Source organism: Arachis hypogaea, chromosome 14, assembly GCF_003086295.3.
Source record: "Arachis hypogaea cultivar Tifrunner chromosome 14, arahy.Tifrunner.gnm2.J5K5, whole genome shotgun sequence".
Lineage (NCBI taxonomy): Eukaryota > Viridiplantae > Streptophyta > Magnoliopsida > Fabales > Fabaceae > Arachis > Arachis hypogaea.
The window spans coordinates 130,792,441-130,864,529 of record NC_092049.1 but is presented as its reverse complement, the minus strand read 5'-3'; the positions used below and the strand labels follow the sequence as shown (position 1 = coordinate 130,864,529).

Below are 72,089 nucleotides of genomic sequence, written 5' to 3'. Positions count from 1 at the left end.
ATTGCATAAAATTTCTTCTCACAAGAATTTAGATCACAAAAAAAGCATATAAATTTGCATACAGGTTTCAGTGAACTCTTAATCCTAAGATATAACTTACAAAATAGCTATTGTAACTGACAAAATCAACACTAACATTGCAAAAAACATGATAACAAGTACTATATTCGTACATTTACTCTTATCCTCAGCTTTTGGGACTACATTTTTTTGAAGCTCTAACAAATCAATTCTATTTTGCAACTCCATCAGTTTGTGTTCCAAACCAGCATCATTGGTATCATACATGGGTGAAATATCGGCAACAATCTCACCACCACCCATGGTTACATTCTTCACCGAGTCATCATTCTTCAACTTAATATCAAAAATCTTGTCAACCCATGCAAAGAACTTACAATGAGATAAATTTTCCTGCTCATCACACAAAAATAGCTCTTCAACACAAGTCTTATAGAATGTAAATTATTCGAAATCCTACAATTGTTTACCTTATATAGTGGGCATCCAAAGAATAGTCTACCCGAATTTTCATGAGTCCTTGAAGTGGAGATTATTGCATACAAACTGCATAGACATTTTGGGTGTTGCCCTTTGAGGATTTCAACTTTGCTTAGGCTGCTGATGTCACCGTCTCCGATACCGCTGCAACTATGGCCACCGCCGAGTCTCCCACCATGGCGATTCGAAGACGACGAGCTTCCTTTGCTTGGTATCATTGCAGCTGCTAATAAACCAGGGTTTCAAAAGATTCAATGAAGAAGACATTTCTGTTCAAGTACAGAGGGGTTGAGGTAGAGGAGGAGAAGCGCGACCTTGTGTCTCCCACTTAAGCGCAACGTTTGGTACCACTTAAACGGCGTCGTTTTCATAAGGTGGCTGGGGACTGATTTGTCCTTCTATGACATCTGTACTATTGGTGGACACGCTGGCAACTTACTGTGCCACTTTAGCTTTTTCCGGTGGCATAAAATGGAGAAATGGGTCTGGGGATTATTTTGGCCACCGGAGAGAAATCATGGGGACTAATTTGGCTATTAATTTTCTTCGGGGACTGAAATGTCCGATTTTAAAATCCTCGGAGACTGATTTGGGTAATTACTCTAGTTTATTATATACTTAATTTTTGTCACCCATTATATTGAGAAGTATGCTAGTGCAGCGGCAAGAAGGGAAGCATGTTTGCTGGCTGCTCTGTGTTCGAATACGGGTGCACCGTGGACCCGCACGAGTTTAGTGGAATATGGGGTTCGAACAGGCCGATTTTCAACGGATTTGACCACCATTGATCGGTCTAATTACAGGTCCAGTCCAAACTACTAACTAAAACGGCCAGGTCGAACCGAACCGTGAACTGACCGGTTTTTGAAAATTTAGCAAAAGTGCAAAACACAGCCGTTTGGATGCACTAAACCCACTTTTCCCCCATTGTGCCTTACGCGATTACCCTGCCCTCCCAACCCAGGAACCCTAGCAACCCACACAACGGCACAGGTATCTCCCTCCCTTCACCCTCGTGCTCGTCCTTCCTGTCAACGCCGGCGAGCTATCTCCGTCACTTCCGTCCAGCCGCTGAATCGCTCCCGTCTCTGTCGCAAGTTGGAGCTTTGAAGATTACAGTCGCGGTTGTTGCAGCTCTCTACCATCGTTGTCGTTTCAGCTCTGGAAGCACCATTTGTTCCACCGTCGCGGTTTCTGCCTCCGTCGCGCGCGCACCTCTGTTCCACCATCGCTGGTGTTCCACCATCGCCAGTGTCAGCTCGGTTCCACAAGTTCAGTTCCCCCTCTATTTTGTGCTTCTAGCTTCTAGGTTAATAGGTTTTATTTTTTAAAACAATAATTGTTGAATAATTTATGAATTTATTATAGGTTGAATAATTGTTAATTAATCTGTGAATTTTGCTGTTATTATTGGTTGAATAATTGTTAATTAATCTGTGAACTTTGCGTTGGGTTGCTATGATATTGTAATTAAATTAGATTATAGTTATTACTATGGGTTGAATTTTGCTGTGGGTTGCTGTGAACCTTGCTGTGGGTTATTAATTAAATTAGAGAAGGTCTTCTTCAAGGAAATGTGGCTTAATCTTGAAATTTAGCATTCATATCAGTGGATAGTTGAGTTTAACCTCTCAACGTTAGGTGTAACTGCATATTTTCTTGTTTTTGCCATGACTTCTAAGCTGTTTGGTATGTCTTCAATATTTTTCGTTTTTCTCTTTTCTTTTGGTTCCATTGGAAAACATGTCTCCCTATTTTGAATATATGTTATATTACAACAGATTCATATGTTAGAAATAGAAATAATCGTTAATATAGGAAGAAAAAAAAATGTGGTGTAAGAAGGGTCAACTCTAAGCAGAAAAAGGAGTTTCTCTTTTATTATAAGCAAGATCTTGCATTGTTAATTCAAGTAATTGGATTATATATCAAGATAATATAATGGTATAGATTATATACTCTTCAAATAGTAAATAATTCTTCTTAAACAATACTATTACTCCCAATCATTTTCAAATATCTTCTTTGTCAACTCCCATTATAATTTCTAATAACGCAAACAAAATCAACACTATCACTAGAACTAAAATAACTAGCATCACGATTAATCTTAAAAGTACCAATGAATGAGAGATTTAAAGAACCACTTAGAATAGAAGAGAAGAACACATGTTGTAATTCAAAAATACTCCTAAATTCCTTTTTAAAAGCTAATGTCAGACAAATTACTTTTTTTCTAGAGGTCAAGTCTCATGAGGATTAAAGATGTTATTATTCCTTACTCGCCATATTCACCAAAGTCTCGAAAAAAATATGAACAGATGCTCTCTGCTATGATACAAGAACCAATTCTTCAAATCCAGAGGATGACAAGAAATATCTAACCTATGCCATACAAGATGATCTTTTAGACAATCCCGAATACAATGTAAAACTGAATCCTAGCTAGAAAGATATTTTGGGCACCTATCCGATGATGACATCCCTCTTCTAAAGAAAAAACTTGTAGTAGGAAGAGCTTCCTTAAGACACATCCACGCCAAAATAATTGTGTTTTTCTAGAACAAGCTGGCGCCAAAGGCAAAGCCAATTCTCCCACTCCTCCTAATCAAACAACTACTTACACAACCACAAGTAACTATTGAGTGAGTCATAGACTTTGGTAACAGACACAAACCAATACCAACCCACTTCCTTATACAGAATTTATCAGAATAAAAATACACCCAAAATTCTTAAAATACACCCAAATATCTTCGTGTTACACCCAAATTTATTGCAAATACAGAAAAATATTTTTTTTCTTTTTTTTCCTTATTTCTTTCTTACTTTAAGTTAAATGAATGTAAGTTCATCATCTTTCAAGTAATTTTACAGCATTATGTGTTTCTTCTTCTTCTTTGTTTGATTTTTTTGTTTTTATTCTTGCTAAGAGAGTAAAACAAGAAGAAACTTGAGAAGGTAAAACAGAAAAGAAAAGATGAATAAGAAAAAAAAAGAAGAAGATGGTGATGATAATTAAAAAAAGGAAGAAGCAGTAGAGGATGAGGAGGAGGAAAAGGAAGAGGAAAAATTTTGAATTATGTAGAATTTATCAGAATAAAAATATACCCAAATATCTTTGTGTTACACCCAAATTTGCTGCAAATACAGAAAAATATTTCCTCTAATGTTGCATTTTTTTCTTCTTTTTTTCCTTATTTCTTTCTTTTTTTTAGTTAAATGAATGTAAGTTCATCATTTTTCAAGTAATTTTGCAGCATTATGTGTTTCTTCTTCTTCTTTGTTTGATTTTTTTGTTTTTATTCTTGTTAAAAGAGTACAACAAAAAGAAACTTGAAAAAATAAAACAAAAAAGAAAAGATAAATAAGAAAAAAAAAAGAAGATGGTGATGTTGATGAAAAAATAAAGAAGAAGGAGTAGAAGGTGAGGAGGAGGAAGAGGAAGAGTTTTGAACTATACAGAACTTATCAAAATAAAAAATACACCCAAAATTATTAAGATACACTCAAATATCTTTGTGTTACACCCAAATTTACTGAAAATATAGAAAAATATTTCCTTTAATGCTACATTTTTTCTTCTAAATTGAACCACATCCCAGCCACTTGATTGGATTCAAAACAATAATCAATTTCGTTCTGGTTCAATTGACAATCTGAACGTGAATTATTCATTATCTCAATAATAAGATAACTGATGATGGAAGAAAAAGAGAAAAAGAAAGGAGGAGAAGAAATTCCAATGAAAAAAGGAGGAAGAGGAGGAGGAGAAAGAGGCGGTGTTAATGACGACGATAACAAAAAAGAAAAATAACGAAGAAGAATGTGCAATGTACAATAACAATACGAAGCGCGTGAATATAAATGACTTGTAAAGACTTGTATGAGAAAAACACTTATATACGGAGAATTATTAAAATTTAGCTAGTATTAAAAAAAATTAAAGTGCTACTAATGCTAAGACTTTCTCTTTTTTATATAAATCTTAATCATCATTCATTTTTTAGCATTTAATTATTCTAAAATTTTACTATATTTATATGAATTATAAGTCGGTATATTTAAGTATGAATTACATCTAAATACATTACTTTATGAATATATAAAAATAATAGATAAAATAATTTAGAAAATAACTAGTTGAAGATCAAATAAAAATAAATCGCTTTTATATATTCTCATTAAGGTTAACATTTTATTTTAGTAGTCGTGATTTTTTGGTCAAATTACCAATTTGGCATTCGAAAATGTTTGATAATCAAAGAAAATTAGCCAAAAACAGTCACAACTTACCTTATTTAACATTTATTAATTATTACGATAATTAATAAATACTAAATAAGGCCAGTTCTGACTGTTTTTTTTTTTTTTGTCTTCCTAGCATTACCGTTAGAGACTCCATCAGTCATCCACAATCGATATTCAACAATTGGTGAGTTTGATCAACCAGCTCAACCTCATGCAAGCAAATCAAAATCAGTCCAGATGCGACATTAACTTCAATTGTGTTAGGACCAAACAACTATCAAAACTGGAAAAGAGTTATGTAGAGAGCATTGAAGTCCAAGAACAAGATTGGATTCATTGATGGTTCAATTCTGAAGCCACCAAGGGAAGACTCGATGTCTGAAGCTTGGAATAGGTGCAACACATGTATCGTGTCTTGGATCAATTACTCCTTAAGTTTTGAAATTGCACAAAGCGTCATGTGAATTAACTTAGTCGAAAATCTGTGGAAAGAGTTGAAAGACAGATACGACCAGAAAGATGTATACAAAATAGCTAAATTGGAAGAAGATGCATTTGCAAGCAGACAAAGTGAACTAACAGTGACAACCTACTACACCAAATTGAAGACAATTTGAGAAGAATTGGATAACTATCGTCTAATACTAACATGTTCAAGATGTGTTGATGAGTGTAGATATGAAGTGAGCATCATGAGAGCTTATAGTGAAGAATCAAGAATGGTTAGATCTTTGAGAGGATTGAGTGATCAATACTCAACTGTGCGATCACGAATCATGTTAATGAAGTCTTTGCCAAGAATAGATTATGTTTTCTCTTTCTTGCTACAACAAGAGAGGCAGCTGAATGTGAATAAGCTAGTTGATAATAGTTCTCTCATGATGAGTTCAAAAACTAACAATGAAGCTTCAAGAATTGAGACTGGCAATGCAAGAGGCAGAGGCAGAGGAAAGAGGGGGAAGAAGCAATCATAGTAACAATGGAAAGGGTAACAGAAGCCAGAAGCAGTGTACATACTGTGGCAAGAGTGGCCACTTGGTAGATGTTTGCTATAGAAAATATGGATTTTCTGCTCATCTCAAGACCAACTAGACCTCAACTTTCAATCTGGTTACTGAAGAGAGTGACGATGAAAACAGCAACAACATCCAGAAGGAAGTGGATGGTAAGTCTGAGTTTAATCTCACTGTAGACCATAAGGAAGCATTGCTTGCACTCCTTTGCCAACAGGACACATAGCCAAGACATAGTATCAATCAATTTAGCACCACCATTCTCTCATCAAACCCAGGTATATCTTACATAATGTCCTTGTCAACCTTTACTCCAAAGTCTTGGGTTATTGACTCAGGTGCAACTAATCATGTTATATTTTCTCACGAATCATTTTACGAACTTTACCACATAAAATCAGTACTAATCAACATTGATGGTTTCAGTGGCTAAGAGAAGGGGGTTGAATCTTAGCCCCCTTTTCGCTTGCTAACACTTGCTGGACTTAGAGGAGACTTTTCTGTTTTTAGCTCATCACTTCACACGAGACTTTTTCTTTTGTCTCATCCCTAGTCACGAGACTTTTCTTTTTGTCTCGTCACTTGGCACGAGATATTTTTTATTTTTGCTCCCGTACAGTAGAAACAGAAATGGAGTGGAGAAGAGAAGAAGATTACATCCAGATATATCTTGGTTCAGCTGCTAAGTGCAGTACAACCTACATCCAGTCTCCATCACAAACATGATGGAATTTCACTATAATCAATCTAATTACAAACTGTAAAGTGCTAACCCAACTTACAAGAGGATTCCCACAGAATCATGAAACACAACATAGATGAACAAAGGAACTCTAAGACATCTATGGCTTTTTCTTTTAATTTTGCACTCTCTGCCTTTTTCCGCTCTATGGCTTTTTTCATGCAAACCTCACTGTTTGCCTTTTTCCATGAGACTCAAGACATGACAAAATTAAACAGAAAAATACTAAACATAATACATTGAAGGAGAAGAAAATCTGTAAGCTTAGGTAGCTCTGAGAATCCTGTGCCTTGCACTCTCACTGCTTACTTCTAACTTCTTGCTCCAAACAGTGGCTGTTCTCCTTTTTTATAGAAGAGAGAAGCCTCCACACTTGAAGCCAAAATCCCAAGCCAACTTCTTCTTCCTTCAAGAAACCGGTTCGACCACACAGAGAGAAAAGAGATAATCATGCAATAACCAACATGTAATTACCTCTAGTCCTTCCTTGGTCATCACTCTTCATCAATCCGAGCACTCCATCCTTGGCTTCCTCTCCAAGATGGATTTCTGGCCCTTGATGCTTCATGATGATGATGACTTCATCTGCTTCAATTTCTGCCTCTACCATCACTTCGCCACTCTAGCTACTTCCTGTGGTGGTTGAGCAGAATCAAAGACAAGCCATCCTCCAAAGATCTTTCTTGCTGGCCGAATCTTCATCAACCATTTTTGGTATGAAGAAGCCAAGATCTCATCACAGAATCTTACCAAGAGTGATGCAGATCTTAGCCACAGTATACTTTTCTTTTGTTATGTTTTCTTGCCATCATTAGTTCGATGGTCTTTAGCTTGCTCATAGCTTCATCTTGATATGTTGCAAGAGCTTCCATGGTTTGCTGTGTAAAGATCGAAACAGGAAGCAAAGATGAGAGAGAGGAGAGAGAAATTTAAACACTAGCTAATGGGTAATGATAAAGTAAAATTAAGTTCAACTTCCTTGCATAAGGTAGCGTGTAAAGCTACTGAACCCATCAAATCAATTTCTCTCTCTCACATTTATCTTTCCAATGCTAGCATATTAGATTTTGAGATCCATCCCATAATGATAAATGGAATCCGTTGGAAACATGAAGTAACTTTGCTTTCTTTCTTATTTTGGTTTCGGACCAAACAAGCATGAGAGGCATTCATCAAAATTAAAATTGGGCTTGGTAGCAACAACATTTAATCTCTGGCCCAATAATAACATTTGCTTTTCTGATAAAATTTGGATCAAGCAATGATCAAATGGAAAAGCATGTGACACACTTGGGCTTAGAGCAACCAAACTTATTTGGGCCCAATTAAGACACAACATTGTCTCAGCCACAATGATCATAATAAATTAATATCAAAGCTGAGCATTTATAAACATATTGGGCTTGCACCAGAGTTTCATTTTCGGCCCAATAATAACACCTGCAACAAAATTATTTAATCAATATATGTTAAATAAAAATCAGATTAATAATTTTGTAATTAATTGTTTTTAATAATGTTTAGTCATCACAAATATTAGTTTAGAGTTTTCCAAACTCATCAATCTCCCCCTTGATGACAAACATTATTAAAATTGAAATGGAAAGAAATTTAAAGATTGAGTAAAGAATACTCCCTTTGAATTTGAATTTCTCCCCCTTTCAAAGTGTCACATGGCTCCCCCTTGATATATGCTATTCTTACCAAGGGAAGCACTAAGCTGTAACAATTTAATCAAGCTTCAAGAAACAATGTTATTCAACATTTTTATTTTGATATGTTGAATGCTTGATTTATGAGCAGATTTGAATGATATACAAAACTTATTTGTTATCAAAAATTTGATTATCTGCTCAAACTACATAATCAATTTATTTTGAAAAAAGATTTTGCTGTTCAAATATTTTTCACTAAATCAGAGCAATCATGGTTATGGTAGGAAAAATATTTTTCATCAACATGATATAATCTTTTCAAACACAGCAACTTTTATTATTTTAAAGTAAAGGAACTGCCAAAAATAAATCCAATCATCAATCATTCTATCAAGGTAATTCAAATTTCTTACAAACACATATTTTACCAAGATAATCATCAATTAATGGCAGTAATTAAAGTAGAACCGAATGCTATATTAACAAAACATCCTCAAATATAATCCTAATGCATTTTCACAATGCATTATCCATCATCAACAAGGGTGATCATGAACTCTCAAAGAGAATTTCATCCCCTGTTTTTCAGTTTCAATTTTGGACCAATTTCCTCCCCCTTTTGGCATCAAGGGGCATTATGTACCTGCAGCAAGAAAGCATTGGCAATACGACAAAATATTCATAAAATGCCAAATATGTCAAAGTGTCAAGGAGCAGTGAATATCAAGTCATGCTACTACAAAAGAAAGATTGAGCCTAATCATGCCAATATCAAATAACATAAAACAACAGTCATCAATCATCTGATAGATGAAAATCAGAGTCCTCAGCGCCTTCTTCACTATCATCTCCCAGATCATCCTTAAGACCTTCTAACATCAGATCGACCCTATCTTGGCATCTTTTCCAAGCTTTCTCGCTCTCATAAGCTAGCTTACAGGCCTCTTTGTGAGATTGAACCATCATTTCTGCCATGTTTGAGAATTCACCCAAAATCTGTTTGATGGATTTGGCTGTTTTGGAAGATTCTGGCCTGCACTCATGGTCACTATCGGATGTAACAGATTTGCACCCTTTGGTTTTCTTAGTCGCTCCTCCTCCTTTGATTGAGGACACCTTGTTTTCTACAGCCTCATTCAACAGATCAACTTTAAAGTATTAAAAAATTCTAGTTAAAAACATACCATAAGGTAGGTTAGCCTTTTTGGTGCTTCTAACAGAATCCCACATATGCCTAATCATAATATAACCAAAGGATATCGATGTAGAGGTAACCAAAGCAAATAATATGAGACAGTCAGAAAATGTTACTCGGTTGTGTGAGCCACTTTGGGGAGTCAAAATGTGGGTGATGATTCGGTGAATCAGAGAGTTGACTGGTCCTAGAGCTTTGTGGGTTGGAATCGTTCCATGCAAGCCAGAGAGATTCTCGCAAATGTGCTGAAGAACCGTTTTGTATGAAACGCCCACTTGTGTATCCCATTTTTCTGCCATGTACGCTCGCGGTCCTTCATTCTTGAAGCCCAGGGCCGCTCCAATGGTCTCAGAATCAAGGGCTATTTGAACCCTTTTGACATAGGAATGAAGAGAGCCGTCAATGAGTCGCATATTGGCGTAAAATTCCCGGACTAGGCCAGGATAGACTGGTTTCTGAATGAGAAGAAGTGGCTTCCAGTTGAGGAGTTCAAACAGAGGAGAGATGTTGATGCCTTTGTTAGAGAGAGTGTCAAGGTTGACAAGGTAGGTTGCACACAAATGACGTTTTTCCATAACTTCATTGTGAAACTCAAAAGAGGCACAAGAGTTGAATCTGCTTGGATCATAATGAGAGTGAGTCTTGCTGTACTTGTTTTTGAATTCCAGGGATTCCAAATTTGGAGGTTCGATGGTGTTGTTTAGTGCAAACCCCTTGGTTTTCTGTGAGCTTTTTCCGGGGGTAGTTCTCTTTGGTGATGAAGGTGGTGGTGAATGAATGGGCGAGGTATGAGATTCTTCCTCTTCCTCAATGCGGGGCTCCTTATTTTTCCCGCTTCTTCTTCTTCCGAAACTCTTCTGTGCTATTACTTTCTTCCTCATGGCTTCGGTGTGCTTGGTTGGGGGTGAGGGAGAAGATGAAGAAGTAGAGTGTATGTGGATGTGAGTGTGGGTTTGAGGGGTTGATGGTTTTTGAGAGAGGAGGATTCTTTCACTCTTTCTTGGCGCGGTTTTCTTTTTCATGGTGATGGAAGAATGGAATATGAAAGATTGATGAAGTAACCGAATTGAGTGGGGGAGAAGCAAGGTGAGTGACACATTAAATGTGGATTGGAGAGAGAGACTTTGGTGGAGGTAATGACCATTAGTGGACGGTTAATGACCATTATGGTGTAGTTATTACCCAAAATGATTCCCTTTTTATTTTTGAAATCAAAAACTGAAAAGTTGTTGCCTTAAATCAAGGGATTAGATGGAGAGAGGGATTTGATTTGACAATAACCACTTCCAAAAAGATATGATGACACAAGGAAGAGGATTCTTATTTGCATAGAGAGACAACTAACATAACGGCAAAGTGGGGTCAAGAAAATTTGGTGGGGCCCATGAGAATTCACTTTAGACACTGTCTCCCCCTTGATCACAGCCCTTCCAACGCTTCTAATTTTATCTCGTCCAAACCTACGAGACAAAACTGAACAGAATCAACTTTTCACAATTTATCAATGAAACTTAAATCAAACATTCCCAAGCTTTTTCTCAGGGCACAGAATCTGTCTTCACAGAGGGGTTTTGTAAAAATATCAGCAATTTGGTCTTCAGATTTTACAAATTGAATATCAATAGTACCCTTTTGCACATGTTCCCTAATAAAATGATATTTTATCTCAATGTGCTTGGTTCTTGAGTGCAGAACCGGATTTTTTGAAATGTTTATAGCACTCATATTATCACAAAATAAGGATATACTACTGATTTTTAATTTGTAATCTTCCAATTGTGTTTTTAACCAAATTAATTGTGAACAACATGCAGATGCGGAAATATATTCAGCTTCAGCTGTGGATAGAGCCACTGTGGCTTGTTTCTTGCTTGACCACATGTTGAGTGAGCTTCCAAGGAAGCAACACATGCCGGAGGTGCTCCTTCTATCCACTCTATCTCCCGCATAATCTGCATCACAAAATCCTACTGCACAAAAGTTCTCAGATTTAGGATACCATAGCCCATAATTACAAGTTCCCTTAATGTATCTAATAATACATTTAACGGCCGTAAGATGGGATTCTTTTGGGTGAGATTGAAACCTTGAACATACACCCACACTTTGGACAATGTCCGGTCTAGAGGAGGTAAGATACATAAGTGAACCTATCATTCCTCTATACCTTGTTTCATCCACATCTTGGCCATCATCATCCTTTTCAAGTTTTGTATTAGGATGCATTGGAGTTCCCATTGATTTGGAATTTTCTAGGCCAAACTTTTTGATAAGCTCTTTAGCATACTTTCCTTGGTGAATAAAAGTGCCACTAGGAGTTTGTTTAATCTGGAGGCCAAGAAAGAAAGTAAGCTCTCCCATTAAACTCATCTCAAACTCACTAGTCATGAGTTTTTCAAACTCTTCACATAAGGAAATGTTGGCCGATCCAAATACAATGTCATCAACATAAACTTGAACAAGAAGTATATCATCATTAGATGCTTTAATAAATAAAGTAGTGTCGGTGGTACCCCTTTGAAATTGATTTTCCAACAAGAAGGCACTTAGCCTTTCATACCAAGCTCTTGGAGCTTGTCTAAGACCATAAAGGGCCTTAGTTGGTTTGAAAACATGATTTGGAAATTCTTTATGCTCAAAATCGGGGGTTGTGCCACATACACTTCTCTATCAATAAAGCCATTAAGGAAAGCACATTTAACATCCATTTGAAACATTTTGAAACCTTTATGGGCGGCATAGGCAAGAAGCAATCTAATTGCTTCCATTCTAGCTATCGGAGCAAAAGACTCATCAAAATCTATACCCTCTTCTTGATCATAACCTTGGGCCACTAATCTAGCCTTGTTACGAACAACTTGTCCATCATCACCAAGTTTATTTTTAAATACCCACTTAGTACCCGTTACCTTCTTACCATCCGGATGAGGTACTAATGTCCAAACCTCATTCTTGTCAAATTGAGCAAGCTCCTCTTGCATGGCCTTGACCCATGATGGATCTTCAAGAGCTTGTTTGACATTGTTGGGCTCCATTTGTGACAAGAGAGCGAAGTTGCTAGGTTCGGTTTGCCTTTTGGTGGAGGATCTTGTTGTTACACCATGAGAGTGATCACCAATGATGAAGTCATGAGGATAACCCCTCATAGACTTCCATTCTCTAGGCTTTCGGACAGGTGTAGAGCTTTGATGAACTTCTGGTGGTCTCACTGTTTCAGTTGCTCGTGCCTGCTCAGGAGACAAAATGAAAATGTCTCCTCCAATCTGACGAGACAAAACCGGGCTGACAGATTCTTCATTTTGCACAGATTTGGGATTTTTTTTTATTTGTTCCAGCCTCTTCACAATCTGAATCAATATCCTTCACAATACTGGGAATTAAGTTAGAATCACAAAAAGTAACATGTATGGATTCCTCTATTGTCCTATGCTCCTTGAGATAAACTCTATAGGCCTTGCTTGTGGTGGAATATCCAACAAACATTCCTTCATAGGATTTTGGATCAAACTTTCCAAGGTTTTCTTTATTATTAAGCACAAAACATTTGCATCCAAAAACATGAAAATACTTAAGATTTGGAGGGGTTCCTTTCCATAGCTCATAAGGGGTTTTCTTTAACCCTTTTCTAATGATTGTTCTATTCAAAATATAACATGCTGTGTTCACAGCTTCAGCCCATAAGAATTTAGGAATTTCACTCTCACATAACATAGCCCTAGTCATTTCTTGAAGACTTCTATTCCTTCTTTCAACCACCCCATTTTGTTGGGGGGTTCTAGGGCATGAAAAATTATGAGAAATCCCTAAGTCATCACAGAATTTTTCAAAATCTTGATTTTCAAATTCTCTTCCGTGATCACTTCTTAAATGGGCAATTTTCAAATCCTTTTCATTTTGAATTTCTTGCAAAGAGTGGAAAAGGCATGAAAAACATCATTCTTATGAGCAAGAAAAAGTACCCAACCAAATCTAGAGTAATCATCTACCACCACAAGACCAAAGTGTTTACCTTCTAAACTTTGAGTTCTAGTAGGACCAAAAAGATCAATATGTAACATCTCTAATGGTCTTTTGGTTGAGATTCCATCTTTTGGCTTAAAAGATGATTTTACTTGTTTGCCCAATTGGCAAGCATCACAAGTAAGATCCTTATCAAACTTGATGTTTGGAATTCCTCTAACCAAATTCCTTTTGACTAGCTTAGAAATTTGATACATGCTATCATGTCCCAACTTTCTATGCCAAAGCCATTTTTCATATTCAAAAGATGTAAAGCATGTTACATTTTGTTCCTTTAAATCCTCAAGAGTTAATCCATACACATTGTTGCATCTTTTAGCTTCAAAAAGAACATCCCCAGTTTTCTCACAAACAACTAAACAAACTTCTTAAAAATAACTTCAAAACCCAAATCACATAATTGACTAATACTAAGTAAATTATGTTTCAAGCCATGTACAAGAAGGACGTCATTTATACAATATGAGAAACTTTTACCCACTTTCCCAACAGCCACAATTTTTCCTTTTGCATCATCACCGAATGTGACAAGTCCTCCGTCATATTCATCAAGCTTTATGAAGAAGGTTGTCTTTCCGGTCATATGCCTAGAGCATCCACTATCCATATACCACATATTTTCCTTCCGTTTGGATGCTAGGCACACCTACAAAACAAGCTTAAGTGACCTTAGGTATCCAAATCTTTTTGGATCCTTTTACGTTAAACCATCTTCTATGTCCTAAACCATTGTAATCAAATACAACTTTACAAACTTTATCACCAATCATTCTTTCACCAAAGAAACATTGAATAGGAAAGTGTCCATTTCGGTTGCATAGTCTACAAAATCTTGGAGTTGCTGTTTTGTTAAAGTAGGTTGGGTCTTGATACCTTGTATCATTTGAAGATGAAGCAATGTTTTCAAAATGAGATTTTTCAGATTTATAAAACTCCAACCCAGCCTTATCATAAAGAGGTTTTTGACTAGCCAAGATTTGATTCAGATTTTCAGAACTTTGGGTGAACTTGGCTAAGTCTTCCTTAAGTCTTTTAACCTCTTTAAGCAACTCTTCATTTTGCTTAAAACAATCCACATATGCAAGAACGGAATGATTACTTTCACAGCTCTTAATTTGGGCTCTTAACTGCTTATTTTCTTCAACAAGATCACAAGCAGTTTCGGCCTCTCTCACTTTTTCTTTTAAAAAACTGTTTTCAGCCTTAAGAATGGTGATTTGTTGTTCAAGTTCTTGATTTTCCAGCAGAAAATATCTTATTTTTTCAGAAAGGTGGTCTATCATAAGATGAAGATCTTCAGTGTTAGGGGTTATGAAAAACTACCTGATTTACATGGTCTGCCATGAGACACGGTTGTGACTTGGTCTCGGATTCTTCATCATCATCATCTGAGTCATTTTCCAAATCTTCCCATAAAGCCATCAGTCCCTTCTTCTTTCCTCTTTTCGGCTTCTCCTCTTTCCTTAACTTGGGACAATCAGATCTGAAATGCCCCATTTCCTTGCAATTGTAACAGGTTACTTTGCTAAGGTCTTTCTTCATCTTCCTTGAGCTACTGCCTTTGCCTTTGAGCTTCACCATTTTCCTGAATTTTTTTGCAAACAACACAAACTCATTTTCAGAAGAGTTATCACTGGATTCATCATCCAGAGGGTTAGTCACAGAAGAAAAGGCAATTCCTTTCTTTTTTGAATCATTTTTCAAATAGGTGTTTTCAAAAGCAAGAAGATTTCCTCTCAAATCATCAACTGTCATGGAATCTAAGCTACTGCTCTCAGAAATAATTAAAGCTTTTGTTTCCCACTCTTTTGTAAGACATCTCAACACTCTTCTCACTAGCACAGATTCTGAATGTGTAATTCCCAGAGCATCTAAGCCAACAATGATGGTGTTGAACCGTTCGAACAGTTCATCAATGGATTCTCCTTCCTTCATTGCAAACATTTCATATTCTCTGTTCAACATATCTGTCCGAGTCTTCTTAACAATGGTGGTTCCTTCATGAGTGATTTGTAGCTTGTCCTATATTTTCTTTGCCGTTGTGCATCGTGATACCCGTCGGTACTCCTCAAAACTGATAGCACAGTTGAGCAGGTTTACTGCCTTAGCATTTAATTCTACCTTCTTCCTATCTTCCTCGGTCCATCTTGCTTCTGGTTGAGAGAGACTACTCCTTCAGCACTTGTGGTAGTTGGAAATTGAGGCCCTTCCAGGATAATCTTCTAAAGCCTGTAATCCACTGCTTGTACAAATATTTTCAACTTCTCCTTTCAATAGGTATAATTTTTCCCATTGAAAAGAGGTGGTCTGTTGCTTGATTGACCTTCAGTCAGATTATAGGACACCACATTTGCGCCACTATTTTCTGCCATACGGATCTTTTCTCCAAGCTCTGATACCAATTGATGGTTTCAGTGGCTAAGAGAATGGGAGGTTGAATCTTAGCCCTCTTTTCGCTTGCTAACACTTGCTGGACTTAGAGGAGACTTTTCTGTTTTTAGCTCATCACTTCACACGAGACTTTTTCTTTTGTCTCGTCCCTAGTCACGAGACTTTTCTTTTTGTCTCGTCACTTGGCACGAGATATTTTTTATTTTTGCTCCCGTGCAGTAGAAACAGAAATGGAGTGGAGAAGAGAAGAAGATTACACCCAGATATATCTTGGTTCAGCTGCTAAGTGCAGTGCAGCCTACATCCAGTCTCCATCACAAACATGATGGAATTTCACTATAATCAATCTAATTACAAACTGTAAAGTGCTAACCCAACTTACAAGGAGATTCCCACATAATCATGAAACACAACATAGATGAACAAAGGAACTCTAAGACATCTATGGCTTTTTCTTTTAATTTTGCACTCTCTGCCTTTTTTCGCTCTATGGCTTTTTTTATACAAACCTCACTGTTTGCCTTTTTCCATGAGACTCAAGACATGATAAAATTAAACAGAAAAATACTAAACATAATACATTGAAGGAGAAGAAAATCTGTAAGCTTAGGTAGCTCTGAGAATCCTGTGCCTTGCACTCTCACTGCTTACTTCTAACTCCTTGCTCCAAACAGTGGCTGTTCTCCTTTTTTATAGAAGAGAGAAGCCTCCACACTTGAAGCCAAAATCCCAAGCCAACTTCTTCTTCCTTCAAGAAACCGGTTCGGCCACACAGAGAGAAAAGAGATAATCATGCAATAACCAACATACAATTACCTCTAGTCCTTTCTTGGTCATCACTCTTCATCAATCCGAGCACTCCATCCTTGGCTTCCTCTCCAAGATGGATTTCTGGCCCTTGATGCTTCATGATGATGATGGCTTCATCTGCTTCAATTTCTGCCTCTACCATCACTTCGCCACTCTAGCTACTTTCTGTGGTGGTTGAGCAGAATCAAAGACAAGCCATCCTCCAAAGATCTTCCTTGCTGGCCGAATCTTCATCAACCATTTTTGGTATGAAGAAGCCAAGATCTCATCACAGAATCTTACCAAGAGTGATGTAGATCTTAGCCACAGCATACTTTTCTTTTGTTATGTTTTCTTGCCATCATTAGTTCGATGGTCTTTAGCTTACTCATAGCTTCATCTTGATATGTTGCAAGAGCTTCCATGGTTTGCTGTGTAAAGACCGAAACAGGAAGCAAAGATGAGAGAGAGGAGAGAGAAATTTAAACACTAGCTAATGGATAATGATAAAGTAAAATTAAAGTTCAACTTCCTTGCATAAAGTAGCGTGTAAAGCTACTCAACCCATCAAATCAATTTCTCTCTCACACATTTATCTTTCCAATGCTAGCATATTAGATTTTGAGATCCATCCCATAATGATAAATGGAATCCGTTGGAAACATGAAGTAACTTTGCTTTCTTTCTCATTTTGGTTTCGGACCAAACAAGCATGAGAGGCATTCATCAAAATTAAAATTGGGCTTGGTAGTAACAACATTTAATCTCTGGCCCAATAATAACATTTGCTTTCCTGATGAAATTTGGATCAAGCAATGATCAAATGGAAAAGCATGTGACACACTTGGGCTTAGAGCAACCAAACTTATTCGGGCCCAATTAAGACACAACATTGTCTCAGCCACAATGATCATAATAAATTAATATCAAAACTGAGCATTTATAAACATATTGGGCTTGCACCAGAGTTTCATTTTCGGCCCAATAATAACACCTGCAACAAAATTATTTAATCAATATATGTTAAATAAAAATCAGATTAATAATTTTGTAATTAATTGTTTTTAATAATGTTTAGTCATCACAAATATTAGTTTAGAGTTTTCCAAACTCATCAAACATGTCTAATGGCACAAACACCATAGCATCAATAGCAGGAATAATTATATTTTCTAACAATTTGTACCTCTCATATGTGTTCTTCATCCCCAATTTTAAATTCAACCTGATATATGTGTCAAAGTTGACAGTAGATTCACATTGTCAATTGATTTTTAATGAAAATTACTGTGAAATACAGGAAAAGAACATATTAAAAATTTTTGGTGTAGCTGAGCAAAGGCGGGATCTATATGCTTTTGAGTCATTAGAACCTGCTCCAACAATACTACACACAACATTCACATATACACTCATTATTCAAACTCACACAAATCATTCTACACCTTAGCATTTAGATTAGGATACTTACCTATGCACATATTGGAAGAAGGAACTATGCTGATCTAAAGGATTTTAGTTGTAATAAGCCATGTGGCTTATGTTACTATGCAAAATAGAAAAGAATCCCTTTTGTATCAAGCACTACAAATAGCACAAATAAATTGATATTGTTCGTATAGATATATGGGGTCCTATCAATATTGCATCCATATCTGATTTTAGGTATTTTTTAACCATAGTTGATGATTACATTAGATTTCTTGGGTATATTTTATGAAAAATAAGAGTGAGGCTGCTGAACTTTTAGGAATTTTGTGAATTTAAATGAAAATCAATTTAAAACAAGGTTAAAAAGGTCAGAAGTGATAATAGACCTGAATTCAAATTGCTAAATTTTTATGCATCAAAAGCAATTATTCATCAAACAACATGTGTTGAGACTCCTCAACAAAATGGCATTGTTAAAAGAAAACATCAACACATACTAAAAATTACCAGGGTATTGATGTTTCACTCCAACATGCCTAAGAGATTGTGGAACTATGCAATTGCATATTCAGTGTATATTATTACTAGAATTTCTATCAAACTGTTGCAAGATGCCTCATCCTATAAATGTTTGAAAGAAAAATTACCTGATATCAGCTACTTAAAGGTGTTTGGTTGCTTAGTGTATGATTCTACTTTAGTGAATCACATAACCAAATTGGATAAAAGAGCTAGAAAATATGTGCATTTAGGTGTTAAAGAGGGTGTAAAGGGGTATATCTTGTATTATTTGAGTAGCAGGGACATCTTCTTATCTAAAAATGTGGTTTTTTTTTGTATGAAAATGTTCTACCATTTCCATTACAAGATTCTATGCATAATGCCAAATTAAACATTGTTGCTGACATCACTCAACTATCTCATATGCACAAACTCATTATATTTGATGATCCTTTCTACACTATTAATAATATATCCGATGAATCCTCATTCACCCAATCAAATTCTAACACCAATACTGCACCTACATTGCATGTTATACCCAATGAGCAAGCATCTGCATCATCACCTCCATCATGTCACAACAACAATGCTGCACACATATCACAACCTTAAATTAAATGATATTAGAAGATCATTAAGAAAAAAGAGAAAACCTGCATACTTAGAGGACTTTCAATGCATGACTACCTCATATGAGCTGCACAACAATGACTTGAATTTCTCATATAACTTCTATGAATCAAACTTTACTGACACAATTGATAATTCTCAACAATTGACACAAGATTATTTTGAAAATTCAACCATTTTATTTTTTGAGTCTCAAATACTCAGTCAACTTCCTACCATTCTTTTTTCTGAGTTGTCTATCACTCTCACATCACAGCCTAAACACATAGAACCTAGATCCTATGCTGAGGCTATCAATAACAAGATATGGCTGCAATCAATGTAGAGCTTGCTGCCTTACAAAAAAAACCAGACTTGGTCACTTACCACATTGTCCAATGAAAAGAGATCGGTAGGATGTAAATAGGTGTTTGAACTCAAATTAAACTCTGATGGGAGTATAAATAGACATAAAGCCAAACTAGTTGCTCAAGAATTCACTCAAACTGCTGGAGTGGATTATTTTAAAACCTTCAGCCCGGTTGTCAAGATGAGCACTCTTCGAATCTTACTGTCCATTGCCACTGCACAAGGGTGGTTGGTACATCAACTAGATGTCAACATGACAATCTTGCATGGAGATCTCTATGAAAAAATCTACATGAGTCCGCCACTAAGTTTAACTCTTCTCACACCTAATTTGGTTTTGCAAACTCGACATATCACAATATGGCTTGAAACAAATCACTAGACAGTAGAACACCAAATTGACTTTGACCCTTATTGAGGCTGGGTATCAACAATCATGAAATGACTACAGTTTGTTCACTAAGCAAAGAGGAGCTGGGTTCATAGTGATTCTAGTTTATGTCAATGATCTAATTTTGGCAGGGGATGGTTCAGATGAAAATATGAAATTAGTGCTATCAAGCAGCGCTTGCATCACCTATTCAAAATCAAGGATATTGGTGAATTGACTTTTTTTTTATTGGGTTGGAAGCAGCCTTTGACTTGCTTGTGAGAATTTGTCGAAAAAATAGTTTTTAAAGACTAAGAGCATATTATTTTAAAGGTTTTGGTCACATTCTTTAGGTTTGTGAAGTTTTCTCCTACTATATCCTCTCTGAACTCACTTTTTTTTATATATAACGACGGTTTAACCGTTAATAACTTATTGATCATGAAGATAAAGTTATCTATAATGTGCCTGTTTATAGTGTCAAGAAGTCAAAATTAATTTGAATTATTAAAAAAGATTTTAGAATAATCATAGAACCAAATTACTAATGTCTAGCCGCACATGCCATACTGTGATATGAATGAAATGTTTGACTAATACTCCTAGTCAATATTATACAATTTGTATTATCTAACTTGTATACAAGTTGTAAAGAAAAAATAATTATAAAAAAAAAACAAGAATTAAGAATTGCATGACTAATAGTATCTTATTACCTCCACAAGAATATTATAAATAAGTGGGTTTGTTTTTTTGGGTGTAATTAATTAGGACTTGATTTTAAATAAAATATTATAAATTATCACTTTATATCTCGTTAAAAATTTAATTATAATAAAATAATTATCTAATTTTATAATTTTGTTATATCATATTTTTTAATAAAATATTTGATATTTCTTTTGTCTTAATTTTATAAATTTTGCGCTTCTGCTGATACGCTCCACATTCTAACGTACAGTAATTATGAAAGTTGCTAATTTCCATTGGCATTCAATCGGATATTTAAATAAGACAAAAAATCAAAGCTGTGTTATGAACTAACAATCAAAAAGCATCATATAGTGGTTGGTTAATTGAAAAGATTATGCATTAAATGGTAATTAAATTACATTTGCTTGCATAAGAATCCTTGGAAGCTGCAGTAGTGTATAATTTTATATAAAGTATTAATTGAGATAGTGGCACTTTTCTTGCTTCACGAATTGGCTCACGTATTTAACGGAGAGCTGAACCTGAAAATAAGTAAAACACTTACTAGTAGACAGTAGTAGAGTAATTGACAATAACTCCTTTTGGCTTTATAGTTTGGAATCATGTATAAACTAGTCAATGAAGAAGATGTGTGTAAATTAAATAAAACTGCAGATTCATGCATGCAGAATACAAAAAAGGTAAAAATGTCCGTAATTAATGATGACTAAAAGTTACGTTATTATTGTCATTTGTTTTTGTATCAGAGTAGCATGTATTTAGATCATAAGAATACTAGAGACCAACAAATTTTATTATTTGTAGTCATTAATTAGTTATTATTAATATTTTAATGGTGTGAAATTTAATCTAATAGTATGTGATTACCCAATTTTCTTTCAATAGTTAAAAGTATTTGCTCTCTAGATTTTCTCTTTAGAACATCTCTAATATTAATTATAATTTTAATTTTATTTTAAATTTTAAAAAATAATACATAAATATTTATGAGATTATTTGTTATAAATAATAATTTAAAATTAAAAATAAAATTTATCGTTTTAATATTTAGTCTTAATTCAATTAAAATTTTATATTATTTTAAATTATTTTATTAATATAATTATACTAATGGCAAAATTTTATTAGTTTTTCTATACTAAAATGATATTGTATCGCTAAAATGATACCGATTTCATTTCATCAATCAACTTTAATACATATTTTAATTCTAAATCAATTTACTTTTTAGAAGTATAAAAAATGATACTCTAAAAGTATTTATTATATATATGCTGTTTTTTATTAAATATAATTGATAAAAAGTGATATGAGATTAAAAAAATTGCCTTTTATATCATAAAAAAGGTATAAACAAGAATGTATAGAAAATAAATGATGCAGATATATTATTTCTGGTATTTAATAGACGCGTATTAATTATTTTCTTTAGCCAAAAATGGATTTAATTTCCCTAACTACTTTAATTTATTTCATGTATTATATTATATATACTCTTTAGGTCTAAATTGTTATAAAAATATATATAAATTTATAATTTAACACTTTGAGATTATAAAACAATGAAAAAAGAAATATTTTATTAACACTCTATCTTTCTAAAATTGTTCATCTATATATATAAAAGTGTCATTACACATTTAATATTTTTAATAAAATGTATATGAATAAACCGAGATTAAAAGATAAAGAGATTATAATTATATTTTTTATTTATTTTCTTTATATTTTATTTAACTAAATACCCTTAAAGCTATGATTTATTTGGTAGTTGATGAGGATTTAGGGATGGTGGTGTTTATCCATATGCAGATGCCACCTTGCACCAAATTAAACGAATGTTGCCACACCGCTTGATAGAGATAACCTAGACAGAATCATTACAAACTCTATATTCATGCTTATACCCAAATAAATTTTAAAATAAAACTGTTGCTACTATTGTCATTGTTTTAGTAGCCAGAAGAACAGAAGACTTTACTACCTAAATTTTAAGAAAAAGGTATTAAAATAACAAGAAAATATATTGGCGCAAGTTTAAGAAAAATATTTTCTAATAATAGTTAAAATTGAGTTGTATTTGGGTCGTTTATTGAAAATTTCGTTTTTAAAAAGTTAAATTTAGTCCGCTCTTATCAGATGATAAATTGAACGCCTTATAATCATTATGATGAATTAAATCCATGATATATTATATTAAACATAGAAAATCTAATTAAATTAAATCTAGATTTCAGTCGACAATCATAACAAATAGACAAAAATAACTTTTTTTTTCTTCTTCTTCATCTTCTTATTATTTATAAAATTTAGATAAAAATCCTAAATTTTCAACATTTAGAATAGTGGTAAACAATATAAATTTTCTAGAAGTTGGACTCCATCTTTAAGACTTTAACTACTTTTGAGTTTTGAGTGAGAATTAGTCCATAACTCAACCCAGTCCGTTTATTCACAAATATGAAAACATAACAGAAAAAGAAAGTGTACTCCAAACTCCAAAGCACATTATTTTCATGTTGAGACTCCAAAAGTAAGGCATGGATACACGATTTTATTTTACTTTTGATGGTAAATTTTGACGACACACAACATATCCCTTAATAATATAATAAATGTTAGTAATAAGTTAATTTTGGCCTCATAACTATATAGACAAAAAAAAAAAGCTAATTTTAAACATAAATAATGTTGAATAATTGAACTCGGTCTCTCCCATATATGTCAGCCAGTCATATGTCGAATAATTAGTCTAATTTCACTAACTCGGTCATGCTCTATTTCCATTTTTTTATTTATTCAAAATAAATACTTAAGAACCAACATTTTCGGTATATAAAAAAATTATTAATAATAAATTAAATTGTGAATTGTGATTTGTGAACCCCCTTTATTTATTAAATCTTCCTCTCAGATTGTTCATACCCTTCTCTCTCTCTCTCACTCTGTTATTGCCACCTCTGATTTCCCCTTCTTCTTCTTCTTAATTCTTTCACTCAAATCCAACACCACCACCATGAAAATAAGTCCAAAAGATTCAACATCAGAAATATTCCTTCAAACATCATCATGGAGCATCACAAAGCTAATGGGTTTCTTCTTCCTCATAATCTCCATCTCCTCCCTCACAATCCTAACCCATTCATCATACAATCATCAATGTTCTCATCACCCCACATCAATGACGATTCAAATATCCGACCCACCATCATCAGCACCACCACCATTACTACTATCTCATCAACAAACCACCACCCCAACAAAACAAGACCACCATCAACCCATTGTTCTTGATGATCACAAAAGTAGAACCAACTTATCCCACATAGTGTTTGGCATAGGAGCAACATCAAAATTCTGGAACCATAGGAAACAATACATTAAACTATGGTGGAGGCCTAATGTGACTAGGGGTAATGTGTGGCTTGACCAAAAGGTTCAAATTGAACATGGTGAAGACTCATTGCTTCCAACATTGAGGGTTTCTAGTGATACTTCCAAGTTCAAGTACAACCACCCCAATGGACACAGGTCATCTCACAAAATTTAATTTCTCCATTCAATCAACTTCAACTATATATCATATGTCTTATTCTATCTCCGATAAAGTAATTTTTTTTCTTTAATATTTGTGAATTTTTAAAAATATTTTTAATATTTAATATTTGATTTTATTTCTAACATTTTCGATTTGCAATAGAATTACTCTTAAATATTAATTTTATCTAAAACATTAGAGATAAAATTAAAAATATTCGGTGATAATTTTGACATAAATAAAAAATATTATGAATAAAATTAAATAAAATTAAATATTATGAATAATTTTAAAAAATAACAAATATTGATAAAAAATATATTTTATTTTTTATATTAATATTTTAAATATTCTAATATTTTAGTATTAATTTCAAAAATTTAGTTAACAAGTATTCTAAAGAGACAGAATAAGCTTATTATTAGTAAAATTGAAAAGTTCTAATAAATATAAAATAAATATATTAAAAATTTAAATTTGTTGTATTTTTAATTAAAAAAATTTAATTTATAATTTTAACATATACCTTTAAAACACAAGGTAAATAAACAATTAATTTTTTATAATTAAAATTAATGATTAAAATTATTGAAATACTTGAAACACCGAAACATTTGAAATGCGTGTCCTGTTTTTCTTGCTTATCAATTACACTCAATTCTAGACCGATGACATGATGAATTTGAATTAGTACATGAATAATTCAGTAAATTAATTTTGTTCATGTATTGGCTAATATTAATGAATAAGAAAAATGATTAATTATAAACATAATTTTGTTAATGTACGTATGAATGATATGAATAATATAGGTCTGGGATTCGTTTATCACGGATAGTATCGGAGACAGTGAGGCTAAAGATGAAGAATGTGAGGTGGTTTGTGATGGGGGATGATGACACAGTGTTTGTGACAGAGAATTTGGTTAAGGTGCTACAAAAATATGATCATAATGAATTCTATTACATAGGGTCAAGTTCAGAGAGTCACATGCAGAACATTTATTTCTCATATAACATGGCATTTGGAGGAGGTGGGTTTGCAATTAGTTACTCTTTGGCACTGGCATTGGAGAAGATGCAAGATAGGTGCATTCAGAGGTACCCTTCATTGTTTGGTTCAGATGATAGGATTCAAGCTTGTATGGCTGAGCTTGGTGTTCCACTTACTAAGGAGAATGGATTTCATCAGGTTTGTTATCAACTTAATTCATTAATTAATTAATTAGCACTCCCTTGAAATTTTCTGTTTAATTTATTTATTTATTTTATTAGCTTGGTTGTTTGTTAAAGTGGAGAAATAGTGATTGGATGTTGGTTCATGGAATATGATGTAAATATAGTGAGAATTAAATAAATTTTTTTTTTTTAAATATGATTCATCAGAATGCAAACTAATTAAATAAATTCTTATGTAAAATTCTTATATAAAATAATGTATTTCTTATTGGTTGTAAATATAAAATAATAAAATAAATACTAGTGAATGTGTGAATTTTGATCCTAGCAAAAAAATTGATTTTTTCAATTAATGCTGTCAAGTGTAATTTTTTATTATAATAAAAATATCTATATAAGAGAATATATTGCATAATAAAAAAATTATAATTAATCATATTAATTGAGAAAAAAATTAAAAAGATGCATCTTCATCCTAATTTTATATAATTTATATATAGGAAATATAGGAAAAAGGGAAAAGGGACTTAGAGAGGAATAAATTAAATATTTAGAAGAAAAATAAGTTGATTTTGATTTTTGTTAATTAGCATTAGTTAAGTGGGATCTTTAGTGCCTGACCTTGGTAACATATGATTAATTGAATCAGAACTTCAGAAGTGATCACCACCTTTTTAAAAACAAAAAAGGACAAAAGAGAAGCTGTGATCGCATAATTATTGATCCATGAGAAGTATATATGTTAACGAAAATGTGTAGTAACTAAAAAAAACTAATTAAAAATAATTAAAATTTATTTTATTTAATATTTATTAATTATTATAATAATTAATAAATATTAAATAAAATAAATTTTGACTTTTTTTTTGTCTTTCTAATATTATCGTAACGTATCTATATCTTAATTAGGTTTGTATCTTTTATTTAGTAATATTTAAAGACTTGAGAGCATTTGTATTTTAGGTTACCTACTTTGAAGCAATATTTTATCCAACATGAATTATCGTTTCTTTAATAATGAAAACTAAAGACTTCTTTTTCTATATTTTAAACGTTAGTGTTAGTTAAGTAGTGAAGCTTTGCTTCTTGACTTTGGTCAATATATGATTGAAGTGGCTGGGGATTAACTGATTAACCACTTTTAAAATAGTACTTATAAGACAAAATAGAAGGTGGTCTGGTCCGTCTCATTAATTTGTTCCTATGAACTATCTTAATTGTCTTCATATCATCATTATTAATTTTAAAATTAAGAGCATGTTTACGTATATATCCTCCTAATATATAATTTATCCAAGTGAATTATTTTTTTTATTGAAACTAAGTAATGCCAAAGTTTGTCTAACTAAAAACCTTTTGAAGTGATTATATTATAAAATAAGTATTATGTAATATAATAAGAAGTACTTAAGTGAATAATAATAAATAACAAATAATATAAACACCAAATTTGATACAATAATTTCATTTGCTTTCAAAATTTATATTTGGAGACTTGGAGTAAAGATCTATTGCCACTATTGGACATTGTTTATTTTTGTCACTTTAAAGTGTTCTTGGAAAATGAAAATCCTAAAGTTTGTTACCCTCTTTATTGGCTCTCTTATCATTACCAAACCAAGACCATCATTTGATAAATGTCACGACCTACATACATAACATGAAAACATAAAAAGCCAATTCTGAAAAGTTGTTGGCTTCTACACTAATTTTTTCTTTTTCTTTTGCTTTCCACTTCTGAAGAAAGAAAACAAATTGTTTTCAACATGATGAATGAATGTTTAGGGTTATCTAATAAGTCTTGACCAGCTTCCACGTGTGTCACACGTGGCAGTTTTATTATACTGAGGTGATGTGAGGTGTCTAAGTATTAGTTGAATTAACCCCACTACTCATGTCATCATATTTGTATATTCAAGATAAATATTAAAAATGATAAATGATATCACCTGCTACATTGCTCTGTGTTCTACATTTGTAGGTCACTTGATTTGTTTGTTTTATGACATGAATATAGAAGTTGCAACACCTGTTACTAAATTTTGGCACTCTTTATAAGATAGCATGGACCGAATATTGAATATCAAGCATTTAAGTCTGTTAAAGTCAAAATATTCAGCTTGATGAGTTGGCCTACGCAAGTTCATTTCTGACGAGGCCAATGTTCTTGATTTCATGGAAAAAAAAAAAATACATGCATTATATTATATATATTTAATATTTATTTTACGTTAATAATTAATTTAATGACTAATTTTTAATATATACGTGTATGGTTGTTTCATACCAACACAAGAAATGAATCTCAATTCATTTTTAAAAGAAAAAAAAATTCAAGAATAAAATCGGTGTATAATCCAACAATTAGGTTATTAAAATCTTAAGATTAATTAACTAAAAAAAACCAAACAATTTCATGCTTCTTGTTGTTGTTTTTTTTTTTTTATTTGGTAATATCCTTGTTGGTTATTCGAGTTTAGCTACTTAGCTTACATTTATAGGTTTTTTCTTTTTGGGATTAACTTACATTTACATTTTCTATGATATTTTTGTGCAGTTCGATTTAAAAGGAAATCTATTTGGGCTCCTAGCAGCCCATCCAGTTACACCACTAATATCTCTTCATCACTTGGACCTAGTGGAGCCCATATTCCCAAACATGACAAGAGTCCAGGCCCTGCAGAGGCTCAAGGGCCCAATGAAACTTGACCCATATGCCCTTATGCAACAATCCATTTGTTATGACAAAACCCGAGTTTGGACCATATCCGTGTCTTGGGGATATGCGGTTCAAATATTCCGGGGCATCTTCTTGCCCCGGGATGTAGAGTTGCCGGCGACAACCTTCTCGAATTGGAATCGCAAAGCTGATCACAATGCATTTCCATTCAGCACGCGTCCTTCTAATCGTAATGTTTGCCAGAAGCCTTTTGTTTTTTACTTTTCTAATGTCACTTATGATGGCTCCGCTGAGGAAACGATAAGCGACTATATTCGGATCGATCCGAATCCGGATTGTAGGTGGAAAATTCCGGGTCCTACCCAGGTCAGAAAAATAGAAGTCTTCAAGAAGCTTGACCCGCATATATGGGAGAAGGTATGTGACTTTTTTTTTATACTTAAAAAGTCATGGCCATTTTTTTGATGGATGAATTTAGTTTGTATTTTTTTTATTTTTATTTTTTTAGAATTTATAAAAAAAAAAAAGAAAACAATGGATTAAAATAAAAAAATAGATTTTTTTTTTCACAAAATCTTAAAAACCAAACAAAAATATAAACTAAATGCACTCTTAATATTTATCGATCATGCACAGTTGCACATAGTTTTCAAAACAGAAATAATTACATTATAGGAGTGTTTTGGTTCCATTTCATTGTATTTTGCAGGCTCCAAGAAGAAACTGTTGCAGGGTTCGACCAAGAAAGGAGGAAGGGACTCTTGTGATTGATGTAAGGGAATGTAGAGAAGATGAAGTTCTTGAATTGTAGATTCGGGCATGTGTAAATAGTTATATTCATGTCTCAATCATGTACTCACTTTACTTCATTTCATACATCATCATGTTCAAATGTTATTTGGAAAATTTGGTAGCATTGTGTTAGCATTGTATACCACAGTAAAGAATATTTAATAAAAAAAAGTAATTTTTATGATTAAAATAAGTATTATTGTTCTTTATTTATATTTTAGAAACAATTTTCTTTTATCAACGTTCTTACATATATATTAAAATTCAGCCATGTTACGTGTATATTAAAATCAGCAACTAAAATTAGTCATTAGTATAAAATACATATTAAAATACAAAATATATATTAAAAATGACTTAAAAATACGTATATTTATACATAAATACATAATGATTGATTTTTGCGATTAATTTTAGTATACAAATAAAATTTTTATTAAAATTAGCCACTAAAATTAGTTACTAATATAAAATATATATTAAAATACAAAATATACATTAAAATAAACTAATAAATAATACAACTAATTTTAATGTATAAATACTTTTTTTTATATAAATCATTCAAATTATATAGAATTTGTATTCATATTTTTAAATTTGTCTAGAGGTATTCTTACAATTTTATTAATTAAAAAAATTTTATTCCACAAACTAATCTTGGCCCCTAAATTTAAATAAAGGAGAGAGAAATAGAAAAAAAAAGGCAAACAATTTTGTTAAGTAACTGACCAACTAGGTATGAGCCAATTTTATTAATTATAATATACTTTTCAATTAAAAAGTCTAATAATACAAAAAAAAAAAATCAACAACTTTATCTATCTAACTCTATTTTTACTTTTTACTATTATTCTAAGTAAATTTGAATAAAAAATAACTACATCACCCATCCCTTCTTATTTCATTATTATTCACGACATTCACTCTCTCCTTCTTCTTTCGCTTCAGTCACGCTGTTGCGCTACTCCAACCGATGTCGATCACTCTTCATTGCAGGTTTTAAAAATTTCAAAACCTAATAAGATGAAACCATTAAAAAATATTGAAAAAAGAACATTTGAAAATTAAGTAAAAAATTTTTAAAAACTATTAAAAAAATCGTCAAAAATAAAAAATGAAGAAATATCTAAAACACATAAAAAAAATTATCTGAACCTAAAAAAAGAAATATTCAAAACTAGTAAAAAGAATCATCAAAAAAAAAAAAAAGAAAAAAGAGCAACTCCACGATAATGATAACGAAGCAGAAGGAGTTTCATGGGGAGGGACGGCGATCACGTCAAGGATACGTTGCACGGAGAGCTGCACATTGCGATGATGAGGAATCGACGTAGGGAGGGAGGCGATGCAATTTGAGCACACTCTGGCGCGATCTCAGACAACGAAGACTAGGGGTGTTTACGGGTCGGGTGAAACCGGATTTATCCTGATCCATACTTGACTCTAAATATATATCGGATCTATTTTTTAAACCCTAATCTGACTCTAAATCCGATGAAACTTAAACATTTTCGGACCACAACTATACTGGATTCAAATCGGGTGAAAACTGGATCTTTAAAGCTTTAACAATAATTTATAAAGAAACTTATTTATAATATACTTATTTATAAAGAAAAAATTTGTTACCGAAAAGTTGATATCCATATTTAATATTGAATTTGCTCATAAATTCTAAGTTGATGCTTCTTTGATCTATTTTTTAATTCAACAAATATAATTAAAAATAAAATAATAAACTTATAATTAATATAACATAATATTAAAATTAATTTAAAAAATATATATCTTTTTTAATTTTCTTAGAATACACCTGAATTAAATAAAGTGAGATTCGTCTTGATTTAAATCTGACCCAAAATAATAACTGAGTTTATTTTTAAGATCCTTATCCGATCATAGATTCAGTACCATCAAATTAATTCCTAAAATATTTGAAGTTGAATCGAGACAAATCCCAAAGATTCCCGCCAAGCGGAGCTCGATTTCAAGGATCCGAGCGCACCACTTACGACCATGAGAATTCCATGTAGGTCAGCGCACAGTTTTGGCGCAGAAGGCACAACGGCAGTGCGACAGACCAACGGCAACGAGAGAGCGCTACGCATTCACGAAGCCGTTATACCATGATACCTACGTTGAAGCTAGTCTTAATTTTCTGAAACTAATCCTAATTATTTATAATCTTATTTTCTAAAAGTTCAAAATTCGTTGGGAAACACTTTTGAGTTTAAGTGGATCCGAGCTGGCAGTTGGTAGTGTGCCACCCAAGCTGTGAACACCGTGTGGGCCCATCTCTACTCGCTCTTCCTCCCACAAAACCACTCTCTTCTTCCTTCTTTCTTCTTCACCTTCTCAAGTCTCAACCATGTTCTTCTTCTTATTCCTTCTCTTTTCCTTCTCCACCCTTTCCCTCTCCCACCCCTTTTCCCCTCTTGACAACTACCTCCTCGATTGTGGTTCCACTGCCCCACTCACCACCGCTGCCACTTCTTCCCTCTCCGCCGACCACCGCCTCTTCTCCGGCGACCTCGCCCGAACACCCAACTCTCCCTTCCACTCCCCTTCACTCCGTGCGTCCGTTTCACTCCGAAACGACAACCCCTTCCCTGGCCTTTCCCCAATCTACCACACCGCTAGGGTTTTCACTAGTCCAGCTAGCTACACTTTCTCCCTCAAAGACAAAGGACCTCACATCGTTCGTTTCCACTTCCACGCCTTCAAATCACCCCAACTCGATCTGGGTCGAGCTCAATTTCGAGTCTTGGTCGATGACTACGTCGTATTGACCAACTTCACCCGTTTGAATTGTACAGGGCAAAACCCTAAGGTTTTGGAATTTCTTGTCCCCGTCGAAGATGAGAAGATCGTGATAGTTTTTGTGCCTAATAGAGACTCTAAATTGGCGTTTGTGAACGCAATTGAGGTGATTTCTGCACCCAACGACCTTGTCCCTGAAACAGCACAGTTTATCGGTAGTTCAGGGAATTTGGTGAATTTTGACGGGTTGAACAAACAAGCCCTTGAAGTTGTGCATAGGGTCAATGTTGGGGGTCCCAAAGTTACACCTTTTAATGATTCATTGTGGAGAACTTGGGTTCCTGATGATGGGTTATTGAGATCAAGCTTTGGGTCTGAAAGGCTTGTTTTTGGCGGGAGGATCAAGTATCATGATGGAGGTGCTAGCCGTGAGGTTGCACCTGATAATGTGTACAATAGTGCTAGGTTGATCAGAAGTGAGAATGATTCTGTTACCAATGTGAACATTACTTGGGCGTTTCCAATTCTTGGAGGGTATAAGTACTTGATTCGGTTGCATTTCTGTGATATTGCTAGCATTTCACTTAATATGCTCTATTTCAATGTTTTTGTCAATGGTTATTTGGCTTATGAAGATTTGGATCTGTCTTACATTACAAGATCATTGGCTTCACCGTTTTATGCTGATTTTGTGGTTGATTATGGAGATGGCAATGTAGGTGGGGATTTGAGTGTTGGTATAGGTCCCTCAAAGAATAGCATTACCCATGCTGTTGATGGTATCTTGAATGGTGTTGAGGTTATGAAGATTAATAACTCTCATAGTAGTTTTGATGGAGAGGATTGTTCTACTATTGTTCTGAAAAGCTGGTCAAAGGGAAATTATTCAGGTTTGTTGCTTACTTTGGCAGCTGCTGTGTGCATTGTTTTGAGCCTATCAATGGTGATAAGAAGGAAGATGATTGAGTCAAGGGAATCTTTATCATGGTCAAGGTTGCCTGTGAATTCATCAGATGGTGATGATCATGTCAAGGTTGGCAATATTTAAAGAAAAGTTTGTGATATTTATGTAGATATCAAGTAAATAAGTTGTGTGTAAATTTATGTGGATACCATAAGAGAAGAAATATTGAATTTTAGAGTTTGAAAGTGACCAACATAAACTTGCGGATGAATAATTCTGTGGAAGAGAATCCTATTAAGGAGTGTTTGTTTTGTTGTATTAAAGTCTCTACTTGTTTATATCACCATACCTTCTGACTATTTATTTAATATCATTATTAATTTTGTTCTGTATTGTATTCTTGTATCAAAATCACTTTACTTGTTTACATCATAACTTTTAAAACATCATCGGGTAATTTAGACCCTCAAACCTCATAGAAAAATTGACAGAGACCACTTTATGATGCATTGAAAAGATGTATGGCTGAGTTTTATATTCCTTTTATTTCCCCCTTAAAAAATAAAAATGACTGTCATTACCATATTTTTAAATGAAATGAGTAATGCTACGTAGTCAAGTTTTTTTATAAATCAAGTTTAATCAAAATTAAATAATGAGATTTAAAATAATGCTATTCATAATTAATTTTTGTTGATATTAGATTAATTTAATTAGACTTAATTAACAAAAATACTTAGATGTGTAACATTATTCTTTTTAAATTTGCTATCATGAATATTTCATTATCTACGAAAGATTGAGATGTGAATTCGTCGTATTTGTAAGAGCCTCTTCCTATTTTTATTTTAGCGTTTGAGACATCTCTGTAGATGATTCTGTTTGAGGGAGGGTGATCATAGATTGGATTTGATTTCTTTTGTACACTAATAGAATTAGATGGTGGATTTCATGTGGATATCTATAATTCTGTAAAAATAAATAAATAAATAAATAAATAAATAAATATTTTTATATTTTATTTTAATTAATAATTATTATATATATTATATTATTTTATTTTTATTATTTAAAAAAAGTATATTTAACAATATGTTAAGAGTGAACATATTTAAAAGAGTGGAAAAAAGAATTTTATTGATATTTTTTAATAAAAATAAATTTTTTAAAATATTTTTATGTTTTGTGGATATATCTGAGATCCGATCCAATCCATAAATGTGAGGATCGGATTTAAATTTAAAAATCGCGGATATTATATCCAATTTGATTCAATGATTTTAGTGTGGATCGGATCGAGATTTTGGGTGTATTCGATCCGATCTGCATTTATGCTAGTCTAAGTAATATATTTTATTTTTTAGATAACTATATTGTTTGTACACCAAAATTAGTCACTCGTATAAAATGCATAGTGAAATATAAATATATATTAAAAATAAATTAAATTACACATATATTTATATACAAATACATTAGTGACTAATTTTAGTGGTTAATTTTAATGTATAAATAATATTTTTGTTAAAAAAATTTACCATAATATTTACATATAATTTATGCCGTATGCATAATTAATGTTCAAACATTAGAGCAACAAAAAAAAAAAATTCGACGTTTACAGTGAAAGGTTTATATATATATATATATATTATTGATATTGATATATCCATGTAAAAAAATCGAGATAATAATAAAAGAATCTTCTTTCACTAAAAAAAAAAAAATTAAGTGGAAAAAGCTTAAGCATCAATTATTTGATATTTCTTTTATATTTAAAAAATATCAATATACAATTCAATAATTAATTAAAAAAATTATTATATACGAATGATTTATGATAAATAAAAATACAATTATTATTAATTAATTTTGTATTTAAATTATTTTTTAATCAAGATATATGATAATTAACCATTACCCCTAAGAAGAAATTTTACTTTTTAATGTTTAAACAAAATCACGAAATAGCAACTTCTAGTAGGAAGTTTATCACAAAAAGTCAATCCTGCAAACGAGAGTGAATAGAATAGAATATTAATGCACCCCCACAATTTGAGTGCACTCTAATAATGCACCTTCGCTCTGACCCACTTCCCTTTCTCCTCCTTTTCTCCCATGGTTCCGGACTTTCAATTCATCACATTTTCTGTCCCTGCAACTTGAACAACACACGCCCCTTCCACATTCAAATTCGTAGTTAGATCCATCTCTATTTTTCTTCAATCTAGAGAAAATCAGATCGAAACCCTCCATTTCTGTTGGTCTCACAACCTTCTTCTAATACACCATACCAAGCAGGATTCAAGATTGGCGATTGCCGATAACCCTAGAACAAGCTGAAGCTGGAGAATTGAATCAATAAAGATGAATACGAACAGTAAGTGATTCCTCCTGATCTCAAAACAAGTTGTTTAGTTTTGAAATTAGTTCGAATTTACCACAGAAAATCTGATGAGGTATTTGGTGGACTTATTAGAATGCATCCTAATGATTGGGAACATGCATGGTCTCTCATTTCTTTTATGTTAGATTACCTGCTGCTGACTGTACTAGACTAGTACTAGCCAGTGCCGTAAAAATAATGAAAATTTGCTTTTTGTTCTAAATTAATTGTTTTATTTGTACTTTTAAAAATAATATTTTTATTTATAGTATTAAAATAACTTTTTATATTTTGGTCATTAATGATAATACACCATTTAAAAAGAAAATAAGTATAATATTAATTAAATTTTATCTTTTTCCTACAAAATAATTTGTCAATTTATATATATATTTTTTTTGTTATTGTATTTTTTTTATTCTTTTCATTTTAAAATAAATATCTTTTACTTTTAATAATTTATTGAAAAACTAATCTAAAAAAAAAAACTTATTTTAAAACAAAAGGAGTATATTCTTTTGTTGTATTTTTTCATAGACATCTAAAAAATGACTATAAATGGCTAAATGCTTTATATTCCATTCAAAATTTGCTTATATTTACTATCAATGTAAGAATAAAAAGGTTCAAAAAATATTTACATATATTATGTTATTTTCCAATGTGTATGTGAAATTCTCCACGCACCAAAGTTAACCACACGCCATGTAAAATTGACACACGCCCCAACACACGCACACCCCACTAAGCTTCTAAAAGGCACAAGCCTTCATGCTACCAAGTGTAACCCCACAACATAGCACTCAAATTCCCCCAAATTTGCCAAATTTAACAAAATCTTCACCTCCTTCCTAGTTTGAAGGCAATAAAAAATGAACCACAAAGTAAATTCTCTATAAAACCAATATGGGATTTAAATTCAGTTCAGTACTCCAGTTTCAACTTTCAGGAGTCCAACTACTATCTCTATCTGCTTCACATAAAGGACCATGTTCATGTCCTTTGATTCTGTGCACCTGTATCTTTCATTTAAATTTGCACACAAAACATCACACTGAATTGCTTGACCTTAAACACATTCAATTCTTAATAATGCCCCACATGATTTTGGCATTGTACTCTTAATGTCATAAATACTATACCTAGTCTCATGCAATTTGGTTTTTCATTCCTAGTCAGTGTCACAATTTTGATTTCTTTTTCTTGGTGAGTTCCGAAATCTAAAGTGATAAACAGTACAACCTCCCTAAGAAAGGTTCCAGGACTAACTGGTAAGGTTCGCCCAAGAATCAGTCCATTTCCACCTCTAATGGGATCACAAATTTGATTTCAACTTGTATATATACAAGAGTTCCATTTATTGTCGTTTTTAATTCATGACTATATATAGTATTCACTTTCTCTAAACTGAATACTCTGCTGTCTTTTCTGGACTATTAAAGGAAGAAGAAGGAGTGAACAAGTGACAAACCAAGAGATGGATGAGGAAGTGTTGAAGAAGTCACCACCTTCTCAAGAAAAATATGGCAGGGCTCAATTTGCAATAAGGTTAATGGTGCTGGTTTTGTTTTTGGCTTGGGTTTTTGTTTGGGTAGTGGCTCCAACAGACACTTATAAACAGATATGGTTACCGCAACTAAAAGCAAAGATCAATTCTTCATATTTTGGAAAACAAGGTCTCATTTTCCGATTCAGCTACATATGTATTTGCAAAATTCACATATCTATATTCTTTGTTTTATGCTGATATATTCTATGATCTTCTTGCAGGTGCAACACTTCTCCTGTTCACTGTTCCAATATTGTTCATAGCTGTTTTGGGAAGTATCTACCTCCATATAGCAAAGAAATACAATTATTTCAAAATTGAAAGGTGCTATCTTTTTTCTTATTCTTGAATCCCATTTGATTTTTTTCTTATTCTTCTAGCCATATCTACTTTTCTAAGTAATAAGTATTTTAAGGTACTGTGTCCATCCATTTTTTTTTCTTTTTTCTTTTTTGTAGTACATTCATAAATTGATATATTTGGATGCAATTTGTTTATTGATAAAACAATTGATGAATGTATCAGAAAAATAAAAACGACTTATCAATGGATGAAGTATTCTTATAACATAATTAGAGTATTCCCAGTTCTGATGATTGGCTTTAAATTCCTTGGTTTCTTTGCACCACTCCAGGAGCAAGAATGGGAAGAAATGTGAGGGAGTATTCATAGGGAAGCGTCCAATGCTTGTGAGAGGCCCTCTTGGCATTGTTTCTGGCACAGAACTTGCCTTGTTGTTTATGTTCATTGTGCTACTAGTTTGGTCCTTTTCAAATTATCTAAACAACAGCTTTGCCAAAATTTCTCAGAAATCAGCAGCAGAAGATGGAGAAAAAGTGTAAGAATATATATATATATATATATATATATATATATATATATATATATATATATAATTGCAGTTGCATCAATTGAATATTTGTTGAATATTTTGCAATTAAATTAAAATCATAATACAATTACATACACAATGACTTGAGTTTTACACATATTTGCTCTATGATATGGATATATATTCTGAGTTATTTAAGGATTATAGTTTTGATTATGGTCTCAATCATGAATTTTGTTCATTAGTGTGCAATTAAGGTAATAATAATATAACTTTTATGCGATCTCAATCGCAATTTCGAACATTTTTCTAAATATTATTTCTGTTTTAATAACTAGGATTGGTGGTGAAGGAAGTGATTTTTGTGTTTTCGCAGATGGCAGAAGAAACTAGATAAATCAGCGCTAATGTTGGGGAAAGTTGGGAACATATGCTTGGCAATGTTGTTCTTCCCAGTGACACGTGGCTCCTCATTGTTGCCACTGGTTGGTCTAAAATCAGAGAGTTGCATAAAGTACCATATTTGGCTTGGAAATATGCTCATGACAATCTTCACTGCTCATGGCCTTTGCTACATCATTTATTGGGCAGTGACTAATCAACTTTCAAAGGTTCGTCAAAATAGTCCCCTACTTTTCCTCTCCCCTTTTTGGACTTGAAAAATGGTAGATTCTCAACTCATGGAGTCAATTCATGGTGCATTTTGAAATTCGATGGAGTAAAATATAGGGTTGTTGACTGATAAATGTGAAAAATAAATCAAGTTTGTGAACTAATGATATGTGGTCTAAAACTTGAATCACACTGTATGCATGAAAATTTCAAAGCTTGGATTCAAAAGAAAAGAAGAAAGTACCAATTCTAAGGGCATGTTTAATTCTTGTTTATCTTTTTCTTTTTAATGTATTATTGGATTTTAGGATCTTGTGAAATAAAATTAATTAAAAATGTTCAATAAAAGAAACTATACTGACTAACTAACTATTTCTAGCACAAACAAGTTAATTTACTACTATTGTGCTCTATGCTAGTCACTTGGATATTTTTTTTATCATTTTGTTATCTACTATAACATAGAACTATAGATTCATGATACTATTACTATTATTCTCAATGCAGATGCTAGAATGGAAAAAAACAGGGATATCAAATGTAGCAGGAGAGTTAACTTTGCTAATTGGTCTTTTAATGTGGCTTACAACATTCCCTCGCATTAGGAGAAAAGCCTTTGAGCTTTTCTTCTACACACACCACCTCTACATCCTTTTCATTGTGTTGTTCATCTTTCATGTGGGAATCTCCTATGCTTGTATTATGCTCCCTGGTTTCTACCTCTTCTTGGTTGATCGTTATCTAAGGTTCTTGCAATCAAGACAGCAAGCTCGGTTGGTTTCTGCTCGTGTTTTGCCATGTGAAGCGGTAGAACTTAACTTCTCTAAGACCCATGGTAAGATAAAATAAACTAGATGTTTAGTCCCTTAGATCTTGTCTCTTAATTGTTTAAAGATATAGAATACTAATTACAGACACCAAAATCATAGACGGTGTGAGAGAGATGGGGAAAAAAATCAGTTTTTCCTATTCTTGGGACTCGGGTAGGTTTAAAAAAGTGTGTGCAAAGACATTATCACTTTCTGCAAACAAATTTTTATAAAATAAAAGATCAAGTTGAGGTTGCATGCTTTTTTAAGGACCAGAGTATTATCACATATACTTTCTAAGGACTAGACTAATAAAAAATCTTTTAGGAATTTGACTAATGTGATGTATAATTTTCAGGGGACTAAGTTGATATATTATATATCAACTTGTCAGGAACCAAACCAATGTCAAATATTTTTGAGGGATCAAGTAGATAATTTGGTTATGACCTGCTTCTTGAAAAAAAAATTCTCAAATTTCAATGATAAGAATTTTTGTATATTGTTTTTAGTGCTGATGTGGCTATCTATATTTTTTGGCAGGGTTGACATATAATCCCACAAGTATTGTGTTCATAAACATACCAAGCATATCAAAGTTGCAGTGGCATCCATTTACAGTTACTTCTAATAGTAACTTGGAGCCTGAAATTCTAAGTGTTGTCATTAAGAGTGAGGGAGCTTGGTCCCAGAAACTCTATCAGATGCTTTCAGTACCATCTGCAATTGATCATCTCAATGTCCATGTTGAAGGTCCTTATGGACCTGTATCTACCGATTATCTAAGGTTTGCATTTTTTTTTAATATAAAGCCCAAGTTTATATTAACAAATTACACATCCATTCAAGAATAAGTGTTTTTTTTTTTGCATATATATATATATATATATATTAAGAAATTATTACAATTTTCACAACTAAATGGGAAAAAACTAGTTATTATCACCTTAAAGCTCTAAAAACCTCAGAAAATTATGGAAAAGTGTTTTTGGGTTGCTAGCAAGACAGTTACTCTCTAAATAACATCACTTCTGGCTTAGTCTAAAATGATTATTTATAATTTCTTACAAACTAATAACTCTGCTTTCTATTCACCAGGCATGAAACTCTTGTGATGATTAGTGGAGGCAGTGGCATCACCCCTTTTGTGTCTATCATCAGAGAGCTAATATATCTGAACATAACATTGAGATACAGAACTCCAAAACTTACCTTAATTTGTGCATTTAAGAACACCTCTTGTCTCTCAATGTTAGATATGATCCTCCCATGTTATGGAATCAACGGTGACATTTCTAGTTTGCAACTACAAATTGAGGCTTACATCACAAGAGAGGAAGACCATAAACAGAATAATAATTCAATTCCCCTTCAATCCATATGGTTCAAGCCTAACCAAAAAGACTCGCCTATTTCTACTATTTTAGGTCCAAATAGTTGGGTTTGGGTTGGTGCTATAATATCATCTTCTTTCATAATCTTCATTATCCTAATTGGGATGATTAACCATTACTACATTTTTCCTGTTGATCATAACACCAATAAAATATTTTCATACCCTTTGAAGTCTTCTATCAACATGTTAGTGATATGTGTGTCTATAGCAATGGGTGCAAGTGCAGCTGTTCTTTGGAACAAGAAACAAAATGTCAAAGAAGCAAAGAAGGTACAGAATATGGAGGGGTCATCTCCATCAGTAGAAAGAGAATTGGAAAGCCTACCAAACCAGATCCTTGCCAATGCTACAAATGTGCATTATGGTGGAAGACCTGACCTAAGAAGTAAGTCACTTCACTTTTTTTTTTGGGGCAAATTACTATGTAGTTTGTAAACTGTAACACTAATTACCTTCATAAATATAACACTGACCTCAAGTGAAGGGAATCTTTATTTTAAACTATAGCCTAGAGACATATCAAGGGTATGAAATTGCTCTCTTTTCTTTTTTCTTTTCTTTCTTTCTCTGTCTTTTATTTGCTTTTATTTTTTCTTTTTTGAAGGACTACTGTTGGAACTGAAAGGGTCAAATGCGGGGGTTCTTGTTTCTGGACCCAAGGAAATGAGGCAGGAGGTAGCAGCTGTTTGCTCATCCAATTTGGCTGAAAATCTGCACTTTGAGTCCTTTAGCTTTAATTGGTGATTTTACTTGAATTGTTAGAAGATATAAAACATTTAGCTATTAGCGAGAATTGATCTTAGCTAGCTTATTTTGAGTTAGAATTTTGTTATTTTTTGAAAGTGTAAATTGGTTATGTAACAAATGTTAGATCCTAGTTCCTAGCTACCACCAATGACAATACTTCTACATTCTAATAGTCTCTTCTGCTTTTTAGAAAATAAAATCTGTCATAAGGAGCATAACAAAAAAGGTAAAAGAGTTTTAGTTCCATATCATTTTTCTAGAATATTAGCATACAAACAATTTCACTATTTATGAATCCAAATAGTCCCATACATGGTTACATCAAACTCAAATTTACACAACACCAGATGGATATTGACATGGACTGAATTTTTGCCTTGCTAAGGTTTCCACAATCTTTAAAAATTGATGTTTCAAGTTTCCAGAGCCGAAAATTGAGATCACTTTAGTTCCAGGGGAAACTAATAGTGATGTACTCCAGCTCCTTCAAAAACTATTTAAAAAAATGTGAAAATGTTATTAGCTCTCAAGATACATTCTTCTAACAAAATTACATTGAGCTCCTGGCAAATAGACATACCTTTCTTCTCAACCAAAGTTGTTCACTTCAATCACATCATCTGCAAATATATTTGTCAAACACTTTCCCCTTCACGCCTTTGCCTTTCCATCTCACTTTTGCTCAAATCTACGATATCCTCAATAGGCACCCAGCCAGTGCTTAATATTTTGGCATGAAAAAAAGGATAATCAGAAAAATCTTCAGGTTCACCTTGGCTGACCTGTTCCTGGGGCTGAATCAAAAGTTTAAAGTTTAAAATCCGAGATCTTGGCAACATTCATCATTGAAGTAATCATTGGTCAAGCAGAGAATGTAAAGGTGATAAGCTTTGCACATTCTATATGTTCTCCATGGGATGATGCATCGATTACCATGTCTAACAGATAAATTTGAAACACGCAATTTAACACAAAAACACATTCCCAGTAATCAGATAACATAAACTCTCCTCTATCAAAAACCAACATATTACTTTCCTAAAAATTGAAAGAAAAAGAATTGCAAACTAAAATGCAAACTTCAAATAGCAATATTTATATAAAAAAGGTTTACATTTCTTTGTGGATGGATGCAATGAGCTGTGTCAAAAGCTTCAGATCTGGGGAACCATTTAGCCGAGCAGATCTAAGCTTGGCAATGATACATGTAACATATTGAGAAACCTGTGTCATGAGCTATGGTAACTAAGTGCTTTTGCGAGATGGGTCAGAGCTTTTGCGAGATGGCAAATGGCTAATAGAGGCCTCCGCTGTGGCGGCTAGCTCTATCTCTTGTTCATACACGGGAGAGTCAACCACGAGCATCTTATTTATAGAAGCTGAAGAATGTGAAATCATGTCCATGTTCAGTTCAAGAGTTGCTTTTCTTTTCCCTGTTTCATATTTTCATTTCTTGAAATCTTGAATGTCTTGCTTGCACACCCAACGTGCTCCACATCTCTTTACTCGGATATCAAGATCGTCGTGATCTGGAAATAACATTTGGAAGCGATTGTGTTGGCATAACAGCTTACTAAAATAGTAACCGTTCACGCACACAATGAACAAAGAATCCTCACTTTTCATCACGGATAAACTCGCGTTGATGAATTCTTTCCCGTTGCAGATCACCGAAGGCTGGAATCTTCTGAAACCTTTGATACCTTCACATAGGAAAGAGAGAGCAAGTGCGACCATTTCAGTTGAAGGGCAATTAAGTGGGAATGAGACTGATACTCCATTATCTTGTTCCTGATGCTCAAACCATGCGGGAAGTTCCTCCCCTGTGATCAACATTTGCAAGAAGTCTTGACGATCTTGGCTAGCTGATTCTGCAAAGCCACAACATGCCTTTGATATAACATTATCAACATTCGACGCATCCAGTGAATAACAACCCTGTGCGTCTAATTCTCTTAGACTTGATGGAAGCTCTGGTAAAACCTCCAATTCATCGCAAAAAGATAGCTTTACACGCGTAAGTCTGGGAAGTTGATGGATACTTACTGGAACCCTTAAAAAACTGCTCATAGATAAATCCAAAAAGGTCAACGACGCTAAGTGGGCAATATCATAGGAAAGGGTCGACTCTTCTCTAGATGACCCAATATAGTAGGAAAGGGTCAGGCTACTCAAAGAGGTCAGGCTCAGGCAAGAGAGAGAACGCAAAAATCCAACAATATTTGGGCTGTCAGAAAAATCCTCAACTGTGAGGGACTCTAACCCGTGAGTTTTGTGTGGAAGACAACTAAGTTCGACGAATCTACTTAACACCAACTTTTTTAGGCCAACGAAACATCCAAGTGATAAGGGAAGACCAGTAATCTTGTAGCATCCAGTTAAGTCCAACTCAGACACGCCAGCCAAATTTCCAAGCGTCTGGGGTAGCTCTTCTATACCTGAATATACCAGCCTAAGAATGGATAACTGTTTCATGCATTTCCCAAATTCTGGCAGTCTTCTCAAACTACTGCACAAGCTTAGATCTAGTTTCTTGAGTGAACTCATCTCCAATTTATTTCCTAGTGTTTCAAGACTCCTACATCCACTTAAATTCAATTCAACAAGGTTATTGTGTTGTACGAGAGACGGGTGAATATAATCCAGCTCCTCGCATCCCCTAAGCTCAAGTGTTTTAAGATTGGGAGCCCCATAAAGATCTGGCAGTCTTCTCAAACTACTGCAGTCAGATAGATCTAGTATCTCGAGTGAACTCATCTCCAATTTATCTCCAAGTGTTTCAAGACGGATACATTTACCTAAATCCAATTCAACAAGTCTCTTGTGGTGTGCGAGAGACGGGTGAATATAATTCAACTTCCGGCATCCCCAAAGAACAAGTTTTTTAAGATTGGGAGCCCCAGAAAGGTATGGCGTTTGTTTCAGCTTCATGCACCTAGACAGATTCAAGTGCTCTAACATTTCTAGAACCTGAAAAAACATAAAAAAAAAATATCACATGGTGTTAATATTTTTGCTGGAAATGTTTATGTAATAAAATTTGATAGAACTGTTGATGAAAAGGTCTACCTTCTCTCCATCCCATAACTGTACAATTTTGCTATCAGACAGATTAATTTCAACAAGTTCATAGCGTTGATGATCTGTAAGGGGCAGAGTTTTCAGTGGACAGCATTTCCAGTGAAATACCTTTAATGTACAAGGAATATCGCAGAGAATGGGAGCTTCCACGGTATTTAAAATGAGAAGCTTTAACTGACACATTTTTGAGAAAGATAAATCTCTCTGATTCACTTCAGTCTCGCTATACCTCTTATGTAGAACGATGCCATGAGTTGCTTTAGTTTTCTACAAGACATACACGTAAATAAATAAATAAACGATTAAAAAAACCAATGAAAAAACTATACTGATTGAGATAACCACAAAAACAAAAAATAGTTTTTAGTTACCTATATATAATATCAAATACATTGTCAAATTCTTATTTTAATTTTATGCATCCTATAGTTGAGAAAAAAACAACACTTACCTTCTTTTGAGTAAGTACAAATTCAACATCCTCCAAACACCACAATCTGCTATGCTCACAAGCATCATTCGGAGATTTCTGAATTACAATTTGTTTGCCCATTTCTACAAGCAGATCATGCATTCCCAGTCGATCATTTTTAATAGTAACTAATGATCTGTTAATCAAAATATCAAGACCAATTTCAGCCTGATAACCACATCCTTCTAATATCGTTGTTACATATTCTTTCCCCAGTCCTTTAAAGAAACAAGCAATATCTAGAAAAATATTCTTTTCCATATCATCTAAACCCTCATAGCTTATTTTCAAAACATCAATAATTTCAGAATATGAAGACTTTTTTATTTTTTCAATAGCACTATGCCAAACCGCAATAGGTCTACCATAAAGATAGGAACCCAATACTTTAAGTGCCAATGGAAGACCACCACTGTACTTGACCACTTCTTCAGACAAATCCAAAAATCCTTCTGTAGGCTCCTGCTGTTTAAAGGCTTTCAGACAAAAGAGATTAAAGGCTTCACTTTTCACTAACCCTTCAACCTTATAAGTTTCATGCACCTCTTGTTTCTTTAGCACCTCTAAGTCTCTAGTTGTAATTACTATTCTGCTTCCAGGACCAAACCAATCTTGCTGCCCTGCCAAATCCTCTAATTGTTTTTCATGATTTACATCATCAAGAACAAGAAGTACCTTTTTGAGATGTAGAGAGTTTTGAATTCTTGTTCTCCCATCATACTTGTTATGAACAGCATTTGAACTTATATTCATTTGTTTAAGAAGTTGCTTTTGTATGTGAGTAATGTCTTTTTTCTCGCATTGCTCCCTAACGTCGGCAAGAAAGCAAGTAACTTCAAATCTATTTCGAATGGTTTCAAAGACTGCTCTAGCAATAGTTGTCTTACCAATCCCGCCCATACCCCATAGACCTATAAAGCGAACATCATTCAATCCAAGGCCTATGAGAGTAATCACTTGTTCCACTCTCAAATTAATCCCCACAAGATTCTTCATTGAAGATGGCAACTTAGGAATCAATATTTCAAATATATGTTGAGCAATATTTTCCACAAGTACTGCTTCGTCCCTGTTCCAGGAAAGAGAATTTCTTTGTAAGTCTACAACATATAAGAAAAATAAAGCAACAACTTTTATTATAAAAAAGAAATTTTGTAATAATACAAAGGAAGACAATACAACACAAAACAACTGAAGTTTACAAAAACAATTTTCTTTTACAAAAGTTATTTGTAATAAGCTATATATTTTCTGTAAACCCCGCTAAAATCGGTAAAGAGTTAGCCAATACTTTGAATTTTAATTAGGCAAATTAAAAATGGAAAACTAATATCAAAATAGGATAGAGTTCGTCAAAACGAGAATTTTGACACCAATTTCGAAAAATTCGGCCCAAGATTGGACTGAACGGGCCAAACCGGTTGAACTGAACCCGAACCGGCCCGTGGGCCCAACCAACTCATTATATATAATGAGCTGAAGCTCATTTCATCTCCATTCAGCATGCAGAACACGCTGGGCAGCTAGCCAAAATGAGGAAGAACATGTTGAAGATTCCAAAACCCTTGATTTCATTCAAATCCACATAACTTTTCGCTCCGAGTTCCGATCGTCGTACCGTTTGCGGCTACGCGTCCACGGCGTCGAGCTCTACAAAGCCCATAACATTGTAAGATAAGGAAACCACGTTTTCTTCCTCAATTTTCTCATTTCCAGTTCTGAATTTATTGGGCTTTAGTGTTGAGATTTTGTATAATTTGGTGTTTTAGATTCAAGTTAGCTTCCGGGACTTAATGGGCTCGAGCTATTGAGCATATGGGTATGGTAAGGACACCCAAACCCTAGCTCAATCTTGTATTTATAGTGGAAAAAAACTGAATTTGGAACATGTATATGAATTAGGTGTAGATTAAGTGGATATATATACATTGGAATTGAATTGGGAGTATTTGGAGGCTTATTGGTGATCAAGGCTTGGTTTGTGGCTGTTTCAATTGAGCTTGGAGGGGCTGTGTTTTGTGTTGTGAGGCTACCTTGGGTGAAACAAAGTGATCGGCCAAGGTATGGTTTAAGTTTCGCACGTTTAATATTTACGGTGTTGTAAAAACTTAGGTTAGAGGAACCATAGGATAAGTTGAATTGGTTATTGTATTTAATGATTAGTCTTGTAATGTTGTTGGAATAAATTATTGGTGAATATGTATTGGAATTATGAGGTGTTGAAGTTGTAAATGTGTGCCCTTGAAATTGAGTTAGTAATGGTAGCTATGGTCATGATTTGTTAGCATTATATATGTGTGCTTGATATTATTCATGAGGGGTTGTTGAAGATGTTGGTATGAGTTAATGAAGGGTTGATTTATGTTAATGGAATTTAATTGCTATATGTTGATAGAGGGTTGATAAATATATGATGAAGGGTGGTATAGGTGAAGAGTTGTTATATATAAAGGAGGGGTTATTGATGTATAAGGTAAATGTTGATATTTATTGATGATCAAGATTTGTTGAATTGGTTAAAGTTTATATTGGCAATGGTTGTTGATGAATTGGGCTGACATGGTATTATAATGCAAGTTTTAATGGTAAGGAACTTAAGTTGATGAAAATGAGGTTTGGTTGAGAATTGGTTAAAAAACCAATTTTTGATGAACTTTCGAAGTCCATAATTTACTCCTCAAATTATGGATTGAGTTGTGATTTGTTGCAAATGAAAGATGGTTTTGTAAGCTTTTAAACGATATCAATTTTGTGAAAAACAGAATTTTGAGGAGAAAGTTATGGACAATGAAAAATTGATACATAAAACTGTGAAGCAGGAGTTAACAACTGGTTGCAGCAAGCTTTCAAGGCATTCTACCAAATTTTTGGAAAAACGCCCATCCACGCGTACGCGTGGCGTGGAATTTTGGCGACGCATGCGCGAGAAGCATGCGTATGTGTGGGTGCATATTCACGCGTACGCATGACTCACGCGTACGCGTGACTTGATGTATGCTCCACGCGCACTACACGTGCGCGTGGCCTACGCGTACGCGTGGATACCGCCTGTTGCAAAAAATCGGTTTTTGATTGTTTTAAACCAATTTTCCACTTCTAAACCTCCATTTTCTTCCCTTTAAGGCTTAAAGTTTGGTTTTAGGTCAAGTGGATAAAAGAAGCTAGGAAAACAAGATATCTTGAGGGTGAAGAAAGTTGTAAATGGTGGCTTTTATGAAGAAAATAAGAATGTTAACGAAGTTTAACGCTAAGGTTTGATAATTGATGATGTATTGATAATGAAGTTGTCATGGCTTATGAATAATGATATCTGAGATACGAGTTTTTCTGGGTAAAAATCGTGGCTTGCCATCACGTGTTTCAGGTTGAATTTCGATACTCTGTTGACCCTACGTCGTAAGGGTGACTGGACACGTATAAATTCCCGGGTATGGATAGCCCTATTGAGTGATTACATGATGAATGAATGTGAACTCTATGCATAGACTCTTGGAGATGCGCGACGGGGGACAGTCTAAGGTTTTCGGACTTGTCGGGTTGGCTGGATTACTGACAGATAGGCCCCATCAGCCATAGGACAGACATTCATCATATGCATTTGTTTGTTTGGACTGTTATGCATTTCCTGGGTATGCCTAATTGATATATACCATCTGCTTCCTGATATATTTGCTACTTGCACTATTTGCTCATTACTTGTGTGTGAACTTGTTTGGTTGCTTGTCTTTGCTACATTATGGATGATGGAAGGATGGAGGAAAAGGTGAAATGGTTTGGTATTAGATTATATTTGAAATTGAGTAAGTTAGGCAGATTTAGAATACCTACTCCTGTTTATGGCTTCTGTTTAGTAATTAAGTTGGATAATTGAATAACGGAGTACTAGGATTACCTATGGCATTCTCAGGACCTTATTTATTATACGCGTGGCACTTTTCCCATACTGAGAACCTCCGGTTCTCATTCCATACTATGTTGTTGTTTTTCAGATGCAAGTCGAGAGGCTCCTCGCTAGGCGTCTGGATCTTTGAAGCGAAGTAGTTCCTGGGTGTATTTTGGATTTCTGTTGTATATATGTACATATGTATCTAGCTTACTCTCCAAGTAACTTGTGTATGCTGCTCCTCCTAGAGGTTGAGGGAGAGACAGGAATTTGTTTTGGTATCTTGGTGCATTTTGGGAATACTTATGTATGTTTATATGTATATATATATTCCCCGGCCAGCCTTAACTTCGCAGGCTGAGTCAAGGGCTAGTTATGCTGATTCCTTGACTTTTCTTTACTCCCTTGTCTACTTTTATCATTTCCTATTAGGTTTCTTAGCACACAAGTAATTCTATTCCTTGAGCGTTGCGCTTTTTATTTTGCGATTTTTGTTTACCCGTTTTGTTTTCAAGGCTTCTAGTATATTATTTCTTTCACTATGATATGTATATTTTTACTGTTTAGAGGTCTGTAGCATCACACTACCTCTATTCTATGACTTAAGCGTAAAACACTGTGTAGTAGGGTGTTACATTATGGTATCAGAGCAGTTCGTTCCTATAGAGCCTTAGGAACGGACTGATTATGCCTCTGGGCTTACTTTGGGTGTCTATACATTAAATTATTATATTAAATCAAATCATCCCTCTTTTTTCATAAAAAAATATATATGTATAAATAAATAATAATAATAATATTATATACACACATACACTACTTTTAAGAATAAATACATACGTATATACAAATAAATTATGAATATATTTATTTACTAATCTTATTTATCTATTTATTTATTTATTAATATTTAAAATATTTGTACAAAAATATTCTTTTATTCATTTTTTATGAGTACATAATTATATTCATATTATACAAAAATATTTATATTTGAATATCATAATATTTACAAATACATATCTCATTATGACAAAAAAAATAAATAAAAGAGGGGAGATTTGATTCTTTAGAGTTATGATATGTTAACCAAAAAAAAAATTTTAATTATTCTTGTTCTGTTGAGTACAAAAAAGTTTAATGCAGTTTGAGGGAATACTTTGTACCCTCAAAGACTGCATGGGGCTTATAATTGTGTACTAAAAATATAAATCTTTTTTGTATATAATTAATTTTTATAATGACCTACAAACATGGTCAAAAAAGAGTTAAGTTCCTCCTAAAGGTATTGGGTTAAAAGGATGGAACCCAAAAGAACACCTTGAGGAGTTGAATTTCTCTTCAGTGGGAACTATATTGGTGGAAGTGGATTGGTTGGATTTGGAGTGTAAAGGTGTCATCTAGTTAAAAAAAAAACCAAACTAGATATCCCTTCACTAATGTCACATGTCAGGAGCTTTAGTTTAACGTGTGGGAATCAACTTCCTACCTTTTCAGTTGACAAGACTTGAGGTGACACGAATACCTAAAGATATTTTGGAAAAAGCAGTAAACCAAATGTCAGACTAAAACCATTGGACAATAGATTTCCTCTTCATCATGGTTTTACGCTATAAAAAGGACTTCAAGCCACCTCTGTAAAGCACCTTCAACCAGACTTTCACCTTCACTTTCACTACTTTTCACTTTCACCTTCACCTTCTTCTAGACCTTTCTGACTTCTGAAGCTAAGAAGCTAAAAAATCCATCTCTTCCTCTACCCAAATTTTCTTTCATTGTTCTTCATTTCATTCACCACCTTCACGAGTAAACACTTGCGTTCTGTGTTCCACCAAAACGCTCAACAACCATTAACCAACCCCTATCCACTTTAAACAAAGCTCATTCATCCTCTTGTGATATTAGTGGAAGTCTCAACACTTGTTCTCCACCTCTATTTCTCATTATTAGTTCTCGTATTGCTTATTTGTCATTAATAGAAGTATTTTTCCTCACAAGTTTATTTATCCCGAATCTCTCATCTTAACTATTATTTTTCACTTAATCTATTTTTCACGAAACCACCCGAATCATCTTCTTTACATATACAAACTCAACTTCAAGTTCCAATGAAAGACCACCAATATATTTGACCTCTCATTGGATAAACTCAAATACCCTTCGAGGTTTTTCTTGTTTAAAAGCTTTTAAACAAAAGATCAAATTTAAAACCAATAGTCATTAAGTAATCGACCAGTTAGCTTTTCTTTTCTTGAATGTTTCTTCTCTATTAATTTTTTTTTTAATATAGTTTTCCTTCCAAATTCAACAAAAGCAAATGATTTACACTGATGCACAGGGAGGAACAAGAGATGCACAAATTCTGTAACTGTACTGCTATGATTATAAAAAATCTTTCAGGAATTAAACTAATATGACATATTTTTCAGGGGACTAAGTTTGATATACTATAACTTGTAAGGAACCAAACTGATGACAAACATTTTTGAGAAATCAAGTCGATAGTTTAATTTATAATCTGCTTTTTGTAAAAAAAATGCAATTGATCATCTCAATGGTTGAAGGTCTTTCTGGACCTGTATCAACCAGTTGTCTAAGATATGCTTTATTTTTAATGTAAAGGCCAAGTTTATTGCATTCAAGAAATTGTTTTTAATATTTTAGCACATATATTAAGAAATTATTAAAATTTTAACAACTAAAAGGGAATAAACTAATTAATATCACCTTAAAGTTCTAAAAACATCAGAAATTAATGGAAAAGTTTTTTTTTATTTATTTTTTTGATTGCTAAAAAGACACTTACTCTCTAAATAACATCACTTTTAGCTTATAATATCATGTTCGTTCATAATCTTCATGAAGGTGAAGAAGATTCGGATCAAGAGGCTCAAATGTGCTTAATGGCTGATCACATGGTTATGGATGAAGTAGATCTCTCTGACTTATCTATTGATGAATTGCACTACATCATCAAAGATTTCACTATGAACTCAAAGAAACTTTTTGATAAATATGTTAAGTGTAAGAAAGATAATGAAACATTGAGAGTTGAAAATAACTCTTATTAGAAAAGGTATAGGCAACTAAAGCTTATGATGAAAAATCTTTGAAAGAAGAAAATAATGATTTGAGAGTTGAATTAAATAAATTCAAACTCAAGCATTCGATCTCAGTCTCTACTAATTTAATTGCTGAAAATGAAAGAATGAATGAGAAAATTAACAATCTTAATGAAGACTTAGCCAAGTTTGTTCAAGGTTCACAAAACCTTGAGAAGTTACTTGCTTGTCAAAGATCTAGTTTTGAAAAATCTGGACTTGGATTCAAAGAGGAAAGCAAATCTGTTTTCAAACCAATTTTTAAAAGATCTGAAGCTTCCTCTTCCAAGATTGTTAAGCCAAAAATTTAAAGCAAGCCTTAAAATTCAACAAAAGAGAAACATTGCTATAAATGCAATAGAAATGGTCGTGATCCTCAACAATGCTTTATCTTTCTAAGGTCCTTTGGTAATGATAGTAAATTGTATAAAGTTGTTCATGATTATAATGTTCTTGGGCAATCAAGAAGAAATCGGACATGTGATATCTTGATAGTGGATATTCAAGGCATATAACCAAAAAAGGATGCCTTCTTCATCAACTCAACAAGTATGATGGAGGGTTTGTCACTTTCGAAAATGATGGTAAAGGTAAAATAATTGCCATTGGTAAGATTGGCAAAGATTTTTCTACTTACATAGATAGTGTCCTTCTAGTTGATGGGTTAAAGCATAATCTATTGAGTATAAGTCAATTATGTGACATAGGATTTGCAGTAACCTTTAGAAAATTATATTGTAGAGTCATAAATGAAAAATCAGGGGATGTGTTATTCATTGCAAAAACATGTGACAATATTTACGGTCTTACTCTAGATGATCTTAAGGCTCAAAATGTAACTTGTTTCTCTTCAATGGAATCTGAAAAATAGATATGCCATAAGAGATTAGGACATGCTAGCATGTTCAAAATCTCTAAGATTGTTAAAAGAGGTTTAGTAAAAAGTCTTCCTAACATTAAGTTTGATAAAGACATCACTTGTGATGCTTGTCAAATGGGTAAACAAATAAAAATTTCTTTCAAACCCAAGGAAGATGTCTCTACTAAGAAACCATTGGAATTATTAATCTTGATCTGTTTGGACCAACTAAGACTCAAATTCTTGGAGAAAAAAGTTATGGAATGGTTATTGTAGATGACTATACTAGGTTTGGTTGGGTGTTCTTCCTAACTCATAAACATGAAGCATTTTCTGTTTTCAAAAAATTTAGCAAGAAGATTCAAAATGAAAAGAGTTTAAAAATAATTTCAATTAGGAGTGATCATGGAAAGGAATTTAAAAACCAACATTTTGAATCCTTTTGTGATGAACATGGCATATCCCACAACTTCTCTTGTCCTATAATACCACAACAAAATGGTATTGTGGAAATAAGAAATAGAAGTTTACAAGAAATTGTAAGAGCTATGTTGTGTAAATATGAGGTTCCTAAGTTCTTATGGACTGAAGTTGTAAATACAACTTGTTATGTTTTAAATTGAATACTCATAAGAAAGTTTTTTTGAAGAAAACCCCTTATGAACTTTGGAAAGGACATCCTCCCAATCTCAATTATTTTTGTGTGTTTGGTTGCAAATGTTTTATACTGAATATAAAAAAAATTTGGAAAAATTTGACCCTAAAACACATGAAGGTATTTTCCTTGGTTATTCCACAAATAGCAAGGCATATACGATATATAACAAGAACTCTAAGACCGTTGAGGAGACTATGCATGTCACATTTTGTAAGTCTAACATTATTCCTAGTGTTTGTATTGATGATAGTCCAGGTTTTGAAGTTGAATTGACCAAGAATGTAGGGACAGATCAACAACTTTTAAGTTCTCAAGAAACTGCACCTGCAAGCAACGAAAATCTCAATTTTGTAGGAGACAATTTGGAATTATCTCCTATCATAGTAGAAAATCCTGATGCAGAAGCAATTGTGGATCAAGACGAACCTGAAACTTCAACCCAAACCTAGAGATAAAGAGAATGGAAGTTTTTGAAAAATTATCCAGAGAAATTCATAATTGGTAATCCCTCCAGAGGAAAGACAACTAGATCATCTTTGAAAAGAGCTGAATCCAACAATATAGCTTTTATTTTAAAGATTGAACCTCAAAATATCCAAGAAGCACTTGCTGATCCATCTTGGGTATTAGCTATGAAGGAGGAATTGCAGCAGTTTAAGAAGAATCAAGGTTGGACCCTAGTACCTCATTCAAATGGAAAGAAAGTCATGGGTATGAAATGGATTTTCAAAAATAAATTGGGTGAAGATGGAACCATTGTCCGAAACAAAGCAAGATTAGTAGTTCAAGGTTATGATCAAGAGGAGAGAATTGATTTTGATGAATCATTTGCGCCTGTAGCTCGAATAGAAGCCATCTGATTGCTCTTAGCCTATGCGGCTCATTGCGGCTTCAAGCTATTTCAAATGGACGTAAAGTGTGCTTTTCTCAATGGCATAGTAGATAGAGAGGTTTTGCAAATTGCGCACTGCATTGGGCATTATTGATTCATTTAATATTTTTTATTTTTTTGATGTTCTGGTTTAGCGTTTTGTCTCTCAGATCGAAATGAGATTATTCTGGGCAGATGATGAGTTGACTTCATTAACTCATTGTGATGCTTCCTGGACTCGTTGATGGCACGTTATATTTGATGGACTTGGTGTGTTTGCTTGTATTCCATCATGTGGGCTACCTATGCTGGAACACCTTGGGCCCATTCTGGACTTAGATCTCAGGAAATTTTTTTGCCCCAAAATTTAACATCTTTTTACCTGTTGGGCTTACCTTAAACTTGTTTTTTATTTACATTCAAATTTATTTTAAATAAAATTCCAAAAATTAAAATTACATTAGTTACAGTTGTGAAATTCAATGTTTTTCAAAATTTTCATTTTTCAACTCAATTTCAAGCTAAGACCTTAGCACTACTTTAGGTCTATATCAATTCAACACTTCATGCACCTTTTTGCATATAATTCTCTTCATTTCTTCACCCCAATCTTCACATTCTGAATCTGACTAGTATTCTATAAGTATGACTCTTTTCAATGCTTTTCATTTTGTGACATACTAGTTATGTTTTTTAAAATCTTCATTTCATTTATTTATATTTTATTAAGGCATAGACATGGATGTGTTCATTCAAAAAAAAAATTACTTTGCCTCATTCACATTAATTCCTAAATCTAATTCTGCCAAGATCAGAACTTTAATTTGGATTGCGAAAGATATGTTTCAAGAATTTGTAAATTTATCTTATCTTCTTATTAACTTTGGAGCTGAGATAACAAAGGCTGATGGTATGGCTGAATCTGCTCTCGAGAAGACCAAAAGCCGCATTCGCATCTTCCAGAACCTTGTTGAAGACATTAAAGAACCATCTCTAATGCCTAAATTATTTCATCTTTGATCTAGACACTTTCAACCTTTCTCTAATTTCATTAAGCAACTTTCTTAGACTTGTTTTATTTTGCTTGTGTTGGATAGTTATAAACAGTTTACTTAATTCATTTTGATTACTACGTATGGCTGTTACTACTATGAATCTAATATTCTTATGCAGATTTTCTAATGATGAGTTTGGAAAACTCTAAATTAATATTTGTGATGACTAAACATTATTAAAATAATTAATTACAAAATTATTAATTTGATTTACATTTAACATATGTTAATTAATAATTTTGTGATGCAGATTTCAAATGGGCCGAACAGAACAAAAAATTTAAAGCAAGCCCATTGGAATAGTTTTCATTCAGCCTTAATGCTAAATCATTGTGAATATAATGGCTGAAACAATGCTTTTTGATATATTGGGACAGAATGAGTTTAATGCTACAATCCCATGATTGTTTCTCATGTTTGATCCGAAAAAAAAAATTCATCAGGAAAGCAAATGTTATCATTTGCCTTATGCCCTTCACCGGATCTCATGGATGAAATGTTTTTGGGCCATTTATGATTGTCAATGTTACAAGCCCAAAATATAATTGCTTGAAGGCAAGCTTGGTCCGAAACCTTGAAGCAAAGAAAACAAAAGCTTCGTTTGTTTTCAACGGACCCAAGAACCTTACCATGCAATGGATTCCAAAACTCATTTAATTGTCATTTATTGCATGGGAAATATGAGAGAGAAATTTGCAGCTGAATTGATTGATTGCCATAGTGCTACACGCCACTCTAGCAAGGGAAGTAAAAGCAAATTTACTTTAATTAATTTACTCAGATACACTTGATTGCTTTTCTTCATACTTCCCTCTCTCTCTCTCATCTCTTTTCTTCTTTCGGTCAATAACCAGGAAACCATGGAAGCAAAAATCAGCTACCGAAGAGAAGGAAGAACACTCTACAAGACCATCACAATGATGGCAAGAAAACATAAAAAAGAAAAAGTATGCTGTGGCTAAGATCTTTAACCATGAATGGTAAGATATGGTGATGAGATCTTGGCTTCTTCATACCAAAAATGGTAGAAGAAGATCTCGCCCAGCAAGGAAGAGATTCTTGGAAGCATGGCTTGTCTTTGATTCTGCTCAACCACCACAGGAAGTAGCTAGAGTGGCGAAGTGATGGAAGAGGCAGAGATTGGAGTAGATGAAGCCATCATCATCATGAATCATCAAGGGCCAGAAATTCATCTTGGAGAGCAAGTCAAGGATGGAGCGCTCGGATTGATGAAGAGTGATGACCAAGGAAGGACTAGAGGTAATTGCATGTTGGGTTTTGCATGAGTTATCTCTTCTCTCTCTTTGGTCGAACCGGTTCTGTTTCTTGAAGGAAGAAGAAGTTGGCTTGGGTTTTGGCTTCAAGTATGGAGGCTTCCCTCTTCTATAAAAAGAGAGAACAGCCACTGTTTGGAGCAAGGAGTGAGAAGTAAGCAGTGAGAGTGCAAGGCACAGGATTCTCAGAGCTACTTAAGCTTACAGATTTTCTTCTCCTTCAATGTATTCAGTTTAGTATTTTTCTGTTTAATTTTGTCATGTCTTGAGTCTCATGGAAAAAGGCAAACAGTGAGGTTTGTATGAAAAAGCCATAGAGCGGAAAAAGGCAGAGAGTGCAAAATTAAAAGAAAAAGCCATAGATGTCTTAGAGTTCCTTTGTACATCTGTGTTGTGTTTTATGATTCTGTGGGAATCCCCTTGTAAGTTGGGTTAGCACTTTACAGTTTGTAATCTGGAAGATTATAGTGAAATTCCATCATGTTTGTGATAGAGAATGGATATAGGCTGCACTGCGCTTAGCAGCTGAACCAGGATATATCTGGGTGTAATTTTCTCTCTTCTCTACTCCAGTTCTGTCACTACTGCACAGGAGCAAAAACCAAAAATATCTCGTGGCTGGGGACGAGACAAAAAGAAAAGTCTCATGGCTGGGGACGAGACAAAAGAAAAAGTCTCGTGGCTATTCACGAGATAAAAAGAAAAGAAGTTTCCTGAATTGGTTTCAAGGGTCAGCAAGTGCTCAGAAGCAAAAAGGGGGCTAAGATTCAACCCCCCTTCTCTTAGCCACTGATAACCATCAATTGGTATCAGAGCTTGGTCTCAAAGAGATCAAGCTTTGCAGCTTGGAGTAAAGATCCTCATGGCAGAAAACAGTGGCTCAAATCTGGTGTCCTACAATCTTACAGAAGGGCAGTCAAGCAACAGACCGCCTCTTTTCAATACGAAAAACTATACCTATTGGAAAGAGAGAATGAAGATCTATGTGCAAGCAGTAGACTACAGACTCTGGAAGATCATCTTGGAAGGCCCTTAATTTCCAACTTACACAAGTGCTGAAGGAGTAGTCACTCTCAAACCAGAAGCAAGCTGGACCGAAGAAGATAGGAAGAAGGTGGAGTTAAATGCCAAGGCAGTAAACCTGCTCAACTGTGCTATCAGCTTCGAGGAGTACCGACGAGTATCACGATGCACAACGGCAAAGGAAATCTGGGACAAATTGCAAATCACTCATGAAGGAACCACCATTGTAAAGAAGACTCGGACAGATATGTTGAACAGAGAGTATGAAATGTTTGCAATGAAGGAAGGAGAGTCTATTGATGAGCTGTTTGAACGATTCAACATCATCATTGTTGGCTTAGATGCTCTGGGAATTACATATCCTGATTCTGTGCTTGTGAGGAGATTGCTGAGATGTCTCACAAAAGAGTGGGAAACAAAAGCTTTAATTATTTCTGAGAGCAGTAGCTTAGACTCTATGACATGTGATGACTTGAGAGGAAATCTTCATGCTTTTGAAAACACCTATTTGAAAAAAGATTCAAAAAAGAAAGGAATTGCTTTTTTGACTAACCCTCTGGATGAAGAATCCAATGATAACTCCTCTGAACATGAATTTGTGTTATTTGCCAAAAAATTCAGGAAAATGATGAAGCTCAAAGGCAAAGGCAGCAACTCAGGGAAAATGAAGAAAGACCTTAGCAAAGTAACTTGTTACAACTGCAAGAAAATGGGGCATTTCAAATCTGACTGTCCCAAGTTAAAGAAGGAGGAGAAGCCAAAAAGAGGAAAGAAGAAGGGACTGATGGCTTCATGGGAAGACTTGGAAAATGACTCTGATGATGATAATGAAGAAACCGAGACCAAGTCACAACCATGTCTCATGGCAGATCACATTGATCAGGTAGTCTTTCATAACCCTAACACTGAAGATCTTCATCTTATGATAGACCACCTATCTGAAAAAATGAGATGCTTTCTGTTGGAAAATCAAGAACTTGAACAACAAATCACCATTCTTAAAGCTGAAAATAGTTTTCTTAAAGAGAAAGTGAGGGAGGCCGAAACTGCTTGTGATCTTGTTGAAGAAAATAAGCAGTTAAAAGCCTAAATTAAGAGCTGTGAAAGTGATCATTATGTTCTTGCATATGTAGACTGTTTTAAAAGAAATGAAGAGTTGCTTAAAGAGGTTAAGAGGCTTAAGAAAGACTTAGCCAAATTCACCCAAAGTTCTGAAAATCTGAATCAAATCTTGGCTAGTCAAAAACCTCTTTATGATAAGGCTGGGTTGGGGTTTTATAAATCTGCTGAAAAATCTCATTTTGAAAACTTTGCTTTAACATCAAATGATACAAGATTTTAAGATCCCACCTACTTTAACAAAACAGCAACTCCAAGATTTTGTAGACTATGCAATCAAAATGGACACTTTCCTATTCAATGTTTTTTTGGTAAAAGAATGATTGGTGATAAAGTTTTGTAAAGTTGTCTTTGATTATAATGGCTTAGGGCATAAGAGATGGTTTAACGTAAAAGGATCCAAGAAGATTTGGATACCCAAGGTCACTTAAGCTTGTTTTGTAGGTGTGCCTAGCATCCAAACGGAAAGAAAATATGTGGTATATGGACAGCGGATGCTCTAGGCATATGACCGAAAAGACAACCTTCTTCATAAAGCTTGATGAATATGATGGAGGACTTGTCACTTTCGGTGATGATGCAAAAGGAAAAATAGTGGCTGTTGAGAAAGTTGGTAAAAATTTTTCATCTTGTATAAATGATGTCCTTCTTGTACATGGCTTGAAACATAATTTACTTAGTGTTAGTCAATTATGTGATTTGGATTTTGAAGTTATTTTTAAGAAGTTTGTTTGTTTAGTTGTTTGTGAGAAAACTGGGGATATTCTATTTGAAGCTAAAAGATGCAACAATGTGTATGGATTAACTCTTGAGGATTTGAAAGAACAAAATGTAACATGTTTTACATCTCTTGAATCTAAAAAATGTCTTTGGCATAGAAAGTTGGGTCATGCTAGCATATACCAAATTTCTAAGCTAGTTAAGAAAAATCTGGTTAGAGGAATTCCAAATATCAAATTTGATAAGAATCTTACTTGTGATGCTTGCCAATTGGGCAAACAAGTAAAATCTTCCTTTAAACCTAAAGATGGAATCTCAACCAAAAGGCCATTAGAGATGTTACATATTGATCTTTTTGGACCAACAAGAACCCAAAGCTTAGGAGGTAAACACTATGGTCTTGTGGTGGTAGATGATTACTCTAGATTTGGTTGGGTACTTTTCCTTGCTCATAAAAATGATGCTTTCCATGCCTTCTCCACTCTTTGCAAGAAAATTCAAAATGAAAAGGATTTAAAAATTGCCCATCTAAGAAGTGATCACGGAAGAGAATTTGAAAACCAAGATTTTGAAAAATTCTGTGATGACTTAGGAATTTCTCATAACTTTTCATGTCCTAGAACCTCCCAACAAAATGGGGTGGTTGAAAGAAGGAATAGAAGCCTTCAAGAAATGACTAGGGCTATGCTATGTGAGAATGAGATTCCTAAATTTTTATGGGCTGAAGCTGTGAACACAGCATGTTATATTTTGAATAGAACAATCATTAGAAAAGGGTTAAAGAAAACTCCTTATGAGCTATGGAAAGGAACCCCTCCAAATCTTAAGTACTTTCATGTTTTTGGATGCAAATGTTTTGTGCTTAATAATAAAGAAAATCTTGGAAAGTTTGATCCAAAATCCTATGAAGGAATGTTTGTTGGATATTCCACCCCAAGCAAGGCCTATAGAGTTTATCTCAAGGAGCATAGGACTATAGAGGAATCCATACATGTTACTTTTTGTGATTCTAACTTAATTCCCAGTACTGTGATAGATAATGATTCAGATGGTGAAGAAGCTGGAACAAGCAAAGAAAATCCCAAATCTGTTCAAAATGAGGAATCTATCAGCCCAGTTTTGTCTCGTCAGATTGGAGGAGACATTTCCATTTTGTCTCCTGAGCAGGCACGAGAAACTGAAACAGTGAGACCACCAGAAGTTCATCAAAGCTCAACACCTGTCCGAAAGTCTAGAGAATGGAAGTCTATGAGGGGTTATCCTCATGACTTCATCATTGGTGACCCCTCTCAAGGTGTAACAACAAGATCCTCCACCAAAAGGCAAACCGAACCTAGCAACTTTGCTCTCTTGTCACAAATGGAGCCCAACAATGTCAAACAAGCTCTTGAGGACCCATCATGGGTTAAAGCAATGCAAGAAGAGCTTGCTCAATTTGACAAGAATGAGGTTTGGACACTAGTACCTCATCCGGATGGTAAGAAAGTTATGGGTACTAAATGGGTATTTAAAAATAAACTTGGTGAGGATGGACAAGTTGTTCGTAACAAGGCTAGATTAGTGGCCCAAGGTTACGATCAAGAAGAGGGAATAGATTTTGATGAGTCTTTTGCTCCGGTAGCTAGAATGGAAGCAATTAGGTTGCTTCTTGCCTATGCCGCCCATAAAGGTTTCAAAATGTTTCAAATGGATGTTAAATGTGCTTTCCTTAATGGCTTTATTGATAGAGAAGTGTATGTGGCTCAACCCCCCGGTTTTGAGGATAAAGAGTTTCCAAATCATGTTTTCAAACTAACTAAGGCTTTTTATGGTCTTAGACAAGCTCCAAGAGCTTGGTATGAAAGGCTTAGTGCCTTCTTGTTGGAAAATCAATTTCAAAGGGGTACCACCGACACTACTTTATTTATTAAAGCATCTAATGATGATATACTCCTTGTTCAAGTTTATGTTGATGACATTGTATTTGGATCGGCCAATGTATCCTTGTGTGAAGAGTTTGGAAAACTCATGACTAGTGAGTTTGAGATGAGTTTAATGGGAGAGCTAACTTTCTTTCTTGGCCTCCAAATCAAACAAATTCCTAGTGGTACTTTTATTCACCAAGAAAAGTATGCAAAAGAACTTATCAAAAAGTTTGGCCTAGAAAATTCCAAACCAATGGGTACACCAATGCATCCTAACACAAAACTTGATAAGGATGATGATGGCCAAGATGTGGATGAAACAAGGTATAGAGGAATGATAGGTTCACTTATGTACCTTACCTCCTCTAGACCGGATATTGTTCAAAGTGTGGGTGTATGCTCAAGGTTTCAATCTCACCCAAAAGAATCCCATCTTACGGCTGTTAAACGCATCATTAGATACATTAAGGAAACTTGTAATTATGGGCTATGGTATCCTAAATCTGATGACTTTTGTGCAGTAGGGTTTTGTGATGCAGACTATGCGGGAGATAGAGTGGATAGACGAAGCACATCCGGCATGTGTTGCTTCCTTGGAAGCTCACTCAATATATGGTCAAGCAAGAAGCAAGCCACAATGGCTCTATCCACAGCTGAAGCAGAATACATATCCGCATCTGCATGTTGCTCTCAATTAATTTGGTTAAAAACACAATTGGAAGATTACAAATTAAAGATCAATAGTATACCCTTATTTTGTGATAATATGAGTGCTATAAACATTTTCAAAAAATCCTGTTCTGCACTCAAGAACCAAGCACATTGAGATAAAATATCATTTTATTAGGGAGCATGTGCAAAAGGGTACTATTGATATTCAATTTGTAAAATTTGAAGACCAAATTGCTGATATTTTTACAAAACCCCTCTGTGAAGACAGATTCTGCACCTTAAGAAAAAGTTTGGGAATGTTTGATTTAAGTTCTATTGATAACTTGTGAATATTTGACTCTGTTCAGTTTTGTCTCGTAGGTTTGGATGAGATAAAAATGAGGGCATGTTAGAAGAGCTATAATCAAGGGGGAGGCAACGCATAATTTAATTTTTCATGGGCCCCACCAAAAATTCCTTGACCCCACCATGACAGTTTTGTTAGTTCCTCATTTTTTGAAAATAAAATCACAAAATCTCTTAGTTATCTCATCAAATCTTGTGGGAATAAGCATGTTGTCAAATCATATCTACCCTTCCAACTAATCCCTTGATTCAAGGAAACCCCTTTTTTCAGTTTTTGAAACCTCCTTGGTTAATAACCGCACTCCTTAATAGGTAATAACTACCCCACTTCTCTCTCCAATCCGTATTTAATGCTCCATGTTGCTGCTACTGCTGCTGAATACTCTGTTATTTTGCTCTCTGTATATTTGATGCTTTGTTATGTTTCATTGTTGTCCTGTTTTGTTTTTTCTTGATCTGGCTCTGTTTTGAGCACTTTATGGATTAATTTTGACTTGAGCTTTGATTGTCATTGATAAATTTATTTGCTCAAATGCATGTGTGATATGGAATTTTATTAAGGTGTTTGAAAAATATTTTCTTATGTAAATATGATTCAGTCTTAAAGGATCCAAATCCTTGAAATTTTCATCTTTTAGGAATCATTTGGAGCTTATACACAGTTTTTGCTGTCTTGTTTTGGTATTGTACTTGGATACTCTGGACCATTGTGTTTTGGTGAAAAACAAATATTCTGCTGTTTGGTATGTTGTTTTCATTTATTTTGCAGTGCCCCTTGATGCCAAAAGGGGGAGAAAATGGCTGAAAATTGAAAATGACAAACAGGGGATGAAACTCTTTTGAGAGTTCATGATCACCCTTGTTTATGCTTGCTTGATAATGCATGTTGATAATGCACTTGTTTTATCATTATTGCTGCTGATTGCGTAATGTTTATCTTGGTAAAATGCTTGGTTGATTGTTGATTGTAATTATGAAGCATTTGTTTTACCTTGATATAATGATTGCTGTTTTGACTTTATTTTTTGGCAGTTCCTTTAAGCTGTGATATGTAAATAAAATCTAACAGCTGCCATGTTTTGACATGATCATGTGTGATTCAAAATATTTTTCCTTGTTATAATTATATTGCTCTGATATCTTGACTGGAAAATATTTGAAAATCATTTGAACAGCAACTGTTTCCATGTACTAAATTGATGTATGTATATGTTTGAGCAGAAGATCAAATTATTGATAACAAATGAGTTTTGATTATCATCCAATTCTGCTCATAAATCAAGCCATTCAACATCTTACATTGAATATGTTGAATAACATTGTTGCCTTAGGCTTGATAAAATTGTTACAGGTATAGTGCTTCCCTTGGTAAAAACAGCATATATTAAGGGGGAGCCATGTGACAATTAGAAAGGAGGAGAAATTCAAATCTTCAAAGGGAGTACTTTATACTCAAATCTTTAAATTTCTTTCCATTTCAATTTTAATAATGTTTGTCATCAAGGGGGAGATTGATGAGTTTGGAAAACTCTAAATTAATATTTGTGATGACTAAACATTATTAAAATAATTAATTACAAAATTATTAATTTGATTTACATTTAACATATGTTAATTAATAATTTTGTGATGCAAATTTCAAATGGGCCGAACAGAACAAAAAATTTAAAGCAAGCCCATTGGAATAGTTTTCATTAAGCCTTAATGCTAAATCATTGTGAATATAATGGCTGAAACAATGCTTTTTGATATATTGGGACAGAATGAGTTTAATGCTACAAGCCCATGATTGTTTCTCATGTTTGATCCGAAAAAAAAAAAATTCATCAGGAAAGCAAATGTTATCATTTGCCTTATGCCCTTCACTGGATCTCATGGATGAAATGTTTTTGGGCCATTTGTGATTGTCAATGTTACAAGCCCAAAATATAATTGCTTGAAGGCAAGCTTGGTCCGAAACCTTGAAGCAAAGAAAACAAAAGCTTCGTTTGTTTTCAACGGACCCAAGAACCTTACCATGCAATGGATTCCAAAACTAATTTAATTGTCATTTATTGCATGGGAAATATGAGAGAGAAATTTGCAGCTGAATTGATTGATTGCCATAGTGCTACACGCCACTCTAGCAAGGGAAGTAAAAGCAAATTTACTTTAATTAATTTACTCAGATACACTTGATTGCTTTTCTTCATACTTCCCTCTCTCTCTCATCTCTTTTCTTCTTTCGGTCAATAACCAGGAAACCATGGAAGCAAAAATCAGCTACCGAAGAGAAGGAAGAACACTCTAGAAGACCATCACAATGATGGCAAGAAAATATAAAAAGAAAAAGTATGCTGTGGCTAAGATCTTTAACCATGAATGGTAAGATATGGTGATGAGATCTTGGCTTCTTCATACCAAAAATGGTAGAAGAAGATCTCGCCCAGCAAGGAAGAGATTCTTGGAAGCATGGCTTGTCTTTGATTCTGCTCAACCACCACAGGAAGTAGCTAGAGTGGCGAAGTGATGGAAGAGGCAGAGATTGGAGCAGATGAAGCCATCATCATCATGAATCATCAAGGGCCAGAAATCCATCTTGGAGAGCAAGTCAAGGATGGAGCGCTCGGATTGATGAAGAGTGATGACCAAGGAAGGACTAGAGGTAATTGCATGTTGGGTTTTGCATGAGTTATCTCTTCTCTCTCTCTCTGGCCGAACCGGTTCCGTTTCTTGAAGGAAGAAGAAGTTGGATTGGGTTTTGGCTTCAAGTGTGAAGGCTTCCCTCTTCTATAAAAAGAGAGAACAGCCACTGTTTGGAGCAAGGAGTGAGAAGTAAGCAGTGAGAGTGCGAGGCACAGGATTCTCAGAGCTACTTAAGCTTACAGATTTTCTTCTCCTTCAATGTATTCTGTTTAGTATTTTTCTGTTTAATTTTGTCATGTCTTGAGTCTCATGGAAAAAGGCAAACAGTGAGGTTTGTATGAAAAAGCCATAGAGCAGAAAAAGGCAGAGAGTGCAAAATTAAAAGAAAAAGCCATAGATGTCTTAGAGTTTCTTTGTACATCTGTGTTGTGTTTTATGATTCTGTGAGAACCCCCTTGTAAGTTGGGTTAGCACTTTACAGTTTGTAATCTGGAAGATTATAGTGAAATTCCATCATGTTTGTGATGGAGAATGGATGTAGGCTGCATTGCACTTAGCAGCTGAACCAGGATATATCTGGGTGTAATTTTCTCTCTTCTCTACTCCAATTCTGTCAGTACTGCACAGGAGCAAAAACCAAAAATATCTCGTGGATGGGGACGAGGCAAAAGAAAAAGTCTCGTGGCTATTCACGAGATAAAAAGAAAAGAAGTTTCCTGAATTGGTCTCAAGGGTCAGCAAGTGCTCAGAAGCAAAAAGGGAGCTAAGATTCAACCCCCCTTCTCTTAGCCATTGATAATCGTCATCTAATTTTTTCCTCCTTGATGACAAAAAGGAAAGAAGAGAAAAGAAAAGTTAAGCTTGGCTTAGAATATTGATGATGCTTAATTTATACTGCCTAATGTGCTGGTATGTTACTCTATTTGCTCTGTGTCATTATTGTTATATTGTTTTGGTATTTGTTTTGGCTACTTTAAGTTATCTTTATTTCGATAAGTAAGCCATGATTAAGGGAGAGAAATGCTGAAGGGAGAACACCACATATTTTGGATAATCATCAAAGAAAAGTGATCTCAATTTATTTTAATTAATTTTTTAATTTATTTATCCTCTTTTACCATGTTTGTCATTAAAGGGGAAATTATTGAATTAAATTTAATATTGAGTTTTAAATATATGATAACAAACATCTATTAGGTTAAAAGTTAAGATTGACTTAATGTGTGTGCTAAGTGATGCAAACCCATTTACATGTTACTTTAGCCCAAGTTATTGTTGCTTCAGCAACTTCAAGTGTTACAAATACAAAGTATCAACCCATTACATTTGGATGAGTAACAAATCAGATTCTATAAGCCAAAAGAGAAAGAAACGAATGTATATGATTGGAACAAAAGAGGAAAAAGACAAGAAGGACATTTGGCATTACATTGGGACAGTTGTAGCATGAGGACAAAAACAATGACACTAGGACAATTCCATTATTCCAAAGACATTAGAAAAGTTAAGTTCAGAATATAGGAGAGCAAAACACAAATTTGCAAGAGTGTAGAAGTAGTGGAGCAGCTCCTCAAACAGCAAAAGTAATAGAGCAAAGTGAAAAAAAAATGCTTGTGCCAAGAAAGAAAGAAAATCCAAGGACAATAGAGATGGTGGAGTGGCTCCTCAATAAACAGAGTTAGTGGAGCAAAATGAAAAAAGAATTGCATGTCATAGGTGACAGTTCCAACAGATTGATGGTATGAGGAATTGAAGGAGGCAATAAAGAACAAATTGGAGAAGCAGACTGATTTTATAAAAGAGGCCTCACTTAAACATTTGGAAGCAAGAAAAAGAGAGCAATACAAGAGTATTATCTCAACTTACTTGAGCTGAATTTTTTTCTTCTAATTGAGCTTCATTTCAAATTTCTTGTATTATCTCAACTTACTTGAGCTGAATTTTTTTCTTCTAATTGAGCTTCATTTCAAATTTTTCTTGTTATGGTTATCTAATATCATCTTTTTATTTGAGAAAAAGATAAATTATGTAAGTAGAAAAAGCAATGAGAGAAGAGACAAGAGAGATGCATGAAAAAATCAAAAGAATTGTTTCTGTGTAATTTGGTTTCAATGAATTAAGATTAGTTCTCCTTGTCAAGTTGGGATAGCACTTGGTGGTGTGTTGAATCTGGTTGGTTTCCCTTTCAAATTGGGATAGCACTTGGAAAGCTGAGCTTTAGGATAAAAAGCTTAGTGAAATAGATTGTAATTCAATAGTATTGGTGACTGTCAGACTGTAATCAATTTGATTATAGTGGAAATTCTACCACGGTTATGGTAGAGACTAATGTAGGTTTTATGGCACTTAAAAACCGAACCAAGATACATGCTAGCCTCTTTCTCTTCTTCCCTTCTCTGTTATTATCTGGTGTATGAGACAAAACGAAATAATCTCCTACACATTTTGCTTCTGCTAAAACAAAGCTTAAGAAGTTAAAATTTTGAATTAACTTGATTCAACCTCCTTTCTCAAGTTTAAGCAGTTTCATTAGAATTAATTTGGATTATTACGCCATATTTTTAGCATTTACTATCAATATCATTTTATCTATTTTTATTACATAAAAGTTGAAACAAATTTATTATATAAAATGAGCACATGACTATTGGTTTTTATGATTGTGTCACGCCATTAATTTTATATTGATGATCATTTTATAATTTTACAAAATAAAAATAAAATTTTTTATATAATAATGATACAAAAATAATTAAATTTAATAGCTATTATTATTCTATTAAATTTAAAAGGGAGCCACTCAAATAAAGACGCTTAAAACGTCTTTTTTTAAAGATATTTTTCAGTAATTAAAATTTAACATATATAATCGATTAAATCATATTATTTTTGTCAAAATTAGGCTAGACAAATTGATTTAAGCAAAAAAATGGTGAATTAAATCTTGAACTGATCTAAATTAATATTATTTTTTTATAGAAAATGACTACAATACCCTTATTATAGAGAATGATTAAAATACTCTTATTATTTATATATATATTAATTTTAAAAATTCTAAATTCTAACCTTACGATAGAAAAATAAAGGACTAAAATTTAGGATTCTCAAAATTAATATATATAATAGAAGTATTTTAGTCATTTTTCATAATAGGGTATTGTAGTCATTTTCTATAAAAAATAATATTAATTTAGACTAATTCAAGATTTGATTTACCAATTTTTCATCAAATCAATTTGTCTAGCCTAATTTTGACAAAAATAATACGATTTAATTAATTATATGTGTTAAATTTTAATTATTAAAAAACATCTTTATAAAAAAGACGTTTTCGACGTCTTTATCTGAGTGGCTCCGAATTTAAAAATACCGATTAAATATAATTAATATTTATATTAAAACTATAATAATAATTTTCACATTATTTACAAATATTAAACTATATACAAATTACAAATTTTTTTATAAATGAGTCAAAAAGTTTAACATTAACCCACATATTATCTCATTAATTTTTAAATAATATAATATTTTTAAATTTATATTACATAATGTAATTAATTTAAAAATATTAATATTATTTAATAAATTAATTCCATTGTGGTATCATATTATTTTATTACGAGCGAGATCTATATTTAATATGTAATTTCAAGAAAAAAAATTGTGGTAGACGAAAATAACTATAATTATTATTCCATCATTATATTTAAACTCAATTTTATAGTAATTCATTCATAGTGTGATTGTATCTACGTTGAAGAAGAAAAAGAAGAAAAGAAATTATTCCATGTATTACTATAAACTTTAATTTAAATATTTATTTTCAAAAAAAAAAATCTATTAAAGATTGATTTGTCTAACTGAATGAAAAGAAATAAAAAGCTAATTTGACAATAAATTTTTTCTAAGAACGAAAATTATGAATGTAGAGTAGATATGGTTTAAATCTATTTTGCAAAACGAATCATATGAACCAGAATATAATTAGTTATTATTTAATTTTATTTTTCAATTAAAAATTGATATGTATATGAAAAAAAATTTAAACATTATGGCTAATTTTTAGTATACTGTTACCATCGTTGCTTAAACATTGCATTCTATTTGCTTTAGAAAAATATTTAAAATTGTAGTAATAAGTTAATGAGTGAGTAGTTTAGCTTACTGATTTTTGGAGGTCCAGCCAGAATGAGCAGCAACTTGTGTTAGCGCATCTCTCCATCTTTTGACCTTCTCACTGTCATGTCTCTCTTCGTGTTTCTTGAAAGCTTCCTCAAAGGTTCCTCTCTGGTGCCTCACATGGTAAGGCTCCACACCGTAGAACACTGCCTCGATCTGTAGCCCCAGCTGGTTTTTACACTCAATGATCTTTTGGAGTTCATCCAAGCACCAACTGGAGGAAGCATAGTCCGGTGAGAAAACAATAACTGCAAACATGGACTCTTCAATTGCTTTCAGGAGTTCTTTTGAAATAACATGGCCTTTGCGAAGGTTTTGGTCATCTTTGTAGGTTGTGATTCCTTTCCTGTTGAGGGCCGCATAGAGATGGCTAGTGAAGTTTGTGCGAGTGTCTTCTCCTCTAAAACTCAAGAACACGTGATAGGTGCATGATCGTGGTGGTGGGATTGAAGCGGAAGAAGAGGCGGATGCCATAGTTTGAAGCTTGAAGAGAAGTGGATTGTGGTGTATGTGCGTTTGTATGTGGTTAACACTAAACTGTTAATTAATTAATAACAAATTGTTTGTGAAGAGAAAGGAAAGTAAGCGGAAGCTGCTGGGTGCCAATACATGCCCACAAATGTAAATGAATTTCATTTATTTATTTATTTCGAATAAAATAATAATAATAATTAAACTATATAGTCATCTTTTCTTTATCATTCCAAATAAAGCGCGTAGAAATTAATAAATGAAGCGAACCAATTTGGCATTTTCAATGGAGGACCAATTTGATTATGGGATAAAACTTGACGAACCAATTTGATTATTGTTTCTATTTAGAAATCAATTTAAAAAACTATTTGTACTATTAAATTCAAAATTTATGTTATGATAACTGGAAGCTACTGCTTAGACCTATTTAGAATAAGTAAAAATTTATCTAATTTATGGTTTTTTTTTTTTTTTTGAATAAGAGAGCTCAACACAATACAGTGGAGCAGCATACAATCAAACCGAGGACATTAAAATAAAGGAAATAAGGCAAAGTAAATCAACTACCCCTGTTGTCATCTCCGGCATTGCCATCAACAACAACACGGTTCCTACTACTCCACTCTCTATAACTGGTCAAGGACCATTGATACACATCTTCTGAACCACCTTCTTTGGAATTAAAAATACGTCTGTTCCTCTCAAGCCATATATTCCAAATGACCGCAAAGAAGCACCTTAACCACCGATTCCGCTCCTCATTACTGTTCATGACACCTGTCCAACTCTCAAAATGTTCCTTGAGTGAGCCCGGAATAGACCACGCTCTCCCGAGATCAAAAAGCCATCGACACCATACCTGCCAAGTAAACCCACACCCCAGGAACAGGTGGTAAATATGTTCAACATCTCTTTTACAAAACACACATATATTGTCCCCATGCCTAAGTATTCCCAATCTATGTAGTCTTTCTTTAGTGTTTACTCTTTCTATCAGCACAAACCAAATAAATAACTCCACTCGTGGTGGCGCCAAACCTTTCCAAATGGTTCTGGTGAAGCTGAAACTTGTGATATCCTCTGGGAGAGTCTCTGATTGCACCACCTGCACAAAAGAGTTAGTTAAAAAAATTTCTTCCTTGCCATACTTCCATACAAGTCTGTCTTGCTTATCACTTGCTAGTTTTATAGGCCTTGAAACCTCATGTAACCTGTTCAATAATTCCAACTCCCATTGATATAGGCCTCGCCTCCACTGGAAATTCCATACCCACTCTAACCCATTCCAAAATCCGCAATCCCCTATGACAGATCCTTGCTGGTTTGAAATAGAGAAAAGTCTCGGAAACCTCAACCTGAGGGAACCGCCTTGTAACCAGACATCTTCCCAGAAAAGAGTCCTCCTGCCATCACCCACCTCCATAGACAACCCAGTAATCCTCTTGTCCCTTACATTACTATCCTTGAGCTGCAACTGGCATATGTCCTTCCACGGTCCCCCTTTAGTAGGCATTTGCTGAGTTGATAACATCATATTGGGCTTCAGGTCGTAACAGGAGCAAACAACCTTCTTCCATAAAGGGCACTCCTCCTTTGAAAATCGCCACCACCACTTAAATAGTAGGGCGGAGTTCCTAATCACTGCATCTCCTACCCCCAAGCCTCCCTCCTTTTTAGGGGCCTGAACCACTTCCCACTTGACTAGTGCTATCCCATTCCTACCTTCCTCCTTACTCCATAAGAATCTTCTTTGTAATGATATCAACTTTTCTGCCACGGCCTTCGGCATCTTGTACAGGCTCAGATAGTACACTGGCAAGCTATTCAACACAGACTTAATAAGGACTAGCTTACCCGCTTTATTTAGCACCTTAGCCTTCCACAAACTGAGCTTTTCCTCAACCTTGTCAATTATCGACTTCCATGTCTTTACCAGCCTCGGGTTTGCTCCTAAAGGAATGCCAAGATAACGGACTGGGAGGTTCGCTTCTTTACATCCCAATAAGCTACACATGTTGTCAGTCCAGAGCTGTTCACAATTGATTGGGATTAAGCTGGATTTATCAAAGTTAATCGATAACCCCGACATAATCTCAAAACACCTTAAGAGTCTGGCATAGTTTCTAATGGTCTCCTCCTCCGGTGGGAAAAATAAAATAGTGTCGTCTGCGAACTGGAGATGTGATAACTCTATGTTTTCCTTCCCCACCAGCAGCGGCGAGATTCGTCTGTTTCTCACTGCCTCCCTTATCATCCTGTGTAAGACCTCCACTACCAGAACAAACAAGAACGGGGACAAAGGGTCACCTTGTCTCAAGCCTCTCTCCATCTTGAATGGTTTGGAAGGGGAGCCATTTATCAGAATTGCCATGGACGCTGAACCGATACACTCCCTAACCCACTCTCTCCATCTCCGCCCAAATCCCATCTTCTGCAGCACAATATCCACAAAGATCCACTTCACTCTATCATAAGCCTTCTGGAAGTCTAATTTAATAATTGCCGCCTTCTTCTTCCTTGCCTTCAGCCATTGCACTGTTTCGCATGCAATCAGAGCCCCATCATGAATTTTCCGACCTTTCACAAATGCACTTTGAGTCTCCCCTACTAAGCCTGGCATCACTGATCTCATCCTTCTGACCATCACCTTTGAAATGACTTTGTAGATGCATCCAACCATACTGATCGGCCTGAGGTCTTTGATCTCTTTGGCTCCAGTGAACTTCGGAGCCAGAGCCACCCAAGTAACATTGGAATCAGGCGGCAACCTTGATGACCGAAAGAAATCCAGAACAGCTGTCGAGAACTCCGTGCCGATCTCATCCCAGCACTTTTTGATGAAGTTCATATTATACCCATCACTACCTGGAGCCTTAGAGGATTCACAGTCCCAAACAGCCTCCCTAATCTCCACCAATGATGGTATGCACTCCAATGCACTGGATTCTTCTTCGTTAATCCGATTAACCAGACCGTCTCTAAACCCTATTACCGGGGATCTCTCCTGGTGATACAACTCTCTGTAGAA

General features: G+C 34.0%; 3 protein-coding genes and 1 long non-coding RNA gene across 7 annotated transcripts; 3 read left to right on the top strand and 1 right to left on the bottom strand.

The window, feature by feature from the left end:
- The first annotated feature begins 23,457 nt into the window (after positions 1-23,457).
- Positions 23,458-28,935, top strand: LOC112744182 (uncharacterized). Its single transcript, XM_025793728.3, has 4 exons — positions 23,458-24,085; positions 24,905-25,283; positions 27,828-28,367; positions 28,660-28,935. The coding sequence occupies exons 1-4, from the start codon at positions 23,571-23,573 to the stop codon at positions 28,759-28,761; spliced, it is 1,536 nt and encodes a 511-aa protein (XP_025649513.1). The 5' UTR covers positions 23,458-23,570; the 3' UTR covers positions 28,762-28,935.
- Positions 28,936-30,996: 2,061 nt separating this feature from the next.
- Positions 30,997-40,912, top strand: LOC112744178 (ferric reduction oxidase 2). Of its 4 annotated transcripts, none has more exons than XM_072215051.1 (9): positions 30,997-31,344; positions 36,327-36,471; positions 36,566-36,668; positions 36,979-37,182; positions 37,553-37,787; positions 38,296-38,623; positions 39,141-39,384; positions 39,696-40,378; positions 40,598-40,912. In XM_072215051.1, exons 1-9 carry the CDS (start codon positions 31,114-31,116, stop codon positions 40,735-40,737), a joined length of 2,313 nt encoding a protein of 770 aa, XP_072071152.1. In that variant the 5' UTR covers positions 30,997-31,113; the 3' UTR covers positions 40,738-40,912. The 4 variants fall into 4 exon arrangements, with proteins under 4 accessions (XP_072071152.1, XP_025649511.1, XP_029148157.1 ...); XM_025793726.3 differs by lacking the exon at positions 30,997-31,344 and adding an exon at positions 34,460-34,789 and having other exon boundaries at positions 36,238-36,471; XM_029292324.2 differs by lacking the exon at positions 30,997-31,344 and adding an exon at positions 35,626-36,066 and having other exon boundaries at positions 36,238-36,471.
- Positions 40,913-40,967: 55 nt separating this feature from the next.
- Positions 40,968-69,271, bottom strand: LOC112744176 (disease resistance protein Roq1). Its single transcript, XM_025793724.2, has 6 exons — positions 68,574-69,271; positions 44,273-45,362; positions 43,810-44,088; positions 41,855-43,710; positions 41,321-41,534; positions 40,968-41,233 (listed from the first exon to the last, which is right to left on the bottom strand). The coding sequence occupies exons 1-4, from the start codon at positions 69,059-69,061 to the stop codon at positions 42,187-42,189; spliced, it is 3,381 nt and encodes a 1,126-aa protein (XP_025649509.1). The 5' UTR covers positions 69,062-69,271; the 3' UTR covers positions 40,968-41,233; positions 41,321-41,534; positions 41,855-42,186.
- Positions 42,971-48,576, top strand: LOC112744181 (uncharacterized). Its single transcript, XR_003172691.2, has 6 exons — positions 42,971-43,647; positions 43,848-43,972; positions 45,796-45,962; positions 46,063-46,117; positions 46,196-46,354; positions 48,283-48,576. It is a non-coding gene; the product is annotated as an uncharacterized lncRNA (long non-coding RNA).
- Positions 69,272-72,089: the final 2,818 nt, after the last annotated feature.

Bases quoted from the DNA above. Each gene is read 5' to 3' on its own strand.
- LOC112744182 (XM_025793728.3), top strand. From the start codon at position 23,571: ATGAAAATAAGTCCAAAAGATTCAACATCAGAAATATTCCTTCAAACA. The intron at 24,086-24,904 runs GTCATCTCACAA...TGAATAATATAG, and splicing joins AACCACCCCAATGGACACAG to GTCTGGGATTCGTTTATCAC. The intron at 25,284-27,827 runs GTTTGTTATCAA...ATTTTTGTGCAG, and splicing joins AGGAGAATGGATTTCATCAG to TTCGATTTAAAAGGAAATCT.
- LOC112744178 (XM_072215051.1), top strand. From the start codon at position 31,114: ATGTTCTTCTTCTTATTCCTTCTCTTTTCCTTCTCCACCCTTTCCCTC. The intron at 36,472-36,565 runs GTCTCATTTTCC...ATCTTCTTGCAG, and splicing joins TTCATATTTTGGAAAACAAG to GTGCAACACTTCTCCTGTTC. The intron at 40,379-40,597 runs GTAAGTCACTTC...TCTTTTTTGAAG, and splicing joins TGGAAGACCTGACCTAAGAA to GACTACTGTTGGAACTGAAA.
- LOC112744176 (XM_025793724.2), bottom strand. From the start codon at position 69,061: ATGGCATCCGCCTCTTCTTCCGCTTCAATCCCACCACCACGATCATGC. The intron at 45,363-68,573 runs GTAAGCTAAACT...TTCCTGGAACAG, and splicing joins GGCTGGACCTCCAAAAATCA to GGACGAAGCAGTACTTGTGG. The intron at 43,711-43,809 runs GTAGACCTTTTC...ATGTTTTTTCAG, and splicing joins AGTTATGGGATGGAGAGAAG to GTTCTAGAAATGTTAGAGCA.